Here is a 72,089-nt window from a genome sequence, read left to right as displayed (position 1 = left end):
CTTGGTCATTCAATGCAATGGAGGCTGAAAGCACTTAGCAAATCATTCTCCTATCGATCCTACTCAAAACTCCACAGACAAGGTAGAATCTTTCGGATTAGAGAACGCTGCTTCTTGAATCTAGCCTATATCACGGAAACCATAATCTCCCCAAAGATCGGCTGAACTGGTGTCTCGAGAAGTCCCCAACGAAATTGTGGATTAACCGTCTGAGAGATGTAAATCCATAGATGTTGGTTCATGCTTTCTGGCCAAGTATTCACATGAACCCAAGTAGATGCGGGTGTTTGTCAGGCACGTTCATCTTGGTGTGATGAACAGATCTGATTTGTTAGATCATCCTGTTCATCACGATGAAGATCGGGATATACATCTTAGAGATAGATCAGACACGGATTGAAGAAGAAGAAATAGTACTTTTATTAATTCATAGGACTCAGCAGGGCTCCTCCCCTCAACCTAGGAGGTTTAGAAACTCATACTAAGGTGTACAACAATGGTGGAAACAAAAATAAGAAGAAAAGGCTTAAAAAGTGTTGATTATTCTCTGAATAACATGGATTTAATCCTTTAAATACTAAACTAATGACTAGTAAGGGTACAACAATCTTTTTAGTGCTAAAATCTACTTCTAAGGCCTACTCGGTAAGTGTTTGGGCTGAGCTTGATGAGATCCATGTGCTTTGAGGTCTTCTGGACATAAAACACCAGCTAGGGAGTCATCTCTGGGCTTTTGGATATTGGGCTTTGCTTCTTTGGGCGCTGGACGCTAAAAACGACAAGCTGGTGTTGGACGCCAGTTTTGGGCCTTCTAATCCAAAACAACATATGGACTATTATATATTGCGGGAAAGCTCTGGAATTCAGCTTTCCAAAGCCGTTGAGAACGCTCTACTTGAACTTCTATAACTGCAGAAAATTGCTTCTGAGTATAAGCAGGTCAAATCTGGACAGCATCTGCAGTGCTTTCTCTGTCTCTGAATCAGATTTCTGCTCCATCTCCTCAAATTCAGCCAGAAAATACCTGAAAAGATACAAAAACACACAAACTCAAAGTGGAATTCAGAAATGTTAATTTAACACAAAAACCTGTAAAAGCTTAATAAAAACTAAATAAAAACTACTAAAAACTATATGAAAAAGATGTCAAAAAGCGTATAAAATATCCGCTCATCACAACACCAAACTTAAATCGTTGCTTGTCCCCAAGCTTAGTTAAAAAAATCAGATGAGCGGGACTTAGTAGCTTTTTGCTTCTGAATAGTTTTGGCATCTCACTATCCATTGAAACTCAGAGATGTTGGCATCTTTAGGAACTTAGAGTCCAGATGATATTATTGACTTCTCTAGTTAAGCTTATTTTAATTCTTGAACACAGCTTTCTGAGTCTTGGCCGTGACCCTAAGCACCTTGTTTTCCAGTATTACCATCGGATACAATAATGCCACAGACACTTTAACTTGGTGAACCTTTTTAGATTGTGACTTAGCTTTGCTAGAGTCCCCAGATATAGGTGTCCAGAGTTCTTAAGCACACTCTTTTGCTTTGGACCACGACTTTAACCGCTCAGTCTCAAGCTTTTCACTTAACACCTTCACGCCACAAGCACATGATTAGGGACAGCTTGGTTGTGCCGCTTAGGCCAGGATTTTATTCCTTTAGGCCCTCCTAACCACTGATGTGCAAAGCCTTGGGCCCTTTCACCCCTGCCTTTTAGTTTAAAGGGTTATTGGCTTTTTCTACTTCTTTTGCTTTTTTTGTATACTCTTTTTTTTTGCTGCTTTTTCTTGCTTCAAGAATCAATTTTTTAGATTTTTCAGATTATCAATAATATTTTTTCCTTTTTCGTTATTTTTTTAAGAGCCAACATTCTAAAATTTCAACTTCAAATATGCACTGTTTATTTCATACATTCAGAAAACAAAAGCAAATGACACCACATCAAACTAATTAAACTAATCTTATTTTAAACATGAATTTCATACATCTCTCAATTCTTTTCAAAAAAATATTTATTTAAGCAAGGTGAGAGATATATGGAACATTTTATAACTTTTAAGACATCAAATGCAAATGATCATGCAACTAGAGCAAGAAAACAAAAAATAAAACAGACAAAAAATAGAAAAATAATAGACAAGAAGATAAAGAGAACGAATCCACCTGGATGATGATGGCTACTCCTCCTCCTTGAGGATCCCATGTAGTGCTTGATCTCTTCTATGTTACTCCTTTGTCTTTGTTGAGACGGCTACACAAGTTTATGTGCATGCTCTTCTAGTTTGCTTCATCCTCTTCTTCTATACTTAAGAGTGGTAGAAGTCACAAAGGAAAGCTTTGGCAACACCAAACTTAAGAGTTTTTCTCATCCTCGAGCAAATATGATCAATGGGGAAGGAGGTGGGGTAGGTGGAGCTTTTGTGGGACCTCTTGGTCCTAAGAGGCTTAGGAAATTCGAGATTCCCTACTTCTCTACATTGGTATTTGAACGCCCAGGGGTTGCTCCCTAGCTGGAGTTCAACGCCAGCAATGCTCCCCTCTTGGGGCGTTGAACGCCCAGGAAGGCTTCCTCGCTGGTGTTCAACTTTAACACTCCACTTGGAGTGTTCTGTTTTCACTTATGTGAAATCTGTCTCTTTGTTGATACACATGATCATGACTCTGACAACTGAAAGGAAAAACAAAAGGAAAATAAATGGTTGAGTAAAGTTGGGTTGCCTCCCAACAAGCGCTTCTTTAATGTCTTTAGATGGACTTCACTGTACTTAACATAGTAACAGTGTTGAGCCTCCTGGCTCTATATCTCCTTCAAGGTAATGCTTAACCCTCTGTCCATTGACAGTGAACCTGGTTTCTTTACCTTGAAGCTCTATATGCCTGTATGGTGATACCTTAGTAATCACAAATGGCCCTATCCAATGAGATTTGAGTTTCCCAGGGAACAGTTTGCGTCTTGAATTGAACAGTAGGACTTTTTGTCCTGGTTTAAAGACTCTGGTAACTAACTTCCTGTCATGCCACCTCTTTGCCTTTTCCTTATAGATTTTTGCATTTTCAAATGCATCTAACTGGAATTCATCCGACTCATTCAGTTGGAGCAGCCATTTCTCTCCTGCTGCTTTGGCATCAAGGTTGAGGAATCTAGTAGCCCAATAGACTTTGTGTTCTAGTTCCACTGGTAAATGATAGTACTTTCCATATACTAACTGATATAGTGAAGTTCCAATGGGGGTTTTGAAAGCTGTTCTGTATGCCCACAAAGCATCATCAAGCTTTCTAGCCCAATCCTTTCTAGAGGCACTTACTGTCCTCTTTAGGATTCGCTTCAGTTCTCTATTTGAGACTTCAGCTTGCCCATTAGTTTGGGGATGATACGATGTTGCTATTTTATGGTGAACTCCATATTGATTTAAGACAAAACCCAGCTGTCTATTGCAGAACTGAGTTCCTCCATCACTGATTAGTATCCTGGGGACACCAAACCTGCTGAGAATATTCTTCTGAAGGAACTTCATTACTACCATAGTGTCATTAGTGGGGGTTGCTATTGCTTCAACCCATTTAGACATGTAATCTACTGCCACAAGGATGTAGGTGTTTGAGTATGAAGGCGGGAATAGCCCCAAGAAATCTATTCCCTAAACGTCAAACAACTTAATCTCTAGGATTCCTTGTTGAGACATGCTGTGACCATGAGGAAGGTTACCAGCCCACTGGCAACTACCACAGTTACGGACGAACTCTCTAGAATCTTTAAAGAGAGTAGGCCAGTAAAAACTAATTTGGAGTATTTTAGTGGCTGTCCGCTCACCTCCAAAGTGTCCTCCATAGTCAGAGCTATGGCAATGCCATAGGATTTTTTGTGCCTCTTCTTCAGACACACATCGTCAGATTATTCCATCCGAGCATCTCTTAAAGAGATATGGTTCATCCCAAAGGTAGTATTTTACATCATGCATGAGCTTCCGGGCTTGCTGCCTGGAAAACTCTTTGGGAATAAACCGTATAGCTTTGTAGTTTGCAATGTCTGCAAACCAAGGTACTGTCCTGATGGCATAGAGTTGCTCATCTAGAAAAGTTTCGGATATGTTAGTAAAGGGAGAGGGGGTTCCTACTACTGGCTCAATCCGGGACAGGTGGTCAGTGACCTTATTCTCTGTCCCTTTTCTGTCTCTTGCAGGAGTAATACCCATCTTATAAGCTTGGGTTTAGAATCCTTCTTAGTGAGCAGATATTTTAGAGCAGCACGGTCAGTATAAATAATGACCTTAGATCCTACTAAGTAGGATATGAACTTGTCAATGGCATAAACCACTGCAAGTAGCTCCTTTTCTGTAGTAGTGTAATTTTTATGTGCATCATTTAATACGCGACTAGCATAGTAAATGATGTGTAGAAGCTTGTCATGTCTCTGACCTAGGACTACGCTAATTGCATGATCACTTGCATCACACATTAGCTCAAATGGCAAATCCCAGTTGGGTGTAGAGATGATAAGAGCATGATAAACCCCAATTTTGTGGTTTATCTTGTGCTTATTTTGGGAGATGTTATCACCTTTTCCCACATTTATTCAATGAAATAGCATGGTTTTGTAAGTCTCCCTTAAATTGTGCTTAAGTGTAAAAACATGCTTTTTAGGCCCTTAAATTGACGATTTTAATTCACTTTAATTCCATTCGATGCCTTGATTTGTTTGTCGAGTGATTTCAGGTCCCTAAGGCAAGTATTGGATGGAAAAAATGGAGAGAAAAGCATACAAAGTGGAGAATACATGAAGAAATAAGGATTTGGAGTACTGATAAACCCATATTTCATGAGTTCTTTTGTGCTTAATTAGAGTGATTTATTCAACTCTTCACCTACTTATTCACATTAATTGCATGGTTTTACTTTCCTTTCCTTATTATGTCATGTTGTGAAAAACATGTTTCCTAAGCTTTAAAAATTAATTATTTTAATTACCTTTATTTCCATTCGATGCCGTGATTAGTGTGTTGAGTAGTTTTAGATTTTCTAAGGCAGAATGACTTAAAGAATGAAAAAGGAAACATACTAAAATGGAAGGAGAAAGCAAAACGGAGCTTTAAAGAAACCGGTATCCACGCGATCGCATGGATGACGCGATCGCGTGCCAAGCACAAATCAGCATCGACGCGGCCGCATGACTGACGCGGCCGCATGACTGACGCGACCACGTGGCAAGGAAAAGCTCCAAATGATGCAACTGCGTGACCCACGTGGATGCGTGACAGAGGCCACGCACCAGAAATTACAGAATACACCCCCAGTAAATTCTGAAGCCCTTTTTGGCCCAGATCCAAGTACAGACAGCCTAGACCAGAGGTTATAAAGTGTGGGAATGCATCCATTCAAGGGAGCTCGCATATTTTCACCTTTCAATGATTTAGATTTAGTTGAGAGGGAGATCTTCTCTCTCTCTCTTTTAGGATTTAGGATTTCTTCTTGTTTTGGGAGTAACTCTGGATCCAGGTTTAATGTTCTTTTAGTTTTACTTTTATTTATTTATTCCAACATTTGAATTGATTATTATAATTTATGAATTATTCCATGTTACAGATTTCTAATTGAATTAATGATAATTTGAGGTATTTTCAGTTTATGATTATTCTCTTTGATTTAAGTTGCCATTGCTTCCCATCTAAGGACACTTTTATTATCTCAGCGATTTACTTTTTTCCCTTTTGGTTTTGGTTAAGAATTCAGTAACTCAACAGTTATTAAACTCAACATAATTGATAATCGTTACCTTGCTAATTGAGTTGAACTTAAATAATCCCAACCTTTTCTTAGGAAATAATTAGGATTCAAAGGTCAATTTAATTAGTCCATTGACTTTCCTTTGCTCTGGTAAAGGTTGACCAAGTGGAATTAAGATACAACTTTCATTATTGTTGAGAAGGATAACTAAGTTGGACTTCTAATTTCCCTTATCTTGCCAAAAGTTGTTTTACAGTTATTATTTATTTTTACTTGCCATTTAATTCACTCGTCATTCAAATTACTTGCTTCTCACCTTCTAAACCCCGATTATAACCCTTATAACCAATAATAAGAACACACTTCCTCGCAGTTCCTTGAGAAGACGACCCGAGGTTTGAATACTCGGTTATCAATCTCAAAGGGGTTTGTTACTTGTGACACCCAAATGTTTGTACGAAGGAATTTCTGTCGGTTTAGAGACTATATCTACAACGCGACTGTTTTTATGACATTCTTTACTGGCAAAAATCCCAACGTCAAGTACATCAACCCACGCGCACGTGCCATGAACGCGCACGCGTGCATTGGAGATTTTTCAAACCATGCGCACGCGTCAAGCACGCGTACGCGTGAATAGGGTTTTTGCCATCGACGCGCACGCGTGACGCGCAGCACGTGACTCACTTAAAGGCAAATCGCTGGGGGCGATTTCTGAGCTGCCCAGACCCAAATCCAACTTGTTTCTAAGGGTATTTCATGCAGAATTGAAGATTGAGCAAAGGGGGAGCAATTGTTTGTAGCTTAGCATCATGTAGTTTAGTTTCTAGAGAGAGAAGCTCCTTCTTCTATCTAGAATTAGGGTTTTTTAGGCTATTTCCATCTTAGATCTAGGTCAATTTTCATGTTTTCATCTTGTTTACTTTACAATTTCTTGTTCCTTCTACTTCATTCTTCTTAGTTCTTTTGTTAAGTTTACTTTTATGTCTCTTTTATGTTTATGAACACTCATGTTGGATTTGGTTTACATTTAATGGAATTTGATGTTTGATGTTTCCTTTATTGATGATTTGAGTTGTTGATCTTATTTCCGTGAAATTTGTAGTTAGTAGATTTTACTATTTCTTGTCGTTTATTATGCTCTCCTTTTATGCCTTCCAAGTGTTTGACAAAATGCTTGGTTGGTTGTTAGAGTAGATCTTGAGCATTCTTTGCTTGGAAAGAGTAATTAGGTAATCTTGAGTCATCAAAACCCAACTCATGTTGGTGACCTAGAGTTGTTAGTTATTATTATTTCCATTAACTCTATTCTCTTGCTAATCCAATTAGTGAGTTGATTAGGACATTTGGATTGAGATTAGCTAGTCTTGTTAGACTTTCTCTCATGGAAGATAACCTATATCTTCTTCCATCATTGGGGATGACGTAATAAGATAAATTCTTGATTATTATTGTTATTAGTGACTAGGATGGAAAGCCTATGATCTCAATCTTTTCCATGAATGTCTCTCCTTATTATTTGCTTCCTTTAATTGCTTGCTTGATTTACCTTTCTTGCCTATTTAATTTCTTGCCCCTTTTTCAAATCAACCCCCCTTGTCCTTTCAAAGCCAATAATTGACCACTTCATTACAATTCCTTGTGAGATGACCCGGAGTCTAAATACTTCGGTTAATTCTTATTGGGGTTTGTACTTGTGACAAAACCAAATTTAATTTGATGTGAGAGTTGTTTGTTGGTTTTGAGCTATGCCTACAACGAAGTTCTTATTTCTATAAGAGAAAATATAGACCGATAATAATTCTCGTATCAAATTAATGGCGCCGTTGCCAGGGAATTGCAATGGTGCTATGTTATTGGCTATTGTAGATATTGTGAATAGCTTGATTCTTGGTTTGTTTGTTAGTTTTTGCTAGTTGTAGGACTTAGTTTTCTTTATTTCTTGTTAGCCTTTGTTTTTATTTTCTCTTTCACCATGAATTCTCATCACCTTGGCTATGAGTGTGGTTCAAACTATGTTGTAGGAAATGGAAGCTTCAATGAGGGTGTGCATGAAGGATTTAGAAATTAAAGATAGGAAGAGCCCCAAGCATATGGACAACCTTCTTGGCAACAACCTCCTCCGAATTCTTATGGGTATAATTCAAATCCTAATACATACTAATCTAATGTATGTGATGACCCTTATTGTGGTTGTCAACCACAATCATCATATGCATATGAACCCCCTCCTCAATATAACCCTCCACCATACTCACAAGCCTCATACCACCATTCACCTCTATATGACCCCAACCTATATCCACCATACCAACCACCATATGGACCATATCTAGAGCCACCACCATCCAATACTAATACTCCCATGGACCACAAAGTCCACACACACCACCTCAAAATACTCACCAATACGAACTACCTTCCAACTACAATACCTTTCCTTCAAACAATGAACCCTCTCTTCCAGCACTGCCTCCCAATGAAGCCCTCACGCAAGAACTAAGAGATCTTGAATCTCATATCCTAAGGTGACAAGAAGGGATGGAAAAGGAGTTTAAGGAGATAGAAGCCAAGATGGCTATCATAGTAGAAGCCGTGAGTAACATGACCTCCCATCTAAGCTCATGCATCCCAAGTACTCCCATTGTTGAATGTGGAGAAGCAATCAAGGAGCCTAGTGAGGGAGTGGACTTGAAGCTCCAAGGTGAGGAAGAAGAGTTGGAACAAGAAGTACAACACGAGGAAGAGGTAAAGATTATTGAACAAAAGGAAATAGTGGTTGGGTACTTAGGATATGTTGAGTACATAGAGGAATCTCAAGTTGTAGAGCCTCCTTCCACGGAGTTTGGAAGGGATGTTAAAGAGGAGAGTGATGTTAACGAAGTGGATAGAGAGTTAAGTAAAATTGATCAAGAAGTAGATTCCATCATTAGTGATTTTTTGTCCACATTGATCAATCCCCTTGATGATCTTTTTGAGCCTTCTTCTATTGGACTAGGAAGCAATGTTGAGGGGGATGTGCAACCTCCAAGGCATATTGTGAGTGAAGAATTGGAAGAAGTGTTCCAAGCAACAAGCCCTCCTATCTATGATGATTCCGCATCAACATATGATCCTTTTGAGCATGATGAGTCCTTCCCCAATATGCTTGGAATTGATGATAAGGTAGACTTCACTAAGCCTCCTATCTATGATGAGAGTGATGGGGAAGAGATAGAAGAACTTGGTGAAAATGAATGTGAACTTGAGGAAGCTTGGCAAGAGGTAGAGCTTGAAGAACCTTGCCAAGTGGTGGACGCTTCTAGAAGAGGATGGACGAGAGTAGAACGTGCTTTGTCAAGACCGTTGGGAACTCCTCCACCTATGTTGTCATCTAATCCTTCATTTGAGTGGGTAAAACTTCTAACTCTTAGCTTTATTATCCCACTTGAATATGGTATTCTTGAAAGGGATGGCCAACTTAGGGCGCTTTGTGGAATTAAGCGTAAGAGGAGGATGTTTAGTGGTTGGCGTTGTAAGTCTAGGCTCATTATAGTTGGAAGCTCGAAATTGAGGAGCATGGATTGGTGTAGCGCTCAATTGAATGGGTCTAGGAGGATCGTTTGGTGCCTTCATGAGAATTCGGCTTCTTTACCAACCGGACGGAATCAAAGTGATAAAATTGAAGATGGGTGTGAAAACAAAGTATGGGATCCCGGCTTACAAAAAGGAGGATCAACTTTGGGAGCCCATGGTTTGTGGAGAACTCCATCAAAGCTTGGAGTTATTAACTTTGAATGATGAAGCACAATGGAAGTCCAAGCATTGGTGGATGTTCAAGGATGGATTCAAGCACAAGCCACCTTGATGAGGAGCTCCCCATAAGTCCAACTTAAGGACAATAAACAAAAGTGCTAGGTGGGAGACAATCCACCATGGTAACATCTTTCCCCTTTCCTCTTTGTAAATATTGGTAATTTAGGTTTAATTTCATATTTTGTTTAGTTAGTTGAGTTTATTTGGTAGTCTAGTAGGTTAAATAAGGTTTTATGATGTTTTGGTAGCTGTTTGCAGGTTTGAAATGCTTGGTTTGGTGCAAAAACATGGAAAAATTTTGGAAAACAGGGTACCAAACCACGCGTACGCGTGAATCAAGCAATTTCGACCATCCATGCGCACGTGTCATGCACGCGTACGTGTGGATTGCATGTTTTCACCTCCAAGCCATTTTCCCGAGAGTCACACAAACAGCGCGCGCGTACTGTGCCTTTCGCGCAATGCTGGTCACGTGTACGCGCACATCACGCGTACGCGTCACTCTCGCAATAACCCATCAACGCGCACGCGTGCTTTACGCGTATGCGTCACTTCCATTTCACCATTCCACGTGCACGCGTCACTGACGCGCACGTGTGGGCTACCCTGTATCAACAATCTTCTTTTCTTCTCTTCTTTCCATTTCTTTCCTTCTTCTCTCTTCTCTTCTTTTCTTTCCACCTTTCAAACATCATCCAACACTACCAAACATCATGTAACATCATTTCTTTTAGTTATTTTGTTAGTTTAATTTTTCTCTAAGTTTTGTTTTCCATTATAAGTGTTGGATTACTAATTTTGTTTACTGTTTACTGCTGCTCATTACTAATAGGATGTTAGTTTAACATCATTGTTGTTAATTGTCATTGTTGGACTTCGTTGTTGAGGTTGTATTTGGTTACTTGGTTTGGCACTTTTCACGTTTAATGTTTTTGAATACCAAGTACATGTTACATTGCCTTCATGCACCTTAACCCTTTGAATTGCATGTTTTGGCCACCATGCATTCATCATCCATTGTTAGGCAATTGTACATTATCAATGTATGTTTTTAGGATGCTTGTTCTAATTGATCATCACCTATTTCATGCATTGAGATTGTGGAATTGTGAAATTGAATCGAAAGCTTACCTAGCGATATATTTTTGAGCTTTCTAAGCTTTGTGGACCATGCTTGCTACGTGATTGATTTTTGACTTCTATATCCTTTTTCCTAAGTTCCATAGCATCCATGTGTTTCACCTCTATGTCACTTAGGTATTGCAACAACTTCAATATGTGTCATTGTTTGATGTGTGAGCTCTCTATACCATTTTGTTCATTAAAGTTTACTTGCACATCAATCAATGTCCATGCGTTATCCAGTTTCACAATTGTTTGATTTTTGCTTGAATGCTTTTTTGCTTCTTCACTACTTGTTCGGTTGCCTTAACCTACAAGTCTTTCAAAGTATCTCAAGCACACTAGAATGAGTGAAGTGCATATTTTCTTTTGTGTAACTGTGACATAACTTTTTGTACTAGTATGTGTGTGTGTTCTAAATCTCGCACAATTTTAGAACCTACACACTTATTTTTCATCAATGTCACACTAATTCACTCACTCCATTCTAGTGATTCACCTCATTCCAACAATTCACGCTTCCTTGCTTTTGTATTTTCTCATCTTACGGTGTTTATTTTTTTTTTCATGATTGATATACCATAAGCAAAAACGGAAGCGGGAGGAAGAACACGCAGCTACCGGTTGACCTACCAGATGAAGGTGGCAACTCAGAAAGTTGCCGTACCCCCTTGCTCATTTTTAGTGCACCGAGGACGGTGCAAACTTTTAAGTGTGGGGAGGTCGTCCGACCAGTTGGCGTTTTTGGGTAACAAGTTTCTAATCCCAACACTTTTGTATTTCATTTTAGGCGTTTTAGTTGCATTTTCTTATTTTGCATATGTATATATTAAGCTTAGTCAAAATCATGATATTTTCCAATGATTTTATCTATAGGGCACCCCAATTGATTGAAAAAAAATTTTTTTTAGAACTTGCTTGAGCTACACATTCTGGATCATGTTTTGAGGTAAGAACACAAGCATGTAAGTTTTGAGCCTTAATTGTGTGGTTACATATATATAACCACTTATTTTCGTTCTTGTGTGCATTATTCTCTTTCTATGATTGTAATCTTTGATTTGTTTGATTCTTTATGTCATTATTTTGTGTACACATGCATTTATATGATTGAGGCCATTGTTTCAAATAGCTCACTACCCATATAGCCTACCTTTTATCTTCCATTGCTAGCCAACTTTGAGCCTATGCTTAACCCATTTGTTCTTAATTGTAGCACATTACAAGCCTAAGTGAAAAACAATAAATATCCCTTAATTTAGATCTTTGATTAGCTTAGGCTAATGAGAGTGTTTATCATTTGATTTTGGGAGAGTTGGGAACATTGGGTATAGATAAAAGTGTTTTTGTATCTTTGTTGAAAATCATGGAAATTGGGTACATACTCATGTATTAATCTTATGTAAACCATATGCATTGATGTTATTGTATATATTTTAGTTTGAAAAAAAATGATAAGATAAAAAAATAGAAATAGAAAAAGAAAGAAAAAGAATTGCAATAAAAAGGGGAGAAAATGCCCCAAGGTAAAGTTCAATAAAAATCAATCCATATGTGTGATGATCAAAAAGGAAATGCATGAGTGTGTGAAAAAAGTGAAGAATGGGTAGTTAGGTTTGTTTAGAATTGTATAGGTTGTCATAGGTTAGGTGGGAAGTTTAAGTTAATCAAAGACTCAAATTTCAACCTCACCTGACCATATGCATCCTACCTTGACCCTAGCCCCATTACAACCTATGGGAAAGTCTTCATGATATTTGTATGCATGCATGAAGTGATTGTTAATTGTTAGATGAAAAACAAATCCTGGAAAACATGATTAGGGGAGAATTGAGTGAATCAACCCCATACACTTGAGCGACTAGAGCGGATACACATCCAGTGAGGGTTGGATCGCTCAATTACATGCTTCCACCCATGATCATCTTTTCTTGCAAGTTTGTAGAATCTTCAATTCTGCATGAAATACCCTCAGAAATAAGTTAGATTTGGGCCTCGGCAGCTCAGAAATTGCCGCCAGCGATTTGCCTTTAAGTGAGTCACGTGCCGCACGTCACGCGTACGCGTCGATGGCAAAAACGCTATTCACGCGTACGCGTGCTTGACGCGTGCGCGTGGTTTGAAAAATATCCAATGCACACATGCGCGTGCATGGCACGTGCGCGTGGGTTGATGTACTCCAAATCCTTTCTCATGCATTCTCCACTTTGTATGCTTTTCTCTCCATTTCTTCCATCCAATACTTGCCTTATGGACCTGAAATCACTCAACAAACACATCAAAGCATCGAACGGAATTAAAGTGAATTAAAATCACCAATTTAAGGGCCTAAAAAGCATGTTTTTACACTTAAGCATAATTTAAGGGAAAATTACAAAACCATGTTATTTCATTGAATAAATGTGGGAAAAGGTGCTAAAATCCCCCAAAATAAGCACAAGATAAACCACCAAATTGGGGTTTATCAAACCTCCCCACACTTAAACCAAGCATGTCCTCATGCTAAAATCAAGAAAGAAGCAAAGGGGTATCAACATTTATTCAATGCAAACTAACTACATGCAACCTATCTACATGCAATCTATCTACATGAATGCATCTACTTAGTCAAACAAATAAATTTCCAAGAATGCATGTACAAGTACAAGGGCTAAAGCAATAGCAATCAAAGCAAACCCACAATTGAATTGAATCATTGAAAGATTCTACAAACTTGCAAGAAAAGATGATCATGGGTGGAAGCATGTAATTGAGCGATCGAACCCTCACCGGATGTGTATCCGCTCTAGTCGCTCAAGTGTATGGGGTTAATCCACTCAATTCTCCCCTAATCATGTTTTTCAAGATTTGTTTTTCATCTAACAATCAACAATTACTTCATGCATGCATACAAATATCATGAGGACTTTTCCATAGGTTGTAATGGGGTTAGGGTCAAGGTAGGATGCATATGGTCAAGTGGACTAGAAATTTGAATCTTTGATTAACTTAAACTTCCCACCTAACCTATGACAACTGATAAGCGGATAATTTATACGCTTTTTGGCATTATTTTTACATAATTTTTAGTATGATTTAGTTAGTTTTTAATATATTTTTATTAGTTTTAAAATAAAAATCACATTTCTGGACTTTACTATGAGTTTGTGTGTTTTTCTGTGATTTCAGGTATTTTCTGGCTGAAATTGAGGGACTTGAGCAAAAATCAGATTCAGAGGTTGAAGAAGGACTACAGATGCTGTTGGATTCTAACCTCCCTACACTCAAACTGGATTTTTTGGAGCTATAGAACTCCAAATGGCACGCTCTCAATTGCGTTGGAAAGTAGACATCCAGGGATTTCAAGCAATATATAATAGTCCATACTTTGCCCGAGTTTAGACGACGCAAACTGGCGTTCAACGCCAGCTTCCTGCCCTATTCTGGAGTTAAACGCCAGAAACAGGTTGCAAAGTGGAGTTAAACGCCAGAAACAGGTTACAAACTGGCGTTCAACCCTAAGAGAAGCCTCTACACGTGTAAAGCTCAATGCTTAGCCCAAGCACACACCAAGTGGGCCCCGAAAGTGGATTTCTGCATCATTTACTCATTTCTGTAAACCCTAGTAACTAGTTTAGTATAAATAGGACTTTTTACTGTTGTATCTTCATCTGATCTTTGATCAGTTTTATGCTATCTTAGACCTTTATGGAGGCTGGCCATTCGGCCATGCCTGGACCTTGTTCTTATGTATTTTCAACGGTAGAGTTTCTACACACCATAGATTAAGGTGTGGAGCTCTGCTGTTCCTCATGAATTAATGCAAAGTACTATTGTTTTTCTATTCAATTCAAGCCTATTTCTTATCTAATATATACACTTGTTCTTCAACCTGAGGAAGGTGACGATCCGTGACACTCATCATCGTTCTCACCTATGAACGCGTGCCTGATAACCACTTCCGTTCTACTTGCAATAGCTTAAGTGCATATCTCTTAGCCTCCTGGTTCATGACGCATGGTTGCCTCGCCTGACAACCGAGCCTTCCATTCCATGAGATTCGAGTCTTCGTGGTATAGGCTAGAATTATTGGTGGCTATTCTTGAGATCCGGAAAGTCTAAACCTTGTCTGTGGTATTCCGAGTAGGATCCGGGAAGGTATGGCTGTGACGAGCTTCAAACTCGTGAGTGTTGGGCGTAATGACAGACGCAAAAGGATTACTGAATCCTATTCCAGTATGATCGAGAACCGACAGATGAATAGCCGTGCGGTGACAGCGCATTTTAGACCATTTTCACTGTGAGGATGGGATGTAGCCATTGACGATGGTGATGCCCTACATAACGCTTGCCATGGAAAGGAGTAGGAATGATTGGATGAAGACAGCAGGAAAGCAGAGGTTCAGGAGGAACAAAAGCATCTCCATACGCTTATCTGAAATTCTCACCAATGAATTACATAAGTATTTCTATCCTATTTTACGTTTTATTTATCTTTTAATTATTAAAACTCTATAACCATTTGAATCCACCTGACTGAGATTTACAAGGTGACCATAGCTTGCTTCAAGCCGACAATCTCCGTGGGATCGACCCTTACTCACGTAAGGTTTATTACTTGGACGACCCAGTGCACTTGCTGGTTAGTTGTGCGAAGTTGTGACAAAGTGTGATTTACGTTTGAGACCACCAAATATTTGGTGCCATTGTTGATGATCACAATTTTGTGCACCAAGTTTTTGGTGCCGTTGCCGGGGATTGTTCGAGTTTGGACAACTGACGGTTCATCTTGTTGCTCAGATTAGGTAATTTTATGCTTTTTGTTTTTATTCTTTTATTTTCGAAAAATTATTAAATATATATATATATATATATTTTTTTTCAAAAAAAAATAAATTATTCTATGTTCTTCAGAATTTTTAAGAATGAATTCTAGAGTTTCATGAGATATGTTGAAGCCTGGCTGGCTGTAAAGCCATGTCTAAATTCTTTTGGACCGAGGCTTCCACTCATCAGCACAGAAGCAAGTTGAATGAAGTATCAGCTGTTATATGTCTGATATGTATGCTGAAGCTTGGCTGGCCAGTGGCCATGTCTAGTGTTTTGGACCGGAGCTTTCACTGAAAGCTTGGCTGGCTAGTAAGCCATGTCTAATTCCTGGACTGGAGCTTTAGACTAACATTGCAGATTCCTGGAATTCTTATTGAAAATTTTGAAATCCTTATTTTCTTTTTCAAAATTAATTTTCGAAAAAAAATACCAAAAAATTTTTTTAATAAAATCATAAAAGCAAAAAAATAATTTGATGTTTCTTGCTTGAATCTAGTGTCAAGTCATAAGTTTGGTGTCAATTGCATGTTTATCTCTTTCTTGCATTTTTCGAAAATTCATGCATTGCATTCTTCATGATCTTCAAGTTGTTCTTGGTAAGTCTTCTTGTTTGATCTTCATATTTTCTTGTTTTGTGTATTTTCTTATTTTTCATATGCATTTTCAATTTGTTAGTGTCTAAAGTTTAAAAATTTCTAAGTTTGGTGTCTTGCATGTTTTCTTTTCTTGAAAATTTTTCAAAAATAAGTTCTTGATGTTCATCATGATCTTCAAAGTGTTCTTGGTGTTCATCTTGACATTCATAGTGTTCTTGCATGCATCATTTGTTTTGATCCAAAATTTTCGTGCATTGAGACTTTTTGATGTTTTTCTCTTTCTTCATTAAAAATTCAAAAATCAAAAAAATATCTTTCCCTTTTTTTCTCATAAAATTTGAATATTTGACTTGACTTTTTAAAAAATTTTTAAAATCTAGTTGTTTCTTATGAGTAAAATCAAATTTTCAATTTAAAAACCTTATCTTTTTCAAAAATTAAATCTTTTTCATTTTTTCTTTCATATTTTCGAAAATTCAAATTGATTTTCAAAATCTTTTTCTTAATTTCATTTCATAATTTCAAAATCTTTACTAACAATTAATGTGATTGATTCAAAAAAATTTTAAGTTTGTTACTTGCCTAGTAAGAAAGGTTCAATCTTTAAATTTTAAATCATATCTTTTTAGTTTCTTGTTAGTCAAGTAATCAACTTTAATTTTCAAAATCAAATCTTTTTAAATTTCTTTTTCAAATCTTTTTCAAAATAAATTTCAATCACATCTTTTTCAAAATTAATTTCAAAATCTTTTCTAACTTCTTATCTTTTCAAAATTTGATTTTCAAATCTTTTTCAATTAACCACTTAACTTTTTGTTTGATTCTTATCTTTTTCAAAACTACCTAACTAACTAACTCTCTCTCTCTCTCTAATTTTCAAAAATCACCTTCCTCTTTTTCAAAATTCCTTTTTAATTAATTAATTATTTTAAATTTAATTTAATTTCATTTTTCTTTTTAATTTTCGAATTTTAACTTTGATTTTAAATTAAAAACAAAAATATTTTTATTTTATTTTATTTTATTTTCGAATTCTCTAATCTCTCATCCCCTTCTGTTTATTTATTCATCTACTAACACTCCTCTTTCACTCAAGAATTCGAACCCATTCCTCTCCCCTGTGTTTGGATTCTTATCTTTTTCTTTTTGCTACTCTTCTCTTCTTATACTTACATAAGGAATCTCTATACTGTGACATAGAGGATTCCATATTTTCTTTTGTGTTCTCTTCTTTTTCATATGAGCAGGAACAAGGATAAGAACATTCTTGTTGAAGCTGATCCTGAACCTGAAAGGACTCTGAAGAGGAAGCTAAGAGAAGGTAAAACACAACACTCTGAAGAGGACTTTAAAGAAATTTTCGAAAAAGAAGGAGACATGGCCGAAAATAATAACAATGCAAGAAAGATGCTTGGTGACTTTACTGCACCAAATTCCAACTTACATAGAAGAAGCATCTCAATCCCAGCCATTGGAGCAAACAATTTTGAGCTTAAGCCTCAATTAGTTTCTCTGATGGAATAGAACTGCAAGTTTCATGGACTTCCATCAGAAGATCCTTTTCAGTTCTTAACTGAATTCTTGCAGATCTGTGATACTGTTAAGACCAATGGGGTTGATCCCGAGGTCTATAGGCTTATGCTTTTCCCGTTTGCTATAAGAGACAGAGCTTGAATATGGTTGGACTCTCAACCTAAGGATAGCCTGAACTCTTGGGATAAGCTGGTCACTGCTTTCTTAGCCAAGTTCTTTCCTCCTCAAAAGCTTAGTAAGCTTAGAGTGGATGTTCAAACCTTCAGACAGAAAGAAGTTGAATCCCTCTATGAAGCCTGGGAGAGATATAAGCAACTGACCAAAAAGTGTCCTTCTGACATGCTTTCAGAATGGACAATCCTGGATATATTCTATGATGGTCTGTCTGAGCTATCAAAGATGTCACTGGACCATTCTGCAGGCGAATCCATTCACCTAAAGAAAATGCCTGCAGAAGCTCAGAAACTCTTTGACATGGTTGCAAATAACCAGTTTATGTACACTTCTGAGAGGAATCCTGTAAGTAATGGGACGCCTCAAAGGAAGGGAGTTATTAAAATTGATGCTCTGAATGCCATATTGGCTCAGAATAAAATATTGACTCAGCAAGTCAATATGATTTCTCAGAATCTGAATGGAATGCAAGCTGCATCCAACAGTACTCAAGAGGCATCTTCTGAAGAAGAAGCTTATGATCCTGAGAACCCTGCAATAGCAGAGGTGAATTACATGGGTGAATCCTATGGAAACACCTATAATCCATCATGGAGAAATCATCCAAATTTCTCATGGAAGGATCAACAAAAGCCTCAACAAGGCTTTAATAATGGTGGAAGAAACAGGTTTAGCAATAGCAAGCCTTTTCCATCATCCACTCAGCAACAGACAAAGAATTCTGAGCAAAATTCATGAGTGAAACAAGGTCCTCCATTAGAAATTTGGAGGCACAAGTGGACCAGCTGAGTGAAAGGGTCACTGAAACTCCTCCTAGTACTCTCCCAAGCAATATAGAAGAGAATCCAAAAAGAGAGTGCAAGGCCATTACCTTGCTTGGTGTGGCCAAACCCAAAGAGGAGGAGGAGGACATGAATCCTAGTGAGGAAGACCTCCTGGGACACTCAGTGACCAATAAGGAGTTTCCCTTTGAGGAACCAAAGGAATCTGAGGCTCATCTAGAGACCACAGATATTCCATTGAACCTCCTTCTGCCCTTCATAAGCTCTGATGAGTATTCATCCTCTGAAGAGCATGAAGACATTACTGAAGAGCAAGTTGCTAAGTACCTTGGTGCAATCATGAAGCTGAATGCCAAATTATTTGGTAATGAGACTTGGGAGGATGAACCTCCCTTGCTCACCAATGAACTGAATGCATTGGATAGGCAGAAATTATCTCAAAAGAAACAGGATCCTGGTAAATTCCTAATTCCCTGTAACATAGGCACCATGACTTTGAGAAGGCTCTGCGTGACCTGGGGTCAGGAATAAACTTAATGCCACTCTCTGTAATGGAGAAACTTGGGATCTTTGAGGTGCAAGCTGCCAGGATCTCTTTAGAGATGGCAGACAACTCAAGAAAATAGGCTTATGGACAAGTAGAGGACGTGTTAGTAAAGGTTAAAGGCCTTTACATCCCTGCTGATTTCATAATCCTAAACACTGGGAAGGATGAGGATGAATCCATCATCCTTGGAACACCCTTCCTGGCCACAGCAAAAGCTGTGATTGATGTGGACAGAGGAGAGTTGGTCCTTCAACTGAATGAGGACTGCCTTGTGTTTAAGATTCAAGGTTCTCCTTCTGTAACCATGGAAAGGAAGTATGAAAAGCTTCTCTAACTGTAAAGTCAACCAAAGCCCCCACAGTCAAACTCTAAGTTTGGTGTTGGGAGGCCACAACCAAACTCTAAGTTTGGTGTTGAACCCCCCCATTCAAACTCTAAGTTTGGTGTTGGGAGGTTCCAACCTTGCTCTGATTATCTGTGAGGCTCTATGAGAGCTCACTGTCAAGCTATTGACATTAAAGAAGCACTTGTTGGGAGGCAACCCAATGTTATTTAATCATATTTATTTGATTTTCTTTTTGTTATTTCATGTTTTATTAGGTTGATGATCATGTGGAGTCATAAAAACTACTGAAAAATCAAAAACAGAATGAAAAATAGCATTAAAAGCAGCACACCCTGGAGGAGGAGCATTCTGGCATTTAAACGCCAGAAACAAGCATCTGTCTAGCGTTTAACGCCAGAAACAAGCATCTACCAGGCGTTAAACGCCAGAAACAGGCTACATTTGGGTGTTTAACGCCAGAAACAAGCAGCAGTCTGGCGTTAAACGCTAGGATTGCACAGCAAGGGCGTTTTACACGCCTAATTGGAGCAGGGATGTTAAGTCCTTGGCCCCACAGGATCTGTGGACCCCACAGGATCCCCACCACTTCTTCTCTCCTCTTCACACCTTTTCATAACTCTCTTCCCCAAGTACCCTTCACCAATCACCTCACTCACTCTTCCCCATCATCTCTTCACCACTCACATCCATCCACTCTTCCCCATAAACCCCACCTACCTCCAAAATTCAAACTCTTTTCCCTCCCAAACTCAACCCTAATGGCCGAACCCTAAACCTTCCCCACTCCTATATAAACCACTCATTCCTTCTTCATTTTCACACAACACAACCCTTTCTTCTTACCCTTGGCCAAATACACACCTCTCTCCATCTCCTCCATTCTTCTTCTTCTTCTCCTTCTTTTCCTCTTCTTTTGCTCGGGGATGAGCAAACATTTTAAGTTTGGTGTGGTAAAAAGCATTGCTTTTTGTTTTTCCATAACCATTAATGGCACCTAAGACCAGAGAAACCTCAAGAAAGAGGAATGGGAAGTGTTCCGAGGATTACCTGAAACTGTAGGTCGATCTCAGACGAGATCTTCTGTGCTGGTCAGAACCGATGTATCCGGCTGGCAAATGGAGACCGGAGCTGGTACGTCCGACTTGTTTGGACTTGAACGTGTTGCTGATCCTCTGTCACCGAAGGGTGGGGGGTACCTACAAGAGACTCTGATGCTTAAGTTAGCATGGGTATTAAACAGGTGTTATGTAGAATCAGAGTATGAGTTATACCTGGGTGCTACAGTGTATTTATAATGGTGAGATGTGACCTTTTGGATAAGATTAGTTATCCTATCTTATCTTTATCTTTGAGTTGAGGTCAGCGTATCTTCAACGGAACCGCCTTCATCTCTATAGGCTTAGGCCGCCTTAGGATTCGGGTCGTGCTCCTCTATTTGGGCCCTTAACTGGGCTCTCCTGTCGATTTGGCCGAGCTCTTTGAGAAGAGGTCGGATAGTCTGACCTGAAGAGGTTCGTCGCTTTATCTCGAATCATCCCAGGTCAGATAGCTCGACCCAGGGTATGAACAGTGCCCCTGCTTGAGCTCGATCTTCTTTTTGAGGTCGAGTCCTTGACTTCGGTCCTTCTTAAAGTCAAACTCAAGCATTTGTCGATTCCTTTCTTTGTAAAGTCTTTTTTGAATGTAGAAAGTTTTCCTCTAAAAGCGCGCACTTTTGTATTAGCGCTTTTTTGGGAACGCAAGCGGTTTTAATATCCGCATTTAATTGGCATTAATTTGCCCTTCTTTCTCTCTTGGCTTTTATTTTGAATTTCGCGATTAAAAATGGTTTCTCTTTTTCATTTCTTCTTCGTAACTTCTCCCTTTACTCTCTCATTTTCTGTTTCTCTCATCTGCTCTCTGCCTTTCGCTTGCGCTTCTGCTTTCGTCGCTTGGCATTTTTCTGGGCAGCCTTTGTCTCTACGCTTCCACTCTTCCTCGAAGCTTCTTCCGTCTCCAGGTTAGTCCCATTTCGTATTTTCCTCGTTTATTTTTGACTTTGCGATGGTGTTTTCCTTTTGATCTTCTTTTTAGAGAAAGTTTGGATCTTTCTGTTTTTTGTCATGCTTGACTTGTTGCACGCTCTAGAATTTCTTTGCTTTTTGGTGCGAATCTTTTGCTTGAATCTTTTTCTCTTGCATGTTGCCACCGTTTCTGTTTGTGCCTTGGCTGATGATTTTTTGCTTGATTTTAAAAGAAAGTTTGCGCCTTTGCTGCTTGGCCTTTTTTTGACATTTCTGATATACTGTAGAAGTAGTATTTTTTGCTGGTAAACTGTAGAAGTGTGGTCCTTTTGTGCTTTTGCTTCCTTTGTTTTCTTTTTGGATTTTATTTTGATGAGTGCTGGGATGTAGGCCGTAGAAATAACTTGAAAACCTTGCTTGTTTACTACCTCCAAGGGATGCCCCAAGACCTTTGTCTTGAGTCTTGGGGTTTTCCCTTTTTGTTTATCTGCCCGTCGAGATGTTTTGCCCTCTGTCCGAGATATTTTTGAGTAATCCATTCTTCTTTTCTTTTTGTAGGATTTAGTTGACCTCATGTCTTCCCGAAATAACGTTGTCGAAATGCCTTCCCAGGTTCCCGCGGGTATGGCTGATTGGGTGGACTCCATGGTTCTTATGTGTGTCTCGCTGGTTGATTCCGAATTTTGTACTCAGCTTAGGCAGTTTCACAGCGTCTGTAGTAACTCTGGTGATGAGAAGAATTATGAACTTGTCCCTCCCTCTTCTGATGAGAGAGTCTGCTTTTCGACTCGAATTGTTGATGGTCGCCCTTTCTTTTATGCTTATGATTTTTTCTTTGGTCAGCTGGGTATCACCCTTCCTTTTACCAAATTTGAAACCGACCTGTTATGGTCTTGTAATGTTGCCCCTTCTCAACTTCACCCCAATTCCTGGGGTTTTATTAAAATTTTCCAGTTGATGTGCGGTGGTTTTGGTATTCCTGCTTCCCAATCTCTCTTTTTCTATCTGTTTGTCTTGACTAAGCCCAGCGTGGTAAAAAAGAAGTCGGCCTGGATCTCCTTTCGTTCTACCCATGGGAAGAAGGTTTTTTCCATATTTGACGAGTCATTCTGTGATTTTAAAAACTACTTTTTCAAGGTCCGAGCTGTTGAAGGAGCTCGGCCTTTTTTCTAGATGAGAATGACGAACCTGCTTTTCCCTTGGAATGGCAAAAATATGTGAGGGTCTCCAGGTATTCGTGGGAAATGTTGGATGAGGCTGAGCGAGCCTTTGTGACTATCTTGGAAGAACGCTGGGGTCAACCTCCCCATCTTGACACAAAGAAATTTCTAACCAATCCTACTCTTCTTCAAACTGAACTGGGTATCTTGTGTTTCTTTTATTATTTTGTTTATGTTGCTTGTAGCTGTCTTTTCTGACTTATCCGACTTGTAGCTGAGTTTTCTATTTTGTTTGCAGAGGCAATGAAGAATAATGAATCCATGAAAGCTTATAAGAGGGTGCAGAGGGCGACTGCTACCAGAAATGCTGCTGCCCAGGCGGTTGGGGAGGGATCCTCCCAAGTGCGCGAGAAGCCATCGGTGTAGAGTTCCGCCGGGGTAAAGAAGGTGATCCCTACACCCCGAGTTCGTTTGGTAGATCCTCACGTCACCTCTGCTGCTCCCTCTGTTGCTCCTCCCAATAAAAAACAAAAGATTGCTGAGCCCTTTGACCTGGATGCTCCTGATTTTAATGCTATTGAATTCGTGGATCAACAAATCGGTCCTTATGGCACTCTCTCCATGGACGATGTGTCCATCCTCCATCACTTGGAATTCATGGCTTGAAATCATGTGAAGATGGCGTACATGTCGGCTGCCATATATCGGACTGCTCAGAATCTCCCTCTCCACGCTACTAAAGCGTTTATGGAGGAGGCAAAACAGGAGTTTGATCGGATGAAGGAGCTAAAGGAGAAGCTTGAGACAAAGGTAGTCAAGCTGGAGAAGGACTTGAAGAATGAGGAGGAGAGCTCTCAGTCATTGGCGGCTTCTTTGAGGTTGGCTGAGGACGCAGTCCTGATGCACAAGGAAAGTTACCTTTCATCTTATCGGAAAGTGATGTGCCTGAGGGGGGAGCTTGACAGTGTTCGGGAAGATTATGCTGAGCTCCAAAGTCATCTCGTTGGCAGCGTGACTGCTCCTTATGAGAACTTGAGGGAGCAAGTTCAGGTCATTGTTCCCGACGCCGACCTCACCCTTTTTAGCTTGGATAATATTGTCAGGGATGGCAAGATTGTCCCTAATGATGAGGGTGATGATGATGATGTCGTTCCTCCTGTGTCTTCTACCAAAGTGCCGACCTCTTCGGTTCCTCCCGCTGTGCCTGACCCGGATTGCCAGATCCTGAATCGGGAGGATGGAACTGTGGATGCTGTGCCGTTCCTGACTCGCCCTCCTTCTCCTTGTCCTGATGCTGCTAAGAAGGCTCCTGATGCTTGTTGATCTTTTCTTAAAATTTGTGTAGTTGGCCCGGCTTGTGGGCTTTTTTAGAACTCTTTTATTTATTTGCTGGTACTTCTTAGTTGCTTATCTAGCAACTTTTATTTTGAAAAACAAACAATAGCTCGCTATCTTTTTGATAGTAGTTTTTGGTGGCCTTTCGAGGCCTTATAACTCTGTAAAAAGTAGTTTTTTGACTAGGCATCTTTTCTGTTTTCTGCTGGTGTCGAAATCTTACGGCTCGACCTCCTTGGGTTGTTTTTGTTTTGTTATTTGTAGCTTGAATCCTTTGGGGTCGTGGTTGTGGGGGGTCCAACTTGTTTCTTTGGTTTTCTTTGCTTTGTATGCTTTCTTAACGTTGGTTTCCTTCTAAGCTATTTTTGTAATCCTGTGTCTTGGACCTTTGTCAGGTCTCTTTCAGGGATTACTTTGATAACTTTCCAGTTGTAGGAGTCCGACTTGGTTATATCGGTCTCCTTTAAGTTACTTGTAGTCCTCCTTCTTGGATCTTTGTCAGATCTCTTTCGGGGACTACTTTGATAACTTTTAAGTAGTAGGAGTCCGACTTCGTTATATCGGTCTCCTTTAAGTTATTTTTGTAATCCTCTTTCTTGGACCTTTGTCAGATCTCTTTCAGGGATTACTTTTATAACTTGTTAGTAGTAGGAGTCTGACTTCGTTATATCGGTCTCCTTTAAGTTATTTTTGTAATCCTCTTTCTTGGACCTTTGTCAGGTCTCTTTTAGGGACTACTTTGATAACTTTTAAGTAGTAGGAGTCCAACTTTGTTATATCGGTCTCCTTTAAGTTATTTTTGTAATCCTCTTTCTTGGACCTTTGTCAGGTCTCTTTCAGGGATTACTTTTATAACTTGTTAGTAGTAGGAGTCCGACTTCGTTATATCGGTCTCCTTTAAGTTATTTTTGTAATCCTCTTTCTTGGACCTTTGTCAGGTCTCTTTCAGGGATTACTTTTATAACTTTTCATTTTGGGCTGACTTTGTCATGTCGAGCCCTTCTAAGTTAAAGTAATCCTCTTTAATAGGGTTGGCCAGACCTCTTTCCAGGGTTTACTTATAACTTGGGTTGACTGGGTCCGACTTCTCCACGTCGGCCAGTCTTTAAGTTATTATTTTAGCAATCCGTAAGACCTCGTCAGGTTCTTTTTTAGATTACTTTCGATAACTTCTTACATTATTCTGTGTTCATCTTTGCCGATTTGTAGAAAGTGGTTGTCATCTCTAGATCGTCCTTTGGGTGAATCGCGTTTTCACCTTTATAGGACGGTTGTCTTTATCGTGATCGTGTAGTGAAATTATTTTTCACTTTCTGCCGATCTGTTGCTTTATAATCGGACGATGAATGCTTCAGATTAATGCGTCTTGAAATCTTTGTAGAATATCTAAAATATTTTTTATTTAAAGGAAAAGTGCAAATATATACATATGGGATTGTCTGAGTCTCAACTTGGTGCCTCATTAAAAAACCTTTTCAGGAAAAAGAGTGCATCCAATGATGAGATCCTTTATCTTTTCTAACTGTAGTACCTTCTGAGGTTGTAGGCGTGCCATGACCTGGGAAGCTCTCGTCCATCGAGTTCAGACAGTCTGTAGTAGCCCTTTCCAAGTACTTCTACAATTCGGTAGGGTCCTTTCCAGTTTGCTGCCAGCTTTCCCTCTCCTGGTCGAGTTGTTCCAATATCATTTCGAATTAGGATGAGATCATTCTCTGCAAAACTTCTCGGCACTACCTTTTGATTATATTTGGAAGCCATTCGGCATTTTAGAGCTTCTTCCCTGATCCGAGCTCTTTCTTGGATTTCGGGTAACAAGTCGAGCTCTTCTCTCTGACATTGGGAGTTTGCTCCCTCATTGTAGTGAACTACTCTAGGCGACCCTTCCTCAATCTCTACTGGAATCATCGCCTCTATTCCGTATGCTAATCGGAAGGGGGATTTCTTCGTGGTGGAATGTGGCGTTGTTCAATATGCCCACAGGACCTGTGGAAGCTCTTCTGCCCAGGCTCCCTTTGCATCTTGTAATCTCCATTTTAATCCGGCCAATATGACTTTGTTAGCAGCTTCGGCCTGCCCATTGGCTTGTGGATGTTCGACGGAGGTGTACTGGTGCTTTATATTTAAGTCGGCTACTAGTTTTTTGAAACCTGCATCTGTGAATTGGGTGCCATTGTCTGTGGTTATTGAATATGGAACCCCGAACCTTGTGACAATGTTTCTATATAAAAATTTCCGGCTTCTTTGAGCGGTGGCATTGGCTAGGGGCTCTGCCTCGATCCACTTTGTAAAGTAATCTATCCCTACTATGAGGAATTTAACTTGTCCTGATCCCTGTGGGAAGGGGCCGAGAAGATCGAGTCCCCATTTTGCGAACGGCCAAGGCGAGGTCACGCTGATGAGCTCTTCTGGCGGGGCGATGTGAAAGTTGGCATGTTTCTGACATGGTGGGCATGTCTTTACAAATTCTGTGGCTTCTTTCTGTAGAGTTGGCCAATAAAATCCCGCCCGGAGCACTTTTTTGGCGAGAGCTCGTGCTCCGAGATGATTGCCACAGATACCACCGTGTATTTCTTCTAGCACTTCTCTTGTGTTGGAGGTTGGCACGCATTTTGGTAAAGGTGTTGAGATTCCTCTTTTGTACAGGATGTTGTTTATGATGGTGTAGTACTGTGCCTCCCTTTTTAGCCTTTTTGCTTTCTTTTCTTCTGTGGGGAGCGTTCCTGTTCTAAGGTAGTTGGCTATAGGGGTCATCCATCCTTGGTCCTGACTTGTTATAGTCAGGACGTTTTCCTCTTCCGAGATTGGCGGGTTCTTCAACATTTCCTGGATGAGGCTTCTATTGTTGCCCACTGGTTTGGTGCTGGCTAGTTTTGAGAGTGCGTCAGCTCGGGCATTTTGTTCGCGGGGTATGTGGCAGATCTTATACTCCCCTATTTGTCCGAGCTGTTCCTTGGTTTTATCCAAATACTTTTTCATGGTGGGATCTTTGGCTTGGTAGCTCCCTGTTATTTGTGATGTGACTACTTGTGAATCGCTGTAAATGTTAAGTTTTTGAGCTCCGACTTCTTTAGCCAGCTTCAAACCAGCTAATAATGCTTCATATTTCGCCTGGTTGTTTGAGGCCAGGAACCCGAACTTGAGGGAGAGCTCAACTTGGGTTCCTTGGTTGCTTTCTATTATCACGCCCGCACCACTTCCAGTTTTATTTGAAGAACCGTCCACGTAAAGATTCCATTCTGTGGGGGTTTCTAGGGCATCTGTGAATTCTGCGATAAAATCGGCCAGATACTGTGATTTGATGGCCGTCCGAGCTTCATATTGGAGGTCAAACTCTGACAACTCGACTGTCCATTGTATAATTCTGCCGGCTAGATCTGTTTTCTGCAATATTCCTTTTATGGGCTGGTTAGTTCGAACCTTAATGGTGTGAGCCTGGAAGTACGGGCGGAGTCGTCGAGATGTTAGGATAAGAGTATAGGCAAATTTTTCTATTTTCTGGTAGTTCAGCTCGGATCCCTGTAGTGCCTTGCTAATGAAGTAGACGAGTTGTTGTCCATTTTCGTCTTCTTTGACTAGTGCTGATGCTACTGCCTTGCTTCCCACTGCGAGGTATAATATGAGTGGTTCTCCAACTCGCGGTCGGGATAGGATAGGTGGCTGTCCTAAGAACTTCTTGAGGTCTTGGAAGGCTTGCTCGCACTCTATTGTCCATTCGAATTGTTTTCCCTTTCTTAAAGTAGCATAGAAGGGAAGAGATCTTATCGCGGCTCCTGCTAAGAATCGGGATAGGGCGGCCAGTCTCCCGTTGAGTTGCTGTACTTCTTTAACACAGGTTGGGCTCTTCATGTTGAGTATGGCCTGACATTTGTCTGGATTTGCTTCAATTCCTCTTTGAGTGAGCATGAAGCCTAAGAATTTGCCTGCTTCTACTGCAAAGGTGCATTTCGTGGGATTGAGTCGCATGTCATGCTTCCTTATGGTGTCGAATACTTGAGCCAGTTCGGACAATAGTGTCTCTTCGCTTTGTGTTTTTATTAGCATGTCGTCCACATAGACCTCCATGATGTTTCCGATGTGATTCGAAAAAACTTAATTCATTAGTCTTTGATAAGTAGCTCCTGCGTTCTTGAGACAGAAGGGCATCACGATGTAATAGTAGTTTGCCTTTGGTGTTAAAAACGAGGTCTTTTCTTGATCTGGTGGATACATGGGAATTTGGTTGTATCCTGAATATGCGTCCATAAACGAGAGATATTTATATCCAGAGGAAGCATCTACTAGGGCGTCAATACTTGGGAGTGGGTATGGATCTTTTGGACAAGCTTTGTTGAGATCGGTGTAATCGGTGCACATTCGCCACTTCCCGTTCGTTTTCTTCACCAAGATGACGTTGGCTAGCCATAGCGGGTATTTAACTTCTCTTATAAATCCGGCTTCCAGTAGTGCCTGTACTTGCTCTTCTACAGCCTGGGATCGCTCTGGCCCAAGCTTTCTTCGTCTCTGCTGTATCGGTCGAGATCCTGGGTAGACCGCCAACTTGTGGCACATTAGCTTAGGGTCTATGCCTGGCATGTCCGCGGCTTTCCATGCAAAGAGGTCGACGTTATCTCGTAAGAATTATATTAGCAATTCTTTTAAATCTCCTTTGAGGATTGTGCCGATATTAGTTATTTTTTCCGAGGTGTCACCAATCTGAATTTTTTCTATCTTGCCTTCTGGTTGGGGGCGAAGATCTTCTCGTCGTTGAACTCCGCCCAACTCGATTGTGTGGAACTCTTCTCCTTTGCCTCTGAGATTTAGGCTTTCGTTATAACAGCGACGTGCCATCTTTTGGTCAGCTTTTATCGTGGCTATCCCTTTTGGAGTTGGGAACTTCATACATAGGTGTGGGGTCGAGACTATTGCGCCGAGTTGGTTGAGTGTTGTCCGACCTATGAGAGCATTGTAAGCTGAACTTACATCGACTACGATGTAGTCTGTTTTGAGGCTCCTGGATTGGTCTCCTTTTCCGAAGGTTGTATGTAGTGATATATATCCTAGTGGTCAAACTGGGGTATCGCCTAACCCGAACAGACTGTTTGGATATGCCTTAAGTTCTTTTTCTTCTAAGCCGAGTTTGTTAAAGGCTGTCTTGAATAAGATGTCGGCAGAACTCCCTTGATCTATTAAGGTGCAGTGTAGGTTGGCGTTTGCCAATATGATGGTGATGACCATGGGATCGTCGTGTCCTGTGATGATGCCGGACGCGTCCTCCTTAGTGAATGTTATCGCTGGGATGTTGAGTGCTTCCTCCTCTCCTTCGACATGATATACTTCTTTGAGATACCTTTTGCGGGAAGATTTGGAGATCCCTCCTGCTGCGAATCCGCCATATATCATGTGTACATGTCTTTCTGGTGTCCGAGGTGACCGTTCTGTTCGCTCTGTATCTTCATCCCTTCGTCTTTTTCTTTGATCATCATCTCGGGTGGCCAGGAATCGATCTAATTTTCCTTCCCTTACCAATTTTTCTATGATATTTTTTAAGTCGAAGCATTCGTTGGTGGCGTGTCCTCTGACCCGATGATATTCACAATATTCCTTCCGATTTCCTCCTCCCCTTTTTTCTTTGAGGGGCCGTGCTGGGGGGATTTTTTCTGTATGGCAGACCTCTTTGTATATTTCGACTAGGGATGCTCTGAGGGGAGTATAATTATGGTATTTTTTAATTTTCTCCTCTTATCGGTCTTCTTTTCGTTTAGATTCCTTGTCCTTGTCACAGTAGGAGGCCCCCGATTTCGAGGTCTCTCCTAACCGAGCATTTTTTTCCATGTTGATGTATTTTTCTGCCCGTTCCTGTACTTCGTCTAAGAAGGTCGGGTACTTCTTTGATATAGATTGGCTAAATGGCCCCTCTCGTAGGGCATTGATGAGTCCCATGATGGCAGCCTCTGTTGGTAAGCTTTGTATGTCCATGCATGTTTTGTTGAATCTTTCCATGTAGTTGCGGAGGCTTTCCCGATCTCCTTGCTTGATCCCTAGTAGACTGGGGGCGTGTTTAGCTTTATCTTTCTGGATGGAGAATCTGATGAGGAACTTTCCGGTTAGATCGTCGAAGTTTGAGATGGACTTGGGAGGTAAGCTGTTGAACCATCTGATCGCCGTCTTCGTGAGGGTTGTTGGAAAGGCTTTGCAGCGAACGGCATCTGAGGCGTCGGTAAGGTACATTCTGCTTCTGAAATTGCTGAGGTGATGGTTGGGATCAGTGGTGCCGTCGTACAAAATCATATCCGGGAGTTTGAAGTCTTTTGGAATTTTGGTTTTCATGATCTCTCTGGTGAATGGATCCTGTTCTTTACGTGAGCTATCCTCAGGAGTGATCCGAGGGGCCTTCGATTTGAGATCGGCTTTCAATTGCTGTAATTTTTCTTCCAATTCTCGACGTCACCGTATCTCTCTTTGTAGATCCTTCCCAATTTCTCGTTGTTGTTGGGTTTCTTTTTCAAGATGCTTCAAGCGATCTTGAAGTACTTCTATTGCCCCCGGGTTTGCTGGATTTTTGTCTCCGTTGGATTCCGGGGTGTCTTTTAGTGGGGTGTCTGCGTTTTTGTGCGGCGTTCTGTTTTCTAGATCTGAATCGTGATCGTTGTCATGGTTGTCCGCCATGGTGTTGGGATGACTTCCAGGGTCCCCGGCAACGGCGCCAATGTTCCGAGGATTACCTGAAACTGTAGGTCGATCTCAGACGAGATCTTTTGTGCTGGTCGGAACCGATGTATCCGGCTGGCGAATGGAGACCGGAGCTGGTACGTCAGACTTGTTTGGACTTGAACGTGCTGCTGATCCTCTGTCACCGAAGGCTGGGGGGTACCTGCAAGAGACTCCGATGCTTAAGTTAGCATGGGTATTAAACAGGTGTTATGTAGATTCAGAGTATGAGTTATACCTGGGTGCTCCAGTGTATTTATAATGGTGAGATGTGACCTTTTGGATAAGATAAGTTAGTTATCCTATCTTATCTTTATCTTTGAGTTGAGGTCAGCGTATCTTCAACGGAACCGCCTTCATCTCTATAGGCTTAGGCCGCCTTAGGATTCGGGTCGTGCTCCTCTATTTGGGCCCTTAACTGGGCTCTCCTGTCGATTTGGCCGAGCTCTTTGAGAAGAGGTCGGATAGTCTGACCTGAAGAGGTTGGTCGCTTTATCTCGAATCATCCCAGGTCAGATAGCTCGACCCAGGGCATGAACAGGAAGGAAATTGCTTCCACCTCTGAGTCATGGGAGATGGAGAGATTCATCTCAAAGGTCCATCAAGACCACTTCTATGAAGTCATGGCCAAGAAGAAAGTGATCCCTGAGGTTCCTTTCAAGCTCAAAAAGAATGAGTATCCGGAGATCCGACTTGAGATCCAAAGAAGAGGTTGGGAAGTTCTCACAACCCCATTCAACAAGTCGGGATCCTAATGGTTTAAGAGTTCTATGCAAACGCATGGATCACTAGGAACCATGATCAAAGTGTGAACCCGAATCCAAAGCATTGGCTTACCATGGTTCAGGGGAAATACTTAGATTTCATTCCGGAAAATGTAAGGCTGGCGTTCAACTGGCCAATGATAGAAGAAAACGCACGCCTCTACACTAGAAGGGTCAACTTTGACCAAAGGTTGGACCAAGTCTTCATAGACATATGTGTAGAAGGAGCTCAATCGAAGGTTGACTCAAGAGGCAAACAGGTTCAATTGAGAATACTGAACCTTAAGCCTGTAGCTAGAGGATGGTTGGAGTTCATTCAACGCTCAATCATTCCTACTAGCAACCGGTCTGAAGTTACTATAAACCGGGCCATCATGATCCATAGTATCATGATTGGGGAGGAAGTGGAGGTTCATGAGATTATACCTCAAGAACTCTACAAGGTGGCTGACAAGTCCTCCACTTTGGCAAGGTTAGCCTTTCCTCACCTCATTTTCCATCTATGCAATTCGGCTGGAATTGACATAGAGGGAGACATCCTCATTGATGAGGATAAGCCCATCACTAAGAGATCATGGACCTCAACAAGAGCATGAGGAAATTCCTCACCATGAAATCCCTAAGATGCCTCAAGGGATGCACTTCCCTCCACAAAACTATTGGGAGGAAAACAACACTTCCCTAGGAGAATTAAGCTCCAACATGGGACAACTAAGGATGGAGCACCAAGAGCACTCCATCATCCTCCATGAGATTAGAAAAGATCAAAGAGCTATGAGGGAGAAGCAATAAAGATAAGGAAGAGACATAGAGGAGCTTAAGAGCACCATTGGCTCTTTAAGAAGAGGAAGACGCCACCCTCACTAAGGTGGACCCGTTCCTTAATCTCCTTGTTCTTATTTTTTCTGTTTTTCGGTTTTATGCCTCATGTTTATTTATGTTTGTGTCTTATTACATGATCACTAGTGTCTAAGTGTCTATGCCTTAAAGTTATGAATGTCCTATGAATCCATGATGCCAGGGCATTTTGACCAGTTTCACTGACCCTTTCTTTATTGTTTTTAGGGTAGTTTCATGCATTTTCTTAGGGGATAAGCAAGTTTTGGGTAGAATTTCACTTACATCTTGATTTAAGCATACATTGTGCACTTTACATGATTTCATGAGGATTTTGCATGAATTTAATGACAAATTGGATGATGCATTTCCCATGACTGGGACTAGAGTTTTGATGCACTTTATTGCTTGATTTCAGGACAAAGGAAGCAAGGAAGAACCACGTTAGTAGCCACGTTAGTCTAACTAACGTGACCTCTAACATGGAATGGGAGCTAACTTGCAAAGTTAATGAGAAAAGTAATCGCCAATAACGCCCTCGAAGCCATAACAGCCCACGTTAAGAGTTACGTTAACTAAGTTAACGTGAACTCTAACGTGTAAGAAAGAAATGAAGCCAACGTTAGTGACACTTACCTTTGTCACTAACATTGGACCAAGCTCACAATTGGCCATGTTAAGAGCCACGTTAACTCAGTTAATGTGGACTCTAACGTTGAGAAGCAAAAGAGAAGCCAACGTTAGTGACACTTACCTTTGTCACTAACGTTGAGCTAAGCCACAATGAGCCACGTTAACTCCCACGTTAACTTAGTTAACGTGGAAGCTAACGTGGAGGGAGCAAGAATCGCCAATGTTAGTGACACTCACCTTTGTCACTAACGTTGAAATGAGCCAATGTGAGCAACGTTAACTCCCACGTTAACTTAGTTAACGTGGAAGCTAACGTGGATAAGGGAATGATGAGCCAACGTTAGTGACACTCACCTTTATCACTAACGTTGGAAATGGCTATCATTGCTACGTTAGAAGCCACGTTAACCTAGTTAACGTGGACTCTAACGTGGGAAATAGGGGCACATTGGAACGTTAGTGACAAAGGTAAGTGTCACTAACGTTCTCGAAGGATTGGCAAGCTTACGTTAAGAGCCACGTTAACCTAGTTAACGTGGAATCTAACGTAGGGGGTAGGGAAGACTCTCAACGTTATTGGGAAAGGTGAGTCCCAATAACGTGTGTGAAGGACCAAGAGGCAACGTTAGTGGTCACGTTAGTGCCACTAACGTTGAAGTTAACGTGGACCATCCATGGGTGAGGAACGTTAGTGAAAAAGGTGATTGTCACTAACGTTCTCGAACCAACACTCTCTCTTAACGTTAACGCCACTAACGTCCTGAGCTAAAGACCCTGCCTACTTCACACTTTCTCTCTGCAAGTAAAGCTAAGCCCACTGCAGAAGATAACTGCTTCAAACTCAAGATCCAAAGGCCCATATCCAAGACTTGAAGAACCAACTAGAAGATCAGAAGAGTAGTATATATAGGGGTAGTTTTGAATTAGGAAGAAAAAAAGAGCTTTTTGGGGGATTGGAAATTGGGAACTACTCTCTGTATAATTTACTTTCTCTGTACTTCTAGTTCTAATTTTCATGATATATTCTCCATCTTTGTTTTCTATTTCCAGAGCTATGAACAACTAAACCACTTTCATTGGGTTAGGGAGCTCTTTTGTAATTTGATGGATCAATACTAGTTTTCATTACTCTTTTTCTATCTTTTCTCTTGATTTTACTCGAAAGCTTTCAATCTTCATCCAATTGGATAGTTATCTTGGAAAAGAAGCTATTCATACTTAGATCTCTTCTGAACCTTGGAAGAGGAATGAAGAGATCATGCTAGAAATGCTTTCTCATGTTGGACCAAATTGGGGTTGGTTGGATATGGTGACTATAATCCTACTAACGCTTGATTTGGGAATGCATGTGGTATAATCAGTGACCATACTACATCTCTTCTCATGAGCAATTGACCAAGGAATTGGCTATTGATCAAGATTTGAGAGATTGAATTGCCAAGAAATTGAAATTCTATCACATAAGATTGCCAAGGAGATCAATGAATGCATTGATTGAGGAAGAGATGAAAATGAATTTGATCCGGAGAATGCAACATCTCCTAAGCCCAATGAATCCCCATTTCTGATCTTACCCATTCTCTTTAATTTCTGCAATTTACTTTTATGAGCATCTTCCCCATTCCCATTTAAGATTCTGCAATTTACCTTCCGCCATTTACTTTTAGCTCTTTACTTTTGGCATTTACATTTTCTGCTATTTACTTTCTTCCCATTTAATTTCCTGCAACACTCAAACCAAATTCTGCTTCGCTCAACTAGAACATTCCTCTAATTAAAATTGCTTGACCAATCAATCCCTGTGGGATTCGACCTCACTCTATTGTGAGTTTTTACTTGATGACAATTCGGTACACTTGCCGAAGGAAAATTGTTGAGAGACAAGTTTCCGTGTGCATCAAGTTTATGGCGCCGTTGCCGGGGGTTGATTTTTATCAACAATGATTAAATTAGAGGATAACTAGATTGAGCATTTTTTTTTCTTTTGTTTGATTTAAGTTCATTTGAGTAATTTACTTTCTGTTCAGTTATTTTCCTCCCTTTCCACTACCTATTTTCTTAGTTGTTTACGATTCAGTTCACTAACCCACTAACTGTTTGATATATTGCATCACTCATACTAACCGCATTTCTAACAAGAATAGTCTCTGCATCTAGTTCCTTGCTTGTGCCTTGTTGGTTGTATGACAGGGAGAAGAAGCGGGGCTTCAACTTTATTTGATTCTGAACCTGAGAGGACCTTCCTTAGATTAAGGAGGGAAGCAAGAGGAAAGAAAGTAGTTGGTGCTGAGGAAGAAGAAGAATATTTTGAACCAGACATGGATGAAAACATGGAGAACCATCATGAAGAAGAGGCTCACAACCATGGCAGAGAGGGTCTAGCAAATCATGCTGGGCAAGAGAGAAGAGTTCTGGGTTCTTACATCAACCCAAACCCAGGAAACTGTGGGAGTAGCATCCAAAGGCCAACCATACATGCCAACAACTTTGGACTAAAGCCACAGCTCATCACCCTTGTTCAGAACAACTGTTCATTCGGAGGGAATGTCCAAGAAGACCCCAATCAACATCTAACCACCTTTCTGAAGATATGTGATACTGTGAAGTCTAATGGTGTTCATCCTGACACCTATAGACTACTTCTGTTCCCTTTCTCACTCAAGGACAAGGCATCTAAATGGTTGGAATCCTTCCCAAAGGAGAGTTTAGCAACCTGGGAAGATGTGGTAAACAAATTCCTAGCAAGATTCTATCCTCCTCAACGGATTAACAGGCTGAGAACTGAGGTGCAAACATTCAGGCAGCAGGATGGTGAGACTCTATATGAAGCATGGGAGAGGTTTAAGGACCTGACAAGAAGGTGTCCACCAGATATGTTCAATGAATGGGTGCAGCTACACATTTTCTATAAAGGCCTTTCTTATGAATCAAAGAAAGCAGTAGACCATTCATCCGGGGGATCTCTGAACAAGAAGAGGACCATTGAAGAAGCCATAGATGTCATTGAAACTGTAGCTGAGAATGACTACTTCTATGCTTCTGAAAGAGGCAACACTAGAGGAGTGATGGAGCTAAACAATATGGATGCACTGCTGGCCCAAAATAAGCTTATTACCAAGCAGCTGGCTGACCTCACCAAGAAGATGGAGAGGAACCAAGTGGCAGCAATCACCACCTCATCAGCAACCCAAGAGGGAGTGAATGCTGAGGCAGAGGAGGAGCAAGAACAAGCCAATTACATTGAAAACTCACCCAGGCAAACCCATGATCCGTACTCCAAAACCTACAACCCTGGATGGAGGAATCACCCAAACTTTGGGTGGGAAAATCAACAAGATCAAAACCAAAATCAGAAATGTCACAACCCCAACAACCATGCAGCTCACCAACATTCTACACAAAGATCATATCAACACCACCCTAACAACACCTCTCTACATCCATACCAAAACCAGAATAACCAAACTCACCCCTCCGCTCTCAACTCACCCTCATCTGAAGATAGACTCTCCAAAATTGAGACCATGCTTGAGGGCATATGCAAAGAGATTCAAGATAATAAGGTATTCAAAGAGGAGGTGCAAGCTAGCATCAAGAACCAGGGAGACACCATCAAGAGGCTGGAATTTCAAGTGGGATACTTATCTGAAAAGATTCCCAAACCTACTGATAGCTTCCCAAGTGACACAGAGAAAAATCCAAGAGGTGAAGCAAAGAAAGTCAGATGGGAAGATTGCAAGATGGTTACAACAAGTAATAAGGAGACTGAGGAAAAGCAAAACAAGCCATTAGAATAACTTGGAGAGACATCAGCAGAAAAACAGGAAAAAGATCACCAAGAACCCAAAACTTTACAAAAGGAGCTGACACAGAAGGAGCTGCTGAAACTCTATGCACCTTTTTCCCCAATTACTCAATGGTGCTGTAGAGAAGAGAATATACTCAAGGTTTCTTGACCTGTTTGCATCCCTCCATGTAAACATACCATTCATCAAGGCCCTCCAATAAATGCCCTCATACATCAAGTATATGAAGGAGCTGCTGACCAGGAAAAGCTCACTCAAGGGAGGACAAACGATAGTGATGAATAAGGAGTGCAGTGCTCTCATTCAACCAGAGTTGCCTATAAAAAGGAAGAACCCAGGGAGTTTTCACATTTCCTGTGCAATAGGAGAAACACTGTTTGATAGAGCACTCTGCGATTTGGGAGCAAGCATCAACTTAAAGCCTTTATCCCTTATGAAGAGGCTACAGATCAATGAGATAATGCCCACAGATGTAGTCATCAGGTTGGCTGACAAAACTCAAAAACAAGCAATAGGAGTTGTGGAAAACGTGTTAATAAAGGTTGGAAAATACTTTCTTCCCACAGACTTTGTCATCTTAGACATGGAAGAGAGTCACACTCACCCATTCATATTGGGAAGACCATTCCTAGCTACAGCCAGAGCACTCATAGATGTGGAGCGAGGGGAGCTAATTTTGAGGATCCATGATGAACAGCTCAGCTTCAATATCTTCAAACCCTCACTAGAAACAGATCAAGAGAACAAAGAACCAAGCAAAGATCATAATGAGATACCGAGGGAAGAAGCAAGCACTGAAGCACAAATAACACCTCTAGGAAACCCCTTAGTTGATGAACAAGGAACTCAGCAGCTGTCACAGCTTAAGGAAAATCAAGAGGAACCTAAACCACCAGAGTCATGCGAGACCAACAACAAAATTTCCTTAGAAGAGGAGGTCACAAAGAGCAAGGCATCATCAAAAGGGACAAAGAAGAAGGCACCAAGGAGGTGGAGGAATAAGAAGATCCCTACAGAGAACTTTTCTCCGGGGGATAAAGTGATCTCAGCCTACTTCCCAGATATTCCACCTCATCTCCCCACTATCCCATCTCAGTTACCTAAGGTCTTCACCATTAACAGAGTTCTTTCCTTAGAACATGTGGAGATCCTTGATGAAGGCAATGAATATAGGTCTACTGCAAGAGGGAAAGATCTGAAGCATTACCAACCACCCTGATAAAGGCAAACGTCAAGCTAGTGACGCTAAAGAAGCGCTTCATGGGAGGCAACCCATATTTTATATGCTTTTAGATTAGTTAATAATACAAGGTTCATGAATTTCAAATCAACTTTATATGTATTTGCATGAGTCATTGTGTGCAACATATAGTGAAGAACAAGTTTGGTGTTCAAGGCACACTAAGAGAACATCAATGTAACCCATATCATGTCACTCTTAGAGGCCTTGAACATTTCTTTTACATCACACGGCACCAAACTAAGTTTGGTGTTGCAAATGTTGTACACATGGATGTTGAGCTAGTCAGTTGGTTTGCACTAATGAATGGCACTTAGTTAGTTAAAACAAAAACTTTAAAAAATAGTTATTCTTTAAATTTTGCCGCCACTTCCTACAAGTGTGTTTTTAATCATTTTTTTATTTTGTAGGATCATTGATGGGGTATTGAAGGGTTCGGATAACACAAAAGGAAGAATATTTCACACGTGTCTCAAAGGGGAATGCATTGGGAATGGTTGCCATGCAACATTGGAAGAAGAACAAACTTGGAAACTGAACCAACCCCATCATAAAGTTGGCAATCCTTCTGCTTATTCCACACAAAACCCTAACCGTCCATCAAACAACCACCACGGCAATCCACACCTTTCATTCCCTCCTCACTTCCCTATATAAGTGAGTCCTAGTCCGTACCTCCCCTTCACACCCAAAGTGCCATTTCTCACACTTCACACCTTCTGCATCCAAATTCCTTCATCACACCTTGTCTTAACCAACCAAATTCCTCATCTATCTGTACCCTCCACCCTCTTCACACATCAAACTCAAACTCATGGCATCATCAAGCTCCAAAAGGCAAAAGAGGAAGGAACCAGTAGAGAGCATTTCTTTCGATGAGAAGAGATTCAAAACTGCATTCCATGAACTTGAATTTGAACGGATAAAGCTCAAGAAGATACTGCCTGAGTTAACGTTCCAAATTGACGAGGATGAGTGCCCACAGATTCGAGAGAAGATTGAACAAAGGGGTTGGCAAAGGCTTACGAACCTGGAGGGGAAGATAAATGCAAACCTCATCAAAGAGTTCTATGCAAACGTGGTCAGAGAAGACAAAACCAAGGCCCCTACCTTCAAAAGTTACGTAAGAGGGAGAGAGGTGGATTTCAACCCCAATGCTATAACAAGGACTCTTCAGTTGAAATCACCACATTTTGATGAGCTCGGTTATCAAGCAAGAGTAAGTAGGAGCTCTGATGATGATGAACTCGAACAAATTGTGAATGACATATGTGTTATAGGAGCTAACTGGGAAAGGTATGCGGATAAGAGGCCCAAGTTCATCAAGAGAGGAGACCTCAGCCCTGAAGCCAAGGGAAGGTTTGAACTCGTGAGAAGATCTATCCTCCCAGCACCAAACAATTCCGAGGTCAACGTCACTCGAGCTACTATGGTACATTGCTTAGTACAAGGTGGAGATATCAATGTGCACGAGCTTATAGCTGAGGAGATTCAAGAGGCAGCTGAGAAGATTGATTCGGGTGCCAGGCTTTGGTACCCTAGCACCATCCTCAGACTGTGCACGAAGGCCAAGGTTGTCTTCGAGGATAGCAACCCAGATTGGTTAAATCCTGGGAGGCTAATTACATTTCAGCATCTAACCTATGTGACACCAGCCCAACAACAAAGAAGACCTCACATAGGAAAGCCAAAACCAAAAGGAGGAGCTCACCAAGAAGAGTCTCATCAGGAAGAACACCAACAAAGAGAATATTATGACCCAACCAACATAAACCTGAATCACATTCATGGAGCCATTGAGGAACTAGCAATGAGTTATATGGAGGGACAAGAACAACAACTGCATGTTCAATCTCAAAGGATGGATCGTCAAGAAGAGCTCCTTTCTAATTGGATGAATCAACAAGGGGAGTGGCATAAACAGCAAATAGAACATTATTCCCAGCTTACTCAAGCCATTAATCAAGTGTCTGAAAGGCAGGAGCGTCAAGATAAGCGCCTTCAAGAACTCAACCAACGCCAGCTAGCTCAGACAAAAGCATTCAATGAGTTCAGTGTACTTAATGAAGGACGGCAACTACATAGGGAGGAGTTCCACATAAACACTCAAGCCAAGTTGAACTACATGTCTAGTCATATGCATAATTTACACTATGTCATCCCTACTTATGATGAGGTCCAAAAAGATTTTGTAGAACAAGAAGAAAGGAAGGTGAAACAGTAGAAGGAAACATTAAAGAAGAAGATGGAAGATGCTGGCTTCTGGAAGAAGTTGATTGGAAAAGGCAAAGGAGGTGGGAGCTCAAGCGCAACAAGTAGGCACAACGAAGACGAGCCAGAGGGAGAGCATGGGCAATCCCATGAGTAAAAGGTGGTGGAGTTCCCTCCTTGTTCCATCTGTTTTAATGCTTTAAATAAGGAAGATCATGTATGAAATAGAACATGCTTCCATGGTAGTTAGAAATTTTCAATTCTGTCTTTAAGTTTTTCACTGCTTAGGTCATATGTGTGCTGTCTAGATGTCACTGCATCCTTACTTTGCTTACTTGTATGCTTGTCTTCTCTAATCAAATAAAAAGAGAATGTGTGTTATCAAAGACCAGAGTGGATTTCATATTGTGGAGTAAATTCCTTAGTTTGTGATGTGGTCATAAGTTAGCTAAGTTGGTTCACCAACAAGGGTGGGAAGATAACTATCTGGCTTGAATCATATGCTTGAAACACACCCCATGAGACTAGCTAAATAACAAGATCCTAATAAGAAAAAGGGAAAAAGAACAATAAGAGTTGAAAAAGAAAGAAAAGTTAATAAAGAATAAGGCTAGGCACCAAGGGTTTGAAACTTGAGAGATGTGTCTGTGGTGCTCCTGTACCAAGGATCTGCTTGGATGAATAAGTTCTTAGGAGTGATTCATCACTTGGTAACTTGGGTTAACTAACCCGGGATTATCAACTGAAAATCCACTATCAAGAGCAACCTTACTACAGAACATTTAGTAACCCCAAGAGGTGCTGAACACCAAGGTCTCAAGAAAGAAAATAAACAAACCATGTGCCTGTGGTGTGTATGTATGGGGGAAAGAGACTTGAGGGAGTAAGTCCTTAGGGGTGTCTCAACACCTAGCACCTTGAACCAACTGGTTCGGGAGTGCTGGCTGAAAGCTTATCTTAAAGAGTCGCCCCCTCACAGAGCACCTAGTCTAAGAACACAAACAAGCCCTGAAATAACAAAAAGGATCAATGAATAAAAGTCTCATGGGATGCAATCAAGTGAGTGTTCTAGGACATGATAAAGGTCTGAAAGCCAGTGAAGGAATGAACCTAAGTTGCTATGCATGAAACCATCATAAAACCAAAGGACATAACTTCCACAATAATGACTCATTTCTCTTGGCATTCCATTCATCATTCTCTTGTTCCAGTACTTGCCTAGGGACAAGCAAGCTTTAAGTTTGGTGTTGTGATGCCAGGGCATTTTTTGGCCAGTTTCACTGACCCTTTCTTTATTGTTTTTAGGGTAGTTTCATGCATTTTCTTAGGGAATGAGCAAGTTTTGGGTAGAATTTCACTTAGATCTTGATTCAAGCATACATTGTGCACTTTACATGATTTCATGAGGATTTTGCATGAATTTAATGACAAATTGGATGATGCATTTCCCATAACTGGGACTAGAGCTTTGATGCACTTTATTGCTTGATTTCAGGACAAAGGAAGCAAGGAAGAACCACGTTAGCAGCCACGTTAGTCTAACTAACGTGACCTCTAACGTGGAATGGGAGCTAACTTGCAAAGTTAATGAGAAAAGTAATCGCCAATAACGCCCTTGAAGCCATAACAGCCCACGTTAAGAGTCACGTTAACTAAGTTAACGTGAACTCTAACGTGGAAGAAAGAAATGAAGCCAACGTTAGTGACACTTACCTTTGTCACTAACGTTGGACCAAGCTCACAATTAGCCACGTTAAGATCCACGTTAACTCAGTTAACGTGGACTCTAACGTTGAGAAGCAAAAGAGAAGCCAACGTTAGTGACACTTACCTTTGTCACTAACGTTGAGCTAAGCCACAATGAGCCACGTTAACTCCCACGTTAACTTATTTAACGTGGAAGCTAACTTGGAGGGAGCAAGAATCGCCAACGTTAGTGACACTCACCTTTGTCACTAACGTTGGAATGAGCCAATGTGAGCAACGTTAACTCCCACGTTAACTTAGTTAACGTGAAAGCTAACGTGGATAAGGGAATGATGAGCCAACGTTAGTGACACTCACCTTTGTCACTAACGTTGGAAATGGCTATCATTGCTACGTTAGAAGCCACGTTAACCTAGTTAACATGGACTCTAACGTGGGAAGTAGCGACACATTGGAACGTTAGTGACAAAGGTAAGTGTCACTAACGTTCTCGAAGGATTGGCAAGCTTACGTTAAGAGCCACGTTAACCTAGTTAACGTGGACTCTAACGTAGGGGGAAGGGAAGACTCTCAACGTTATTGGGAAAGGTGAGTCCCAATAACGTGTGCGAAGGACCAAGAGGCAATGTTAGTAGTCACGTTAGTGCCACTAACGTTGAAGTTAACGTGGACCATCCCTGGGTGAGGAACGTTAGTGAAAAAGGTGATTGTCACTAACGTTCTCGAACCCACACTCTCACTTAACGTTAACGCCACTAACGTCCTGAGCTAAACACCCTGCCTACTTCACACTTTCTCTCTGCAAGTAAAGCTAATCCCAATGCAGAAGATAACTGCTTCAAACTCAAGATCCAAAGGCCCATATCCAAGACTTGAAGAACCAACTAGAAGATCAGAAGAGTAGTATATATAGAGGTAGTTTTGAATTAGGAAGAAAAAAAAGAGCTTTTTGGGGGATTGGAAATTGGGAACTACTCTCTATATAATTTACTTTCTCTGCACTTCTAGTTCTAATTTTCATGATGTATTCTCCATCTTTGTTTTCTATTTCCAGATCTATGAACAACTAAACCCCTTTCATTGGGTTAGGGAGCTCTATTGTAATTTGATGGATCAATACTAGTTTTCATTACTCTTCTTCTATCTTTTCTTTTGATTTTACTAGAAAGCTTTCAATCTTCATCCAATTAGATAGTTATCTTGGAAAAGAAGCTATTCATACTTGGATCTCTTCTGAATCTTGGAAGAGGAATGAAGAGATCATGCTAGAAATGCTTTCTCATGTTCCAAATTAGGGTTGGTTGGATATGGTGACTATAATCCTACTAACACTTGATTTGGGAATGCATGTGGTATAATCAGTGACCATACTTCATCTCTTCTCATGAGCAATTGACCAAGGAATTGGCTATTGATCAAGATTTGAGAGATTTAATTACCAAGAAATTAGAATTCGATCACTTAAGATTGCCAAGGAGATCAATGAATGCATTGATTGAGGAAGAGATGAAAATAAATTTGATCCGGAGAATGCAACATCTCCTAAGCCTAATGAATCCCCATTTATGATCTTACCCATTCTCTTTAATTTCTGCAATTTACTTTTATGAGCACCTTCCCCATTCCCATTTAAGATTCTGCAATTTACCTTTCGCCATTTACTTTCAGCTCTTTACTTTTGGCATTTACATTTTCTGCTATTTACTTTCTCGCCATTTAATTTCCTGCAACACTCAAACCAAATTCTGCTTCGCTCAACTAGAACATTCCTCTAATTATAGTTGCTTGACCAATCAATCCCTGTGGGATTCAACCTCACTCTATTGTGAGTTTTTACTTGACAAAAATTCGGTACACTTGCCGAAGGAAAATTGTTAAGAGACAAGTGTCCGTGTGCATCAATCCATCACCTCTCTTAAATGAAAAATGTTCTAAAAACAAAAGAACAAGAAGTACAGGGTTTTGAATTCATCCTTGAAACTAGTTTAATTATTTTGATGTGGTGACAATACTTTTTGTTTTCTGAATGAATGCTTGAACAGTGCATATGTCTTTTGATATTGTGGTTTATGAATGTTAAATATGTTGGCTCTTGAAGAATAAGCAAAAAGGAGAAATGTTATTTGATGATCTGAAAAATCATAAAAATGATTCTTGAAGCAAGAAAAAGCAGTGAATACAAAAGCTTGCGAAAAAAAAAGAGAGAAAAGAGAGAAAGGATAAATGGCGAAAAAAAAGAGAGAAGGAAAAAGAAAAAGCAAGCAGAAAAAGCCAAAAGCTCTTTAAACCAAAAGGCAAGAGCAAAAAGCCAATAGCCCTTAAAACCAAAAGGCAATGGTAAAAAGGATCCAAGGCTTTGAGCATCAGTGGATAGGAGGGCCTAAAGGAATAAAATCCTGGCCTAAGCGGCTAAACCAAGCTGTCCCTAACCATGTGCTTGTAGCGTGAAGGTGTCAAGTGAAAACTTGAGACTAAGCAGTTAAAGTCAAGGTCCAAAGCAAAAAAGAGTGTGCTTAAGAACCCTGGACACCTCTAATTGGGGACTTTAGCAAAGCTGAGTCACAATCTGAAAAGGTTCACCCAGTTGTGTGTCTGTGGCATTTATGTATCCGGTGGTAATACTAGAAAACAAAGTGCTTAGGGCCACGACCAAGACTCATAAAGTAGTTGTATTCAAGAATCAACATACTGAACTAGGAGAATCAATAACACTATCTAAATTCTATGTTCCTATAGATGCCAATCATTCTGAACTTCAAGGGATAAAGTGAGAAGCCAAAACTATTCAAGAGGCAAAAAGCTACTAGTCCCGCTCATCTGATTGGAGCTAAGTTTCATTGATATTTTGGAATTTATAGTATATTCTCTTCTTTTTATCCTATTTGATTTTCAGTTGCTTGGGGACAAGCAACAATTTAAGTTTGGTGTTGTGATGAGCGGATAATTTATACGCTTTTTGGCATTGTTTTTACATAGTTTTTAGTATGATTTAGTTAGTATTTAATATATTTTTATTAGTTTTTAAATAAAAATTACATTTCTGGACTTTACTATGAGTTTGTGTGTTTTTCTGTGATTTCAGGTATTTTCTGGCTGAAATTGAGGGACTTGAGCAAAAATCAGATTCAGAGGTTGAAGAAGACTGCAGATGCTGTTGGATTCTGACCTCCCTGCACTCAAAGTGGATTTTCTGGAGCTATAGAACTCCAAATGGCGCGCTCTTAATTGTGTTGGAAAGTAGACATCCAGGGCTTTCCAGAAACATATAATAACCCATACTTTGCCCGAGTTTAGACGATGCAAACTGGCATTCAACGCCAGCTTCCTGCCCTATTCTAGAGTTAAACGCCAGAAACAGGTTGCAAAGTGGAGTTAAACGCCAGAAATAGGTTACAAACTAGCGTTCAACTCCAAGAGAAGCCTCTACACGTGTAAAGCTCAATGCTCAGCCCAAGCACACACCAAGTGGGCCCCGGAAGTGGATTTCTGCATCATTTACTCATTTCTGTAAACCCTAGTAACTAGTTTTGTATAAATAGGACTTTTTACTATTGTATCTTCATCTGATCTTTGATCAGTTTTATGCTATCTTAGACCTTTATGGAGGTTGGCCATTCGGCCATGCCTGGACCTTGTTCTTATTGATGACAAGTCATCTTAGCCTAGTTTCACTAGTCTTTTTCTTTTGTTTTCAAATGAATTATGCACTTTCTTGAGCCATAAGCAAGCTAATTGGGTAGATTTTCATGCTTCCTTTGATTTAATCAACCATAGATGAATTAATGCAATTTCATGAGGTTTTATGCTATAATTGTCACATATTATGAAAGAATGAATATCTCATGATTTTGAGCATAGCTTTGATGTGTTTGGTTGATTAATGATAGGTGAAGAAAGCTTGGAGAAAGGTTGAAGCAAGAAGGAATGGCTAGGAGGAAGAGAGGACAAAACGTTTGAGCAAAAGTTTGCCTCAAACTTTAGCTCAAACTTTTGGAATAAGTGAAAACGAACTAGGGAGCAAAAAGCTTGACCAAACGTTTGCCTCAAACTTTTGCGCAAACTTTTGGGCAAAAAGCTTGAGCAAAAGTTTGCCTCAAACGTTTTGGCAAACTTTTGGGAGAAAAGCTTGAGCCAACGTTTGCCTCAAACTTTTTGGCAAACGTTGGCATCACAAATCAACACCATGGAGAGCAAAAGTTTGCGCCAATGTTTGCCTCAAACTTTTTGGCAAACGTTGGCGCCATGAACAACACACCCTGGAGAGCAAAAGTTTGTGCCAACGTTTGCCTCAAACTTTTTAGCAAACGTTGGCGCCATGAGTGTGCATAAGGGGGCCAACGTTTGAGCAAAAGTTTGACCCCAAACTTTAGCTCAAACGTTGGTAGCAGCAAGGATGGGGTGGCTGATATGAAAAGTTTGAGTAAAAGTTTGCCTCAAACTTTTACTCAAACTTTTACCCAAGCTTTTATAATTCCCAATCCGGTTCACTTCGGTTCTCTTTCCAACTCCAAGAGCACTCAACCAAGGCCTCTATCAACCCAATTCCATCAAGAGCAAAGGCCCAATTCAAGGCTTGAAGACCATTTGAAGAAAGTGTATAAATAGATTAGGATTTAAGTTTCTTGGAAGCTCTTTCTTTTCGGTTTTGATTTAGTAGTTTTGTAGAGAGCTCACTTTTACATTTTGGCATTGTTGTTGTAATTCAAGAGAATTTAGGGAGGAGAATTGATCTCTCTTCCTCCTTGTTCTTGCTTGAATACTCTTTACTTTTCATGCTTCGGATCTTGGGTGGAGAATTGAAGAAATTCTGTTTCAATCTCACCTTGGGATCTTGTTTAATTTTACTGCAAAATTGAATTTTAATTTCTGATAATTGCTTTTTCATCTACTTTCTCTGCAATTTACATTTCTTTTGCAATTGCTCTTGTTGGATCTAGGAAGGGATTGAGATCTAGACTTAGTTATCTAGTCTCTTGAGTCCTGAGATCTGGATTCCCATTTTCAATTTCTCTGTTTACTGCTTTTCAAGCTCTTTTATATTTCTGTTTTAGATCCGATTCAACCCAAGGCATCTTCTACTCTTCTGTGTGTTGAATTTTACTTTTCCTTGTTTAATTTCTGTAAATCCAATTCCCAATTCCCTTTACAATTCAAGCCATTTACATTTCTTGCACTTTAAGATTCTGCAATTTACATTTCTTGCGTTCTAAGTTTCTGCCATTTGATTTCTTGCTCTTTAAGATTTAGCATTTTACATTTCAGTTCTCTTTAATTTCATGCAAATTACCCATCCCTTTTATTTTCCATGCAATTTAAATTCTGCAAATCACAAATCTCTCAACCAAATCTTGATTCGCTTGACTAAATCAACCACTAAACTAAAATTGCTCAATCCTTCAATCCCTGTGGGATCGACCTCACTCCCGTGAGTTATTATTACTTGATGCGACCCGGTGCACTTGCCGGTGAGTTTTGTGTCGGATCGTTTTCCGCACATCAAGTTTTTGGCGCCGTTGCCGGGGATTGAAATAGATTGACAATGATTAAGTGAAGTGGAGATCTAGATCAAGCACTTTTTATTTTATGTTTCTTTAATTTTTGATTTGCACACTAACTGTTTGAGACTTTGTCTCTACTAACTCCCATTGCACTCAAGCTACAGAGTGCTCTGTGTATCTTTGCTGTTTTGGTTGTATGACATGAACCAAGAGAGAGTTCTCCACCTTTGGAATTTCTGAAGAAGGGCACCAAGAAATGGAGGAGACCAAAAGGAAGTCCATAGTGAGAGGAGAAAATCAAAGGCAACAGGATTTTCAACCTCCATGATCAAAGAATGGAGGATGTCAAGCTAGTGACAATAAAGAAGCGCTTGTTGGGAGGCAACCCAACCTGTGGTAGTTTTCTTTTCATAGCTATTTCAATAAAAAGGTTAATTAGTTTTATCTATATTGCAAGAAGCTAAGTTTGGTGTTGCACACCAAAATAATATAAGGGAGAATGAAGGATTCTAAGTTTGGTGTTCCAACAAAATCCCATCATAAAACACATTCTCACTTTCTGCATAATGCTAGCTTCCAGCATTTAGATAAACTGGTTAACTATGCTGCCTTTTTCTAAGTTTCCAGTTTTGTCAATTTTGAAAAAGAAAAAGAGTTTTACACATGGTTAGTTTGATGAACAAGAACCATTGGCAAGGTACTAAGTTTGGTGTTCCCACACCAAAGTAAGTACAAAAGCCCACAAATAAATCATGCATGCTAACCATTTTTCAAGTGCTTGGGGAACAAGCAACTTTCAATATCATTGCAGAATGTCATACAAGATTTTGGAAGGATTAAGCATCATCACCCAAAGAAATGAAAGAGGAATGCTAAAACCAGCAATGAGGATGATGAGGAGGAGGACAGCAAGCAGATTCCAAAAGGTTGTATTGTTCAGTGATTGTTTTATATCAGATACTGCTACGATTGAAAGTGATATAATACCCCTGCTTGTCTGCATAGTATAGTTTTTCTGTAATTCAATAATTAAGATGCTTGATTATTCACAACACTACACTTTTCACACTTGTTTGCACTCAATACTTCAAAAATGCATCACATGAAAGTTCTTTGAAAAGAAGGATTGAGGAATTAAACAATTTTGAGGCAAGCAAAAGATTAAGAGAAGTGGCGGTTCTAGTTGTATGATAATGTATTGAGGTTGCATGCTTATGAAAACTTGCATGGGAGCTCATAGGTAGGACATGAAGTTCAAAGAAGTATTGTGGAGATTCTCAAAAATTTATTGATCCAAGAAGCAGCAAACAAAACAAAAGAAAATAAAGAAAATACAAAAACAAAAAGAACATGGCCCAAGGCTCTGAGCATCAATTACTAGGCAGAAAAGAAAGAAGAAACAAAAACTCAAAGAGTTGTTATCCTAGTAAATGCTTGTGGTCGAAGTGTGTCAAAGAGAGAGGCTTGAGCAAGTAAATCCTAAGGGGTGCTTTAACACCTAATACCTTAAAACCAACTGGTTTAGGAGTATTGATTGAAAGCTTATCTAAAGAGCCGCTTTGAGACATGACACTTAGAGTCAAGGCCAAAGCATAGAAACTATAAGCTGCTTCAAGGTGATTACATATAAAGAGACCTCCATGATACCATTTGGATGAAAATCCTAAGACCTAAGACTTCTAAGATGTAGGGACTAGTAAGCACTGAGGCCCTTGCATGAGCACATGATTTAGAGTTCACCCCACTGTCACTTGATCACTTCACTCACAGGATAGTACATGTAATTTTTCAAATCCATTCTGATTGAAAGAACCTTTGAGCATAATTCATTTCTTGCTTGGGGACAAGCAAGCTTTAAGTTTGGTGTTGTGATGACAAGTCATCTTAGCCTAGTTTCACTAGTCTTTTTCTTTTGTTTTCAAATGAATTATGCACTTTCTTGAGCCATAAGCAAGCCAATTGGGTATATTTTGATGCTTCCTTTGATTTAATCAACCATAGATGAATTAATGCAATTTCATGAGGTTTTATGCTATAATTGTCACATATTATGAAAGAATGAATATCTCATGATTTTGAGCATAGCTTTGATGTGTTTGGTTGATTAATGATAGGTGAAGAAAGCTTGGAGAAAGGTTGAAGCAAGAAGGAATGGCTAGGAGGAAGAGAGGACAAAAAGTTTGAGCAAAAGTTTGCCTCAAACTTTAGCTCAAACTTTTGGAATAAGTGAAAACGAACTAGGGAGCAAAAAGCTTGACCAAAAGTTTGCCTCAAACTTTTGCGCAAACTTTTAGGCAAAAAGCTTGAGCAAAAGTTTGCCTCAAACTTTTTGGAAAACTTTTGGGAGAAAAGCTTGAGCCAACGTTTGCCTCAAACTTTTTGGCAAACGTTGGCATCACAAATCAACACCCTGGAGAGCAAAAGTTTGCGCCAACGTTTGCCTCAAACTTTTTGGCAAACGTTGGCGCCATGAACAACACACCCTGGAGAGCAAAAGTTTGCGCCAACGTTTGCCTCAAACTTTTTGGCAAACGTTGGCGCCATGAGTGTGCATAAGGGGGCCAACGTTTGAGCAAAAGTTTGACCCCAAACTTTAGCTCAAACGTTGGTAGCAGCAAGGATGGGGTGGCTGATATGAAAAGTTTGAGTAAAAGTTTGCCTCAAACTTTTACTCAAACTTTTACCCAAGCTTTTATAATTCCCAGCCCGGTTCACTTCGGTTCTCTTTCCAACTCCAAGAGCACTCAACCAAGGCCTCTATCAACCCAATTCCATCAAGAGCAAAGGCCCAATTCAAGGCTTGAAGACCATTTGAAGAAAGTGTATAAATAGATTAGGATTTAAGTTTCTTGGAAGCTCTTTCTTTTCGGTTTTGATTTAGTAGTTTTGTAGAGAGCTCACTTTTACATTTTGGCATTGTTGTTGTAATTCAAGAGAATTTAGGGAGGAGAATTGATCTCTCTTCCTCCTTGTTCTTGCTTGAATACTCTTTACTTTTCTTGCTTCGGATCTTGGGTGGAGAATTGAAGAAATTCTATTTCAATCTCACCTTGGGATCTTGTTTAATTTTACTGCAAAATTGAATTTCAATTTCTGATAATTGCTTTTTCATCTACTTTCTCTGCAATTTACATTTCCTTTGCAATTGCTCTTGTTGGATCTAGGAAGGCATTGAGATCTAGACTTAGTTATCTAGTCTCTTGAGTCCTGAGATCTGGATTCCCATTTTCAATTTCTCTGTTTACTGCTTTTCAAGCTCTTTTATATTTCTGTTTTAGATCCGATTCAACCCAAGGCATCTTCTACTCTTCTGTGTGTTGAATTTTACTTTTCCTTGTTTAATTTCTGCAAATCCAATTCCCAATTCCCTTTACAATTCAAGCCATTTACATTTCTTGCACTTTAAGATTCTGCAATTTACATTTCTTGCGTTCTACGTTTCTACCATTTAATTTCTTGCTCTTTAAGATTTAGCATTTTACATTTCAGTTCTCTTTAATTTCATGCAAATTACCCATCTCTTTTATTTTCCATGCAATTTAAATTCTGCAAATCACAAATCTCTCAACCAAATCTTGATTCGCTTGACTAAATCAACCACTAAACTAAAATTGCTCAATCCTTCAATCCCTGTGGGATCGACCTCACTCCCGTGAGTTATTATTACTTGATGCGACCTGGTGCACTTGCCGGTGAGTTTTGTGTCGGATCGTTTTCCGCACATCACTTATGTATTTTCAACGGTAGAGTTTCTACACACCATAGATTAAGGTGTGGAGCTCTGCTGTTCCTCATGAATTAATGTAAAGTACTATTGTTTTTCTATTCAATTCAAGCCTATTTCTTATCTAAGATATAACTTGTTCTTCAACCTGAGGAAGGTGATGATCCGTGACACTCATCATCATTCTCACCTATGAACGCGTTCCTGACAACCACTTCCGTTCTACTTACAATAGCTTAAGTGCATATCTCTTAGCCTCCTGGTTCATGACGCATGGTTACCTCGCCTGAAAACCGAGCCTTCCATTCCATGAGATCAGAGTCTTCGTGGTAAAGGTTAGAATTATTGGTGGCCATTCTTGAGATCCGGAAAGTCTAAACCTTGTCTGTGGTATTCCGAGTAGGATCCGGGAAGGGATGGCTGTGACGAGCTTCAAACTCGTGAGTGTTGGGCGTAGTGACAGACGCAAAAGGATTACTAAATCCTATTCCAATATGATCGAGAACCGACAGATGAATAGCCGTGCGGTGACAGCGCATTTTGGACCATTTTCACTGTGAGGATGGGATGTAGCCATTGACAACGGTGATGCCCTACACAACGCTTGCCATGGAAAGGAGTAGGAATGATTGGATGAAGACAGCAGGAAAGCAGAGGTTCAGGAGGAACAAAAGCATCTCCATACGCTTATCTAAAATTCTCACCAATGAATTACATAAGTATTTCTATCCTATTTTACGTTTTATTTATCTTTTAATTATTAAAACTCTAGAACCATTTGAATCCGCCTGACTGAGATTTACAAGGTGACCATAGCTTGCTTCAAGCTGACAATCTCTGTGGGATCGACCCTTACTCACGTAAGGTTTATTACTTGGACGACCCAGTGCACTTGCTGGTTAGTTGTGCGAAGTTGTGACAAAGTGTGATTCACGTTTGAGAGCACCAAGTCTTTGGCGCCATTGTTGATGATCACAATTTCGTGCACCAACAACCTATACAATTCTAAACAAACCTAACTACCCATTCTTCACTTTTTCACAAACTCATGCATTCTCTTTTGATCACCACACATATGCATTGATTTTTATTGAACCTTGAACTTTGGGGCATTTTTGTCCCCTTCTTATTGCAATTCTTTTTCTTTCTTTTTCTATTTCTATTTTATTTTATTTTTTTATTTTTATTATATTATTTTTTTATAAATATATACAAGAGCATCAATTCATATGATATAAGCATAATTGCTACATGAGTATGTACCCAATTCCCAAGATTTTTCAACTCAAATACAAAATATACTTTTATCTCTACCGAATGTTCCCAAATTTTCCAAAATTAAATAATAAACACTCTCACTAGTCTAAGCTAATCAAAGATCCAAACAAGGGACATTTATTATTTTTCACTTAAGGCTTGTAATGTGCTAACATTAAGAGCAAATGTGTTAAGCATATGCTCAAAATTGGCTAATGTTGGAAGATAAAAGGTAGGCTATTTGGGTAAGTTAGCTATTTGAACAATGGCCTCAATCATGTAAATGCATGTATACACAAAATAATGGACATAAAGAATTAAACAAATCAAGAATTACAATCATAGGAAGCGAATAATGCACACAAGAATGAAAGTAAGTGGTTATATATGATGTAACCACACAGTTAAGGCTCAAAACTTACATGCTTGTGTTCTTAGCTCAAAACATGATCCACAATGTGTAGCTCAAGCAAGTTCTAAAAAAAAAAATTTTCAATCAATTGGGGTGCCCTATAGATAAAATCCTTGGAAAATATCATGATTTTGACTAAGCTTAATATATACATTTGCAAAATAAGAAAATGCAACTAAAAATCCTAAAATAAAATGCAAAAGTGTTGGGATTAAAAACTTGTTACCCAAAAATACTGAGTGGTTGGACGACCTCTCCACACTTAAAATTTTGCACCGTCCTCAGTGCACTAAATGAGCAAGGGGGTACGACGACGTTCCGAGTTGCCACCTTCATCTGGTAGGTCAACCAGTAGCTGCGTGTTCTTCCTCCCACTTTCATTTTTGCTTATGGTGCATCAATCATGAAAACAAAATAAATACCGTAAGATGAGAAAATACAAAAGCAAGGAAGCGTGAATTGTTGGAATGAGGTGAATCACTAGAATGGAGTGAGTGAATTAGTGTGACATTGATGAAAAATAAGTGTGTGGGTTCTAAAATTGCACGCGGTTTAGAACACACACACACTAGTACAAAAAGTTATGTCACACTTACACAAAAGAAAACATGCACTTCACTCATTCTAGTGTGCTTGAGATACTTTGAAAGACTTGTAGGTTAAGGCAACCAAACAAGTAGTGAAGAAGCATAAAAGCATTCAAGCAAAAATCAAGCAATTGTGAAATTGGATAACGCATGGACATTGATTGATGTGCAAGTAAATTTTAATGAAAAAAATAGTATAGAGAGCTCACACATCAAATAATGACACATATTGAAGTTGTTGCAACACCTGAGTGACATAGAGGTGAAACACATGGATGCTATGGAACTTAGGAAAAAGGATATAGAAGTCAAAAATCAATCACATAGCAAGCATGGTCCACAAAGCTTAGAAAGCTCAAAAATATGTCCCTAGGTAAGCTTTCGATCCAATTTCACAATTCCACAATCTCAATGCATGAAATAGGTGATGATCAATTAGAACAAGCATCCTAAAAAAATGCATTTATAATGTACAATTGCCTAACAATGGATGATGAATGCATGGTGGCCAAAACATGCGTTTCAAAGAGTAACAAGTACTTGGTATTCAAAAGCATTAAGCATGAAAAGTTCCAAACCAAGTAACCAAATACAACCTCAACAACGAAGTCCAACAATGACAATTAACAACAATGATGTTAAACTAACATCCTATTGGTAATGAGCAGCAGTAAACAATAAAGAAGATTAGTAATCCAACACTTATAATGGAAAACAAAAATTAGACAAAAAATAAACTAACTAACTAACTAAAAAAATGGTGTTACATGGTGTTTGGTAGTGTTGGATGATGTTTGAAGGGTGGAAAGAAAAGAAGAGAAGAGAGAAAAAGGAAAGAAATGGAAAGAAGAGAAGAAAAGAAGATGGTTGATACAGGGTAGCCCATGCGTGCACGTCACTGACGCGTGCGCGTGGAGTTGTGAAATGAAAGCAACGCGTACGTGTAAAGCACGCGAGCGCGTCGATAGGTTATTGCGAGAGCGACGCGTACGCGTGATGTGCGAGTACGCGCCACCAGCATTGCGCGAATGGCACAGTACGTGCGCGCTGTTCGTGTGACTCTCGAGAAAATGGCTTGGAGGTGAAAACATGCAATCCACGCGTACGCGTGCATGACGCGTGCGCGTTGATGGTCGAAATTGCTTGATTCACGCATACGCGTGAAGCACGCGTACGCGTGAAGCACGCGTACGCGTGTTTTGGTGCCTATTTTCCAAAATTTTTCCATGTTTTTGCACCAAACCAAGTATTCCAAACCTCCAAACAGCTACCAAAATATCATAAAACCTTATTTAACCTACTAAACTACCAAATAAACTCAACTATCTAAATAAAACATGAAATTAAACCTAAATTACCAATATTTACAAAGAGGAAAGAGGAAAGATGTTACCATAGTGGGTTGTCTCCCACCTAGCACTTTTGTTTATTGTCCTTAAGTTAGACTTATGGGGAGCTCCTCATCAAGGTGGTTTGTGCTTGAATCCATCTTTGAACATCCACCAATGCTTGGACTTCCATTGTGCTTTATCATTCAAAGTTAATAACACCAAGCTTTGATGGAGTTTTCCATAAACCATGGGCTCCCAAAGTTGATCCTCCTTTTATAAGCCGGGATCCCATACTTTGTTTTCACACCCATCTTCAATTTGATCACTTTGATTCCGTCCGGGTGGTAAAGAAGCCGAATTCTCATGAAGGCACCAAACGATCCTCCTAGACCCATTCAATTGAGCGCTACACCAATCCATGCTCCTCAATTTCGAGCTTCCAACCATAATGAGCCCAGACTTACAACGCCAACCACTAAACATCCTCCTCTTACGCTTAATTCCACAAAGTGCCATAAGTTGGCCATCCGTTTCAAGAATACCATATTCAAGTGGGATAATAAAGCTAAGAGTTAGAAGTTTTACCCACTCAAATGAAGGGTTAGATGACAACATAGGTGGAGGAGTTCCCAACGGTCTTGACAATACACGCTCTAATCCCGTCCATCCTCTTCTAGAGGCGTCCACCACTTGGCAAGGTTCTTCAAACTCTACCTCTTGCCAAGCTTCCTCAAGTTCTCATTTATTTTCACCAAGTTCTTCTATCTCTTTCCCATCACTCTCATCATAGATAGGAGGCTTAGTTAAGTCTACCTTATCATCAATTCCAAGCATATTGGGAAAGGACTCATCATGCTCAAAAGGATCATATATTGATGCAGAATCATCATAGATAGGAGGGCTTGTTGCTTGGAACACTTCTTCCAATTCTTCACTCACAATATGCCTTGGAGGTTGCACATCTCCCTTAGCATTGCTTCCTAGTCCAATGGAAGAGGGCTCAACAAGATCATCAAGGGGATTGATCAATGTGGACAAAAAATCACTAATGATGGAATCTACTTCTTGATCAATTTCCCTCAACTCTCTATCCACTTCATTAACATCACTCTCCTCTTTAACATCCCTTCCAAACTCCGTGGAAGGAGGCTCTTCAACTTGAGATTCCTCTATGTACTCAACATATCCTATGTACCCAACCACTACTTCCTTTTGTTCAATAATCTCTACCTCTTCCTCGTGTTGTACTTCTTATTCCAACTCTTTTTCCTCACTGGTGCATGGAATTGTAATCACACTTTTCACAACTCCGACACAACTAACAAGCAAGTGCACTGGGTCGTCCAAGTAATAAAACCTTACGCGAGTAAGGGTCGATCCCACAGAGATTGCCGGCTTGAAGCAAGCTATGGTCATCCTGTAAATCTTAGTCAGGCAGATTCAATTAGTTATGAGTTTTGATAATTGAAAGATAAATAAAACGTAAATTAAAATAAAGATTCTTATGTAATTCATTGGTGGGAATTTTAGATAAGCGTTTGGATATGCTTTGTTGCTTCTGAACCTCTGCTTTCCTATTGTCTTTATCCAATCATGCGTGCTCCCTTCCATGGGAAGCTGTATATTGGTAGAACACCGTTGTTAATGGCTACCATCCGTCCTCTCAGTGAAAATGGTCTAGGTACGATTTCTATACGGCTAATCGACTGTCGGATCTCTCGTCTCGGATGAAAAATACCAGGCACAGCTACCACACGGCTAATCATCTGTCGGTTCTCACTTGTGTCGGAATAGGATCTCTCTATCCCTTTGCATACTGTCACTGCACCCAACATTTGTGAGTACGAAGCTCGTCACAGTCATCTCATCCCAGATCCTACTCGGAATACCATAGACAAGGTTTAGACTTTCTTGATCTCAGGAATGCTATCAATTCGTTCTAGCCTCTACCACGAAAGTTCTAATCTCACAGATTCGAATGCTCTGTTGTCAGGAGAGGCAAGTCAAAACCGTGGATCAGAGACCCAAGAGACTATACTCCAGCTGTCGTCCAATGACTATGTTGAACATCATGTAGACCGCTTGTGGTTGTCAGGCACGCGGATCTTGGCTAAGCGAGTAACGAAGATAGAAATGTCTTGGCATGGCTGTGTGGCCAGCCTCCAAATGTGAAAAATGGCATAAGATATTTGAATACAATAGTAAAAAGTGCTATTTATACTAAACTAGTTACTAAGGATTACAGAAAATAAGTAACTAAGTGCAGATAGTGCAGAAATCCACTTCCGGGGCCCACTTGGTGTGTGCTTGGGCTGAGCATTGAGCTTTACATGTGCATAGGCCTTTTCTAGAGTTAAACGCCAGCTTGGATGCCGGTTTGGGCGTTTAACTCTAGTTCTCGTGCCAGTTCCGGCGTTTTACGCCAGAAAAGGGTCTTTGGGTGGCATTTAACGCCAATTTGGGCAATCAAATCTCAGAAAAAATATGAACAATTATACATTGATGGAAAGCCAAAGATGTTAGCTTTCCATCCCAATAGAGAATGCGCCAATTGGACTTGTGTAGCTCCAGAAAATCGCGTTTGAGTGCAGGGAGGTCAGAATCCAATAGCATTTGGAGTCCTTTCTCAGCCTCTGAATCAGATTTTTGCTCAAGTCCCTCAATTTCAGCCAGAAAATACCTGAAATTACAGAAAAACACACAAACTCATAGTAAAGTCCAGAAATGTGATTTTTCATAAAAACTAATAAAAATATAATAAAAAGTAACTAAAACATACTAAAAACTACCTAAAAATAATGCCAAAAAGCGTATAAATTATCCGCTCATCACAACACCAAACTTAAATTGTTGCTTGTCCCCAAGCAACCAAAAACAAAATAAGATAAAAAGAAGAGAAAATACAATAAATTTCAAAAATATCAATGAATATTAGTTTTAATTAGATGAGCGGGACTAGTAGCTTTTTGCCTCTGAATAGTTTTGGCATCTCTCTATCCATTGAAGTTCAGAATTGTTGGCCTCTTTAGGAACTCAGAAATACAGATAATGTTATTGATTTTCCTAGTTAAGTTCTTTTTTATTCTTGAACATAGCTACTTTATGAGTCTTGGCTGTGACCCCTTAGCATTTTGTTTTCCAGTATTACCACCGGATACATAAATGCCACGGACACATAACTGGGTGAACCTTTTTAGATTGTGACTCAGCTTTGCTAGAGTCCCCAGTTAGATGTGCCCAGAGTTCTTAAGCACACTCTTTTGCTTTGGATCACGACTTTTACCACTCAGTCCCAAGCTTTTCACTTGGACCTTCATGACACAAGCACATAGTTAAGGACAACTTGATTTAGCCGCTTAGGCCAGGATTTTATTCCTTTGGGCCCTCCTATCCATTGATTCTCAAAGCCCTGGATCCATTTTTACCCCTGCCTTTTAGTTTAAACAGTTATTGGCTTTTTGCTCTTGCCTTTTGGTTTAAAGAGCTATTCGCTTTTTCTGCTTGCTTTTTCTTTTTCTTTCTATTTTTTTTTTGTAAGCTTTTGTTTTTCACTACTTTTTCTTACTTCAAGAATCAATTTTATGATTTTTCAGATTACCGATAACATGTCTCTTTTTTAATTATTCTTTCAAGAGCCAACTTTTCTTAATTCCAACTTCAAACATGCACTGTTTATGCATACATTCAGAAAACAGAAAGTATTGCCACCACATCAAAATAATTAAACTAATTTCAGGATAAAATTTGAAATTCATATACTTTTTGTTCTTTTGCAAATAAAAGCATTTTTTCATTTAAGAAATGTGAGCGATTCATGGAATCATTCATAGCTTTAAGACATAGACACTAGACACTAATGATCATGTAATAAAGACACAAACATAGACAAAACATAAAGCATAGAAATGAAAAACAGAAAAATAAGAACAAGGAAATTAAAGAACGGGTCCACTTTAGTGACAGCGGCTAGTTCTTCCTCTTGAAGATTCTATGGAGTGCTTGAGCTCCTCAATATCTCTCCCTTGCCTTTGTTGCTCTTCTCTCATGACCTTTTGGTCCTCTCTGATTTCATGGAGGATGATGGAGTGCTCTTGGTGCTCCACTCTTAGTTGCTCCATATTGGAACTCAATTCTCCTAAAGAGGTGTTGAGTTACTCCCAATAGCTTTGTGGAGGAAAGTGTATCCCTTGAGGCATCTCAGGGATTTCTTGATGAGAAATTTCCTCATGCAACTTATTGAGGTCCATGAGCGGGCTCTCTTGTTTGCTCCATCCTCTTTCTAGTGATGGGCTTTTGAGATGAATCTCTCCATCTTCCATGACTCGGAGTTGGAAGCAATTGCCTTCCCTTTCCTCTTCCTAGAGGTTTCTCCGACCTTAGGTGCCATTAATGGTTATGGAAAAACAAAAAAAGAGCTTTTTTCCACACCAAACTTAAAAGGTTTGCTCGTCTTCGAGCAAAAGAAGAAAGAAAGGATTAAAGGAAGAAGAGATGGAGGAGATGGAGGTGTGTGAATGGTTCGGTCAAGGGGGGTTTTAGGTGGTTATGATGTGTGAAAATGAAGGAGTGATGAGGGGCTTATATAGGAGTGGAATGGAGAGGGAATTCTTGTAATAGGGGTTGGGTTTGGGAGGGAGATGGTTTGAATTTGAATGGGTGGGGTAGGTGGGTTGTATGATGGTTTTGGAGGGGAAATGGACGTGATTGGTGGAGGTTATTTTGGGAAAGAGTGTTATGGAAAGGTGTGAAAAGGAGAGAAAAAGAGTTAGGGTAGGTGGGGATCCTGTGGGGTCCACAGAGTGTCAAGAAATTCTGGCTTTGCACCTTTCTAGCGTTTAAATGCCCCTGGACAGCCCTATCTGGTGTTTAAACGCCAGTGTGCTACCTTTCCTGGCATTAAACGCCAGGCTGATGCCCCCTTTCTGGCGTTTAACGCCAGCCAAACACCCTTTTCTGGCGTTAAACGCCAGTCTGTCTACCAATTCTGGCGTTTGATGCCCAGAATGCTGCCAGACTGCGCGTTAAACGCCCATTCTGCTATCCTTACTGGCGTTTAAACGCCAGTAAGCCTGTCCTCCAAGGTGTTCTATTTTTGATGCTGTTTTTGATTCCATTTTAATTCTGCAGCTATTTTTGTGATTCCACATGATCATCAACCTAAAGAAAACATAAACTAACAATGGAAAATGAAATGAAAAATTAATTAACATAGATAAATAAGATTGGGTTGCCTCCCAATAAGGGCTTCTTTAATGTCAATAGCTTGACAGTAAGCTCTTACAGAGCTTCACAGATACTCAGAGCATGATTGTGGCCTCCCAACACCAAACTTAGAGTTTGAATGTGGGGGATCTGCTTGATTCTGTATGGAGAGAATTGGATGAAGCTTTTCATACTTCTTCTCCGTGTTTACAGAAGAAGATCCTTGAGCCTTAAACACAAGGTAGTCCTCATTCAATTGAAGGACTAACTCTCCTCTGTCCACATCAATCACAGCCCTTACTGTGGCTAGGAAGGGTCTTCCAAGGATGATGGATTCATCCTCATCCTTCCCAGTATCTAGGATTATGAATTCAGCAGGCCTTAAACCTTCACAAAGACATCCTCTACAAGTCTATAAGCCTGTTTCATTGATTTATTTGCCATCTCTAGTGAGATTCTTGCAGCTTGTACCTCAAAGATCCCTAGTTTCTCCATTACAGAGAGTGGCATGAGGTTTATACCTGACCCCAGATCACACAAAGCCTTCTCAAAGGTCATGGTGCCTATGGTACAAGGTATCAAGAACCTTCCGGGATCCGGTTTCTTCTGAGGTAATTTCTGCTGAACCAAGGCATTCAGTTCATTGATGAGCAATGGAGGTTCATCCTCCCAAGTCTCATTACCAAATAACTTGGTATTCAGCTTCATGATTGCTCCTAGATACCAAGCAACTTGCTCTTCAACAATATCTTCATCCTCTTCAAAGGAAGAATACTCATCAGAGCTTATGAATGGCAACAGTAAATTCAGTGGAATCTCTATGGTCTCTGTATGAGCCTCGGATTCCTTTGGTTCCTCATTAGGAAACTCCTTAGTGGTCAGTGGACGTCCATTGAGGTCTTCCTCACTGGAAATCACTGCCTCTTCCTCCTCTATAGGTTCGGCCACTTTGGATATATTGATGGCCCTGTACTCTCTCTTTGGATTCTCTTCTGTATTGCTTGGGAGAGTACTATGAGAGATTTCAGTAACTCTTTTACTCAACTGACCCACTTGTGCCTCCAAATTTCTGATGGAGGACCTTGTTTCAATCATGAAACTGAGAGTGGTCTTAGATAGATCAGAGACTATGGTTGCTAAGTCAAAGAGGCTCTGCCTAGAATTCTCTATCTGTTGCTAAGACGATGATGGAAAAGGTTTGCTATTGCCAAACCTAATTTTCCCTCCATTATTATTATTGAAGCCTTGATTAGGCTTCTGCTGATCCTTCCATGAAAAATTAGGATGATTCCTCCATGAAGGATTGTAAGTGTTTCCATAGGATTCTCCCATGTAATTCACCTCTTCTATAGTAGGATTCTCAGGGTCATAAGCTTCTCCTTCAGAGGAGGCTTCTTTAGTACTGCCGGATGCAGCTTGAATTCTATTTAGATTCTGAGAAATCATATTGACTTGCTGAGTCAATATTTTATTCTGAGCCAATATGGCATTTAAAGTATCAATCTCAAGAACTCCTTTCTTCTGAGTCATCCCATTATTCACAGGATTTCTTTCAGAAGTATACATGAACTGGTTATTTGCAACCATTTCAATGAGTTCCTGGGCTTCTGTAGGTGTTTTCTTCAGATGAAAAGATCCACCAGCAGAGTGGTCCAATGACATCTTGGACAATTCAAACAGACCATCATAGAATATACCTAAGATGCTCCATTATGAAAGCATGTCAGAAGGACACCTTCTGATCAATTGCTTGCATCTTTCCCAAGCTTCATAGAGGGATTCATCTTCCTTCTTCTTAAAGTTTGGTCCAAGTAGTGAAGAAGCATAAAAGCATTCAAGCAAAAATCAAGCAATTGTGAAATTGGATAACGCATAGACATTGATTGATGTGCAAGTAAATTTTAATGAAAAAAATAGTATAGAGAGCTCACACATCAAATAATGACACATATTGAAGTTGTTGCAACACCTAAGTGACATAGAGGTGAAACACATGGATGCTATGGAACTTAGGAAAAAGGATATAGAAGTCAAAAATCAATCACATAGCAAGCATGGTCCACAAAGCTTAGAAAGCTCAAAAATATGTCCCTAGGTAAGCTTTCGATCCAATTTCACAATTCCACAATCTCAATGCATGAAATAGGTGATGATCAATTAGAACAAGCATCCTAAAAAAATGCATTTATAATGTACAATTGCCTAACAATGGATGATGAATGCATGGTGGCCAAAACATGCGTTTCAAAGAGTAACAAGTACTTGGTATTCAAAAGCATTAAGCATGAAAAGTTCCAAACCAAGTAACCAAATACAACCTCAACAACGAAGTCCAACAATGACAATTAACAACAACGATGTTAAACTAACATCCTATTGGTAATGAGCAGCAGTAAACAATAAAGAAGATTAGTAATCCAACACTTATAATGGAAAACAAAAATTAGACAAAAAATAAACTAACTAACTAACTAAAAAAATGGTGTTACATGGTGTTTGGTAGTGTTGGATGATGTTTGAAGGGTGGAAAGAAAAGAAGAGAAGAGAGAAAAAGGAAAGAAATGGAAAGAAGAGAAGAAAAGAAGATGGTTGATACAGGGTAGCCCATGCGTGCACGTCACTGACGCGTGCGCGTGGAGTTGTGAAATGAAAGCAACGCGTACGTGTAAAGCACGCGAGCGCGTCGATGGGTTATTGCGAGAGCGACGCGTACGCGTGATGTGCAAGTACGCGCCACCAGCATTGCGCGAATGGCACAGTACGTGCGCGCTGTTTGTGTGACTCTCGAGAAAATGGCTTGGAGGTGAAAACATGCAATCCACGCGTACGCGTGCATGACGTGTGCGCGTTGATGGTCGAAATTGCTTGATTCACACATACACGTGAAGCACGCGTACGCGTGAAGCACGCGTACGCGTGTTTTGGTGCCTATTTTCCAAAATTTTTCCATGTTTTTGCACCAAACCAAGTATTCCAAACCTCCAAACAGCTACCAAAATATCATAAAACCTTATTTAACCTACTAAACTACCAAATAAACTCAACTATCTAAATAAAACATGAAATTAAACCTAAATTACCAATATTTACAAAGAGGAAAGAGGAAAGATGTTACCATAGTGGGTTGTCTCCCACCTAGCACTTTTGTTTATTGTCCTTAAGTTAGACTTATGGGGAGCTCCTCATCAAGGTGGTTTGTGCTTGAATCCATCTTTGAACATCCACCAATGCTTGGACTTCCATTGTGCTTTATCATTCAAAGTTAATAACACCAAGCTTTGATGGAGTTTTCCATAAACCATGGGCTCCCAAAGTTGATCCTCCTTTTATAAGCCGGGATCCCATACTTTGTTTTCACACCCATCTTCAATTTGATCACTTTGATTCCGTCCGGGTGGTAAAGAAGCCGAATTCTCATGAAGGCACCAAACGATCCTCCTAGACCCATTCAATTGAGCGCTACACCAATCCATGCTCCTCAATTTCGAGCTTCCAACCATAATGAGCCTAGACTTACAACGCCAACCACTAAACATCCTCCTCTTACGCTTAATTCCACAAAGTGCCATAAGTTGGCCATCCGTTTCAAGAATACCATATTCAAGTGGGATAATAAAGCTAAGAGTTAGAAGTTTTACCCACTCAAATGAAGGGTTAGATGACAACATAGGTGGAGGAGTTCCCAACGGTCTTGACAATACACGCTCTAATCCCGTCCATCCTCTTCTAGAGGCGTCCACCACTTGGCAAGGTTCTTCAAACTCTACCTCTTGCCAAGCTTCCTCAAGTTCTCATTCATTTTCACCAAGTTCTTCTATCTCTTTCCCATCACTCTCATCATAGATAGGAGGCTTAGTTAAGTCTACCTTATCATCAATTCCAAGCATATTGGGAAAGGACTCATCATGCTCAAAAGGATCATATATTGATGCAGAATCATCATAGATAGGAGGGCTTGTTGCTTGGAACACTTCTTCCAATTCTTCACTCACAATATGCCTTGGAGGTTGCACATCTCCCTTAGCATTGCTTCCTAGTCCAATGGAAGAGGGCTCAACAAGATCATCAAGGGGATTGATCAATGTGGACAAAAAATCACTAATGATGGAATCTACTTCTTGATCAATTTCCCTCAACTCTCTATCCACTTCGTTAACATCACTCTCCTCTTTAACATCCCTTCCAAACTCCGTGGAAGGAGGCTCTTCAACTTGAGATTCCTCTATGTACTCAACATATCCTATGTACCCAACCACTACTTCCTTTTGTTCAATAATCTCTACCTCTTCCTCGTGTTGTACTTCTTATTCCAACTCTTTTTCCTCACTGGTGCATGGAATTGTGATCACACTTTTCACAACTCCGACACAACTAACAAGCAAGTGCACTGGGTCGTCCAAGTAATAAAACCTTACGCGAGTAAGGGTCGATCCCACAGAGATTGCCGGCTTGAAGCAAGCTATGGTCATCTTGTAAATCTTAGTCAGGCAGATTCAATTAGTTATGAGTTTTGATAATTGAAAGATAAATAAAACGTAAATTAAAATAAAGATTCTTATGTAATTCATTGGTGGGAATTTTAGATAAGCGTTTGGATATGCTTTGTTGCTTCTGAACCTCTGCTTTCCTATTGTCTTTATCCAATCATGCGTGCTCCCTTCCATGGGAAGCTGTATATTGGTAGAACACCGTTGTTAATGGCTACCATCCATCCTCTCAGTGAAAATGGTCTAGGTACGATTTCTATACGGCTAATCAACTGTCGGATCTCTCGTCTCGGATGAAAAATACCAGGCACAGCTACCACACGGCTAATCATCTGTCGGTTCTCACTTGTGTCGGAATAGGATCTCTCTATCCCTTTGCATACTGTCACTGCACCCAACATTTGTGAGTATGAAGCTCGTCACAGTCATCTCATCCCAGATCCTACTCGGAATACCATAGACAAGGTTTAGACTTTCTAGATCTCAGGAATGCTATCAATTCGTTCTAGCCTCTACCACGAAAGTTCTAATCTCACGGATTCGAATGCTCTGTTGTCAGGAGAGGCAAGTCAAAACCGTGGATCAGAGACCCAAGAGACTATACTCCAGCTGTCGTCCAATGACTATGTTGAACATCATGTAGACCGCTTGTGGTTGTCAGGCACGCGGATCTTGGCTAAGCGAGTAACGAAGATAGTGGGTGATTGTCACGGGTCACCCCTTCATTCTGACTTAACTAAATTATGTACGAGAGTATATCTTGGAGAACATAAGTGTGAATTTAAAGAGAAACAATAGTACTTGCATTAATTCATGAAGAACAGCGGAGCTCCGCACCTTAATCTATGAGGCGTATAAACTCCACCGTAGAAAATACATAAGAGAAAAATGTCTTGGCATGGCTGTGTGGCCAGCCTCCAAATGTGAAAAATGGCATAAGATATTTGAATACAATAGTAAAAAGTGCTATTTATACTAAACTAGTTACTAAGGATTACAGAAAATAAGTAACTAAGTGCAGATAGTGCAGAAATCCACTTCCGGGGCCCACTTGGTGTGTGCTTGGGCTGAGCATTGAGCTTTACATGTGCATAGGCCTTTTCTAGAGTTAAACGCCAGCTTGGATGCCGGTTTGGGCGTTTAACTCTAGTTCTCGTGCCAGTTCCGGCGTTTTACGCCAGAAAAGGGTCTTTGGGTGGCATTTAACGCCAATTTGGGCAATCAAATCTCGGAAAAAATATGAACAATTATACATTGATAGAAAGCCAAAGATGTTAGCTTTCCATCCCAATCGAGAATGCGCCAATTGGACTTGTGTAGCTCCAGAAAATCGCGTTTGAGTGCAGGGAGGTCAGAATCCAATAGCATCTGGAGTCCTTTCTCAGCCTCTGAATCAGATTTTTGCTCAAGTCCCTCAATTTCAGCCAGAAAATACCTGAAATTACAGAAAAACACACAAACTTATAGTAAAGTCCAGAAATGTGATTTTTCATAAAAACTAATAAAAATATAATAAAAAGTAACTAAAACATACTAAAAACTACCTAAAAATAATGCCAAAAAGCGTATAAATTATCCGCTCATCACAACACCAAACTTAAATTGTTGCTTGTCCCCAAGCAACCAAAAACAAAATAAGATAAAAAGAAGAGAAAATACAATAAATTTCAAAAATATCAATGAATATTAGTTTTAATTAGATGAGCGGGACTAGTAGCTTTTTGCCTCTGAATAGTTTTGGCATCTCTCTATCCATTGAAGTTCAGAATTGTTGGCCTCTTTAGGAACTCAGAAATACAGATAATGTTATTGATTTTCCTAGTTAAGTTCTTTTTTATTCTTGAACATAGCTACTTTATAAGTCTTGGCTGTGACCACTTAGCATTTTGTTTTCCAGTATTACCACCGGATACATAAATGCCACGGACACATAACTGGGTGAACCTTTTTAGATTGTGACTCAGCTTTGCTAGAGTCCGCAGTTAGATGTGCCCAAAGTTCTTAAGCACACTCTTTTGCTTTGGATCACGACTTTTACCACTTAGTCCCAAGCTTTTCACTTGGACCTTCATGACACAAGCACATAGTTAAGGACAACTTGATTTAGCCGCTTAGGCCAGGATTTTATTCCTTTGGGCCCTCCTATCCATTGATTCTCAAAGCCCTGGATCCTTTTTTACGCCTGCCTTTTAGTTTAAACAGTTATTGGCTTTTTGCTCTTGCCTTTTGGTTTAAAGAGCTATTCGCTTTTTCTGCTTGCTTTTTCTTTTTCTTTCTATTTTTTTTTTTGTAAGCTTTTGTTTTTCACTACTTTTTCTTACTTCAAGAATCAATTTTATGATTTTTCAGATTACCGATAACATGTCTCTTTTTTCATTATTCTTTCAAGAGCCAACTTTTCTTAATTCCAACTTCAAACATGCACTGTTTATGCATACATTCAGAAAACAGAAAGTATTGCCACCACATCAAAATAATTAAACTAATTTCAGGATAAACTTTGAAATTCATATACTTTTTGTTCTTTTGCAAATAAAAGCATTTTTTCATTTAAGAAATGTGAGCGATTCATGGAATCATTCATAGCTTTAAGACATAGACACTAGACACTAATGATCATGTAATAAAGACACAAACATAGACAAAACATAAAGCATAGAAATGAAAAACAGAAAAATAAGAACAAGGAAATTAAAGAACGGGTCCACTTTAGTGACAGCGGCTAGTTCTTCCTCTTGAAGATTCTATGGAGTGCTTGAGCTCCTCAATATCTCTCCCTTGCCTTTGTTGCTCCTCTCTCATGACCTTTTGGTCCTCTCTGATTTCATGGAGGATGATGGAGTGCTCTTGGTGCTCCACTCTTAGTTGCTCCATGTTGGAACTCAATTCTCCTAAAGAGGTGTTGAGTTACTCCCAATAGCTTTGTGGAGGAAAGTGTATCCCTTGAGGCATCTCAGGGATTTCTTGATGAGAAATTTCCTCATGCAACTTATTGAGGTCCATGAGCGGGCTCTCTTGTTTGCTCCATCCTCTTTCTAGTGATGGGCTTTTGAGATGAATCTCTCCATCTCCCATGACTCGGAGTTGGAAGCAATTGCCTTCCCTTTCCTCTTCCTAGAGGTTTCTCCGACCTTAGGTGCCATTAATGGTTATGGAAAAACAAAAAAAGAGCTTTTTTCCACACCAAACTTAAAAGGTTTGCTCGTCTTCGAGCAAAAGAAGAAAGAAAGGATTAGAGGAAGAAGAGATGGAGGAGATGGAGGTGTGTGAATGGTTCGATCAAGGGGGGTTTTAGGTGGTTATGATGTGTGAAAATGAAGGAGTGATGAGGGGCTTATATAGGAGTGGAATGGAGAGGGAATTCTTGTAATAGGGGTTGGGTTTGGGAGGGAGATGGTTTGAATTTGAATGGGTGGGGTAGGTGGGTTGTATGATGGTTTTAGAGGGGAAAAGGACGTGATTGGTGGAGGTTATTTTGGGAAAGAGTGTTATGGAAAGGTGTGAAAAGGAGAGAAAAAGAGTTAGGGTAGGTGGGGATCCTGTGGGGTCCACAGAGTGTTAAGAAATTCTGGCTTTGCACCTTTCTAGCGTTTAAATGCCCCTGGACAGCCCTATCTGGTGTTTAAACGCCAGTGTGCTACCTTTCCTGGCATTAAACGCCAGGCTGATGCCCCCTTTCTGGCGTTTAACGCCAGCCAGACACCCTTTTCTGGCGTTAAACGCCAGTCTGTCTACCAATTCTGGCGTTTGATGCCCAGAATGCTACCAGACTGCGCGTTAAACGCCCATTCTGCTATCCTTACTGGCGTTTAAACGCCAGTAAGCCTGTCCTCCAAGGTGTTCTATTTTTGATGCTGTTTTTTATTCCATTTTAATTCTGCAGCTATTTTTGTGATTCCACATGATCATCAACCTAAAGAAAACATAAACTAACAATGGAAAATGAAATGAAAAATTAATTAACATAGATAAATAAGATTGGGTTGCCTCCCAATAAGCGCTTCTTTAATGTCAATAGCTTGACAGTAAGCTCTTACAGAGCTTCACAGATACTCAGAGCATGATTGTGGCCTCCCAACACCAAACTTAGAGTTTGAATGTGGGGGATCTGCTTGATTCTGTATGGAGAGAATTGGATGAAGCTTTTCATACTTCTTCTCCGTGTTTACAGAAGAAGATCCTTGAGCCTTAAACACAAGGTAGTCCTCATTCAATTGAAGGACTAACTCTCCTCTGTCCACATCAATCACAGCCCTTACTGTGGCTAGGAAGGGTCTTCCAAGGATGATGGATTCATCCTCATCCTTCCCAGTATCTAGGATTATGAATTCAGCAAGCCTTAAACCTTCACAAAGACATCCTCTACAAGTCTATAAGCCTATTTCATTGATTTATCTGCCATCTCTAGTGAGATTCTTGCAGCTTGTACCTCAAAGATCCCTAGTTTCTCCATTACAGAGAGTGGCATGAGGTTTATACCTGACCCCATATCACACAAAGCCTTCTCAAAGGTCATGGTGCCTATGGTACAAGGTATCAAGAACCTTCCGGGATCCGGTTTCTTCTGAGGTAATTTCTGCTGAACCAAGGCATTCAGTTCATTGATGAGCAATGGAGGTTCATCCTCCCAAGTCTCATTACCAAATAACTTGGTATTCAGCTTCATGATTGCTCCTAGATACCGAGCAACTTGCTCTTCAACAATATCTTCATCCTCTTCAAAGGAAGAATACTCATCAGAGCTTATGAATGGCAACAGTAAATTCAGTGGAATCTCTATGGTCTCTGTATGAGCCTCGGATTCCTTTGGTTCCTCATTAGGAAACTCCTTAGTGGTCAGTGGACGTCCATTGAGGTCTTCCTCACTGGAAATCACTGCCTCTTCCTCCTCTATAGGTTCGGCCACTTTGGATATATTGATGGCCCTGCACTCTCTCGTTGAATTCTCTTCTGTATTGCTTGGGAGAGTACTATGAGAGATTTCAGTAACTCTTTTACTCAACTGACCCACTTGTGCCTCCAAATTTCTGATGGAGGACCTTGTTTCAATCATGAAACTGAGAGTGGTCTTAGATAGATCAGAGACTATGGTTGCTAAGTCAAAGAGGCTCTGCCTAGAATTCTCTATCTGTTGCTAAGACGATGATGGAAAAGGTTTGCTATTGCCAAACCTAATTTTCCCTCCATTATTATTATTGAAGCCTTGATTAGGCTTCTGCTGATCCTTCCATGAAAAATTAGGATGATTCCTCCATGAAGGATTGTAAGTGTTTCCATAGGATTCTCCCATGTAATTCACCTCTTCTATAGTAGGATTCTCAGGGTCATAAGCTTCTCCTTCAGAGGAGGCTTCTTTAGTACTGCCGGATGCAGCTTGAATTCTATTTAGATTCTGAGAAATCATATTGACTTGCTGAGTCAATATTTTATTCTGAGCCAATATGGCATTTAGAGTATCAATCTCAAGAACTCCTTTCTTCTGAGTCATCCCATTATTCACAGGATTTCTTTCAGAAGTATACATGAACTGGTTATTTGCAACCATTTCAATGAGTTCCTGTGCTTCTGTAGGTGTTTTCTTCAGATGAAAAGATCCACCAGCAGAGTGGTCCAATGACATCTTGGACAATTCAAACAGACCATCATAGAATATACCTAAGATGCTCCATTATGAAAGCATGTCAGAAGGACACCTTCTGATCAATTGCTTGCATCTTTCCCAAGCTTCATAGAGGGATTCATCTTCCTTCTTCTTAAAGTTTGGACTTCCACTCTAAGCTTGCTCATCTTTTGAGGTGGAAAGAATTTGGCCAAGAAAGTATTGACCAACTTTTCCTAAGAGTTCAGGCTTTCTCTAGGTTGTGAGTCCAACTATATCCTAGCTCTATCTCTTACAGCAAAAGGGGAAAAGCATAAGTCTGTAGACCTCGGGATCAACCCCAATGATCTTAACGGTGTCACAGATTTACAAGAATTCAGCTAAGAACTGATGAGGATCTTCCAATGGAAGTCCATGAAACTTGCAATTCTGCTGCATTAGAGAAACTAATTGAGGCTTAAGCTCAAAGTTGTTTACTCCAATTGCAGGAATTGAGATGCTTCTTCCATAGAAGTTGGAAGTTGGTGCAGTAAAGTCACCAAGCATCTTCCTTGCATCTCTAGCATTGTTGTTGGGTTCGGCTGCCATGTTTGCTTCTTTTTCGAAATTTTCTGTAAGGTCCTCTCCGGAGTGTTGTGCTTTAGCTTCTCTTAGCTTCCTCTTCAGAGTCCTTTCAGGTTCAGGATTAGCTTCAACAAGAATGAACTTATCCTTGTTCCTGCTCATATGAAAAAGAAGAGAACAAAGAGAGAATGGGAATCCTCTATGTCACAGTATAGAGATTCCTTTATGTGAGTATAAGAATAGAAGAATAGAAGAATAAGAAGAGAGAGGGGTTCGAATTATGAGTAAAAGAGAAGTGTTAGTAATTAAATAAAATAAATAGAAAGAGATGAGAGAGAGTATTCGAAATTTTTTTTAAGTAAAATAAAAGAAAAATATTTTTTTTATTTTAATTATTTAGTTAGTGTTTGAAAATATTAAAAGAAATAAAATAAAATTACAATTTAAAACAATTAGTTAATTAAAAAGAATTTTGAAAAAATGATTAGTTGTTTTCGAAAATGAGAAGTGAAAAAGTAGTTAGGTGATTTTGAAAAGGATAAGAAATAGTAAATTTTTAAAATTAAAACAAACAAATCAAGTAGTTTGTTGAAAAATGTTTGAAAATAAATTTTGAAAAGATAAGAAGGTAGAAAAAGATTTTGAAATTAAAATTTTAAAAAGATATAATTGAAATTTATTTTGAAAAAGATTTGAAAAAGAAATTAAAAAGATTTGATTTTTAAACTTAAAGTTGATGACTTGAATAACATGAAACTAAAAGATATGATTCTAGAATTTAAAGATTGAACCTTTCTTAACAAGAAAGTAACAAACTTGAAATTTTTGAATCAAAACATTAATTGTTAGCAAGGATTTTTGAAAATATGAAATAAAATTAAGAAAAAGATTTTGAAAAAATAGTTTTAAAATTTTCGAAAACATTAAAAGAAAAATGAAAAAGATTTTGAAAAATTTTAAGAATGAAATTTGAAAATCATAAAAAAAATGAAAAAGAATTGATTTTGAAAAAGATTTGAAAAGATAAAGTTTTTAAATTGAAATTTTGACTTGACTAAAAAGAAACAACTAAATTTTAAAAATTTTTGACCAAGTCAACTCAAAATTTCGAAAATTATGAGAAGAATAAGGAAAATATTTTTTTTTTACTTTTGAATTTTTAATGAGGAGAGAGAAAAACAACAAAATGAAACAAAACATAAAAATTTAAGATCAAAATAAATAATACATGCAAGAACACTTTGAATGTCAAGATGAACACCAAGAACACTTTGAAGATCATGATGAACATCAAAAACATATTTTTGAAAATTTTTAAGAAAAGAAAGACATGCAAGACACCAAATTTAAGAACTTTTGTACTAGGGACACTAACAATTTGAAAATACATATTAAAAACAAGAAAAGACACAAAACAAGAAAATGTAAAGGTCAAACAAAGAAAATCATCAAGAACAACTTGAAGATCATGAAGAACATAATGCATGAATTTTTGAAAATTTTAAGAAAATTAAAAAATGCAATTGACACCAAACTTAAAATTTGACACAAGACTCAAACAAGAAACACAAAATTTTTTGGTTTTTATGATTTTATTAAATTTTTTTTGTATTTTTTTTC

The 72,089-nt window shown here is 39.7% G+C and overlaps 2 non-coding genes across 2 annotated transcripts; both read right to left on the bottom strand.

The window, feature by feature from the left end:
• Positions 1-17,813: 17,813 nt before the first annotated feature.
• On the bottom strand, positions 17,814-17,921 carry LOC148548266 (small nucleolar RNA R71). Its single transcript, XR_015898306.1, has one exon. It is a non-coding gene; the product is annotated as a small nucleolar RNA R71 (small nucleolar RNA).
• Positions 17,922-35,615: 17,694 nt separating this feature from the next.
• LOC148548265 (small nucleolar RNA R71) lies at positions 35,616-35,722 on the bottom strand. The gene has a single exon (XR_015897850.1). It is a non-coding gene; the product is annotated as a small nucleolar RNA R71 (small nucleolar RNA).
• Between the last annotated feature and the right edge of the window lie 36,367 nt (positions 35,723-72,089).

This window comes from Arachis ipaensis, chromosome B8 (genome assembly GCF_059453495.1).
Source record: "Arachis ipaensis isolate K30076 ecotype BB chromosome B8, ASM5945349v1, whole genome shotgun sequence".
In the NCBI taxonomy this organism is placed as follows: Eukaryota; Viridiplantae; Streptophyta; class Magnoliopsida; order Fabales; family Fabaceae; genus Arachis; species Arachis ipaensis.
Note: the sequence above shows the minus strand (reverse complement) of the source record. Positions and strands in the feature narration are given on the sequence as shown.